This window comes from Teleopsis dalmanni, chromosome X, assembly GCF_002237135.1.
Source record: "Teleopsis dalmanni isolate 2A chromosome X, ASM223713v2, whole genome shotgun sequence".
Taxonomy (NCBI): Eukaryota; Metazoa; Arthropoda; class Insecta; order Diptera; family Diopsidae; genus Teleopsis; species Teleopsis dalmanni.
The window spans coordinates 60,431,963-60,496,547 of NC_051848.1; the positions used below are offsets into that span (position 1 = coordinate 60,431,963).

General features: G+C 28.7%; 3 protein-coding genes and 1 long non-coding RNA gene across 5 annotated transcripts; 2 read left to right on the plus strand and 2 right to left on the minus strand.

Moving 5' to 3' along the window:
* Nucleotides 1–9,772: 9,772 nt before the first annotated feature.
* LOC119688486 lies at nucleotides 9,773–11,309 on the minus strand. Its single transcript, XM_038103162.1, has 5 exons — nucleotides 11,147–11,309; nucleotides 10,420–10,554; nucleotides 10,193–10,362; nucleotides 9,963–10,113; nucleotides 9,773–9,906 (listed from the first exon to the last, which is right to left on the minus strand). Exons 1-5 carry the CDS (start codon nucleotides 11,307–11,309, stop codon nucleotides 9,773–9,775), a joined length of 753 nt encoding a protein of 250 aa, XP_037959090.1.
* Nucleotides 11,310–27,840: 16,531 nt separating this feature from the next.
* On the plus strand, nucleotides 27,841–36,094 carry LOC119689067 (alpha-N-acetylglucosaminidase). Its single transcript, XM_038103810.1, has 4 exons — nucleotides 27,841–27,979; nucleotides 30,366–30,517; nucleotides 31,829–32,226; nucleotides 34,368–36,094. The coding sequence occupies exons 1-4, from the start codon at nucleotides 27,931–27,933 to the stop codon at nucleotides 36,016–36,018; spliced, it is 2,250 nt and encodes a 749-aa protein (XP_037959738.1). The 5' UTR covers nucleotides 27,841–27,930; the 3' UTR covers nucleotides 36,019–36,094.
* A 1,953-nt stretch (nucleotides 36,095–38,047) lies between these two features.
* Nucleotides 38,048–38,713, plus strand: LOC119662226. The gene is made up of 2 exons (XR_005250730.1): nucleotides 38,048–38,411; nucleotides 38,470–38,713. It is a non-coding gene; the product is annotated as an uncharacterized LOC119662226 (long non-coding RNA).
* A 2,532-nt stretch (nucleotides 38,714–41,245) lies between these two features.
* LOC119687210 (exportin-1) lies at nucleotides 41,246–60,662 on the minus strand. 2 transcript variants are annotated; one of them, XM_038101461.1, is made up of 7 exons: nucleotides 60,308–60,662; nucleotides 58,163–59,822; nucleotides 49,219–49,589; nucleotides 48,669–49,148; nucleotides 48,271–48,603; nucleotides 47,844–48,209; nucleotides 41,246–41,460 (listed from the first exon to the last, which is right to left on the minus strand). In XM_038101461.1, exons 2-7 carry the CDS (start codon nucleotides 59,646–59,648, stop codon nucleotides 41,311–41,313), a joined length of 3,186 nt encoding a protein of 1,061 aa, XP_037957389.1. In that variant the 5' UTR covers nucleotides 59,649–59,822; nucleotides 60,308–60,662; the 3' UTR covers nucleotides 41,246–41,310. The 2 variants fall into 2 exon arrangements, with proteins under 2 accessions (XP_037957389.1, XP_037957390.1); XM_038101462.1 differs by lacking the exon at nucleotides 60,308–60,662 and adding an exon at nucleotides 60,084–60,176.
* Between the last annotated feature and the right edge of the window lie 3,923 nt (nucleotides 60,663–64,585).

Here is a 64,585-nt window from a genome sequence, read left to right on the forward strand (position 1 = left end):
TCCATTCGGTGCGATGGTTACATTGCTGTATGTTATCGCACGCTCGCTCTCACTTTGTAGGGTTAAGTATAAATCAAAAAATTAATTAGAAGAAAATAATAGAGAATAAGATTGTTTTTTTTTTCGTTTCTTTTATTTATTGGATCACTTAAAAAGTCGAACAATAATTATTTAAATCTTACATACTAAAAATATTAATTCAAAGTTTATGTCACTACATAAACTTTCCTTGTTTAAAACGTAAACTTATAATTTAATAATATAAAACTTAAAAAAAAAAAGGAAAACTTTGTAAAAAGAAAAAAAAACATTATAAAAGTAATATAAAATTTTATAATATAAAATTTATAATTTTTTAACTGGTTGTAGTTATACATTTATGATTCATTAAAAGTATACCGGTAAATCCGATCTTTTGAGACGGGAAATGCTTCCCGTTCTAGCAAGATATTGAGCAAGTGGGTTTGGATGCACCATTATTATTATTATTATTATATTATTATTTATTGATTCAAAAAAATTCATACAGCACTTACAAAAATTATAGAATTTTACTTAAAATCTAAATTGACAATAACATATTTGTTGTGTGTCAGATTGGCATACAAAAGAAGGTGCATAATATTAACATTATTATTTATATAAATTCTTCAATAATTAATTTTCTGTAACTCAAAACACTTTTCATAAAATTATACAGTTTATAAATATTGCTACCGTTTAATAAGATTTTCACTTGTTCTTCAGACAGAAGTGCTTTATCAAAAAAACTACGCCCATGTTCTCTGAAAATTGGACATACACCAATAATATGACATATTATGCATATGTCATATTGGACATGCACCATTATTTTACTGTCATATTTTTGCCGTAGGAGGGTTAGCTCGTCTTTGACTAGAGGCACTTGAAGGTCCATATGTATCATGGAATTTCTGAGGAACCAGGTGGCTCCTGTTAATGAACGAAGTATTTTTGACTGAATTCGCTGTATAATATCGACATTTGACGCGCTGGCTTTACCCCAGAGTTGGGCCCCGTAAGTCCATATGGGCTTACGCCATGTCAAATTTTACAGCTACTTCAGATGGTGTCAAATTTTGTGAAGTTTCTTTTTTAATTTTATTTGAAAAAGTATAGCCAGTACATAGAGATCTAATAAGTAAATCACTATATACAGCTTCTTTTTTACTTTCCACAAAATCGCTATTTTTAAGATCATTGTTAAAGATCATCATTCTTTGATTTTTCTTCACAGCATGGAGAATATTTAGAGTTTTTAGCTTTTAGAGTTTAGTTTTAAGTTTTCATTCTTTGTACGGTTTTACCGCGGTTAGAAGCGAACTCTACCCGCTAATAAAGAAATATATTTTTTTAAAAAATATGACCGGACTTGAATGAATTAATTTGTATACTATTTCCTCTACAATTAATTCGATTATGATATCTCTATGCTGTTGCTTAAGATTTTTGTTTGTAAATCAAATTAGGATTAATTTCAAAATTAATACGAAATTAGGAATATAATTGCTTCACAATAGCGCGCTGTTCGGCCGCATCGCAGACGCCAACTTCAAAAAAGCGATACGGCCTTGTTGATTTAAATTATTTTCTTTCAATAAAACAACAATAAAATATATATTTAAATTATATTTTTTTACTATATCACTAATATCTTACTTACAAAATTCTTCCAAACTTACGCAATTTTCAAGCGTAAATAAACCCGAACACGACGAATTCTCCATTGCAACTAATGCGTAGTGCATTCTCATACATAATTATGCACAATAATAATAGGGCTGCCAATTATTTATAAATGATCTAAGTTAATTTAACAATATTGTCTTTAATTATGATTGACAAAGTCAAATTAAGATTGTCCACCTTATTTAAAGGTTGATCATCCTAAATTTATTAAAACACAGTCTTAAAATAAGATTGATCACATTAAAGTTGTTACTGAGTTAAATTAAGATTTTTTTTGCTTAAATTTAAAATATCATTTTTCCCTCAGTGTATACGTATTCAGATATATTTTTAATTATTTTATTAATTTGGTTTTTAAACTTATTAAACTCTTATTATAGAGTTTTTTATGAATTAAATCATAAAAAACTTTACACTTAGAGCATTTTCAGCGTGGGAAACCAGTATGTCATAACTTTTGTTCCCCATTCGATTCAATGACTGATTCGGTCAAGACACATGGTTTTTGAAGGTTTCAGAAAGTAAGAGATTTCTCGGATATACCAAGAATTTCAAACCGAATAAATTGATGCTCAGAGGGAGACACGTCGTCCGACACTCGCCTATTCCATAAAGATTCTTTAATTCCTCTGGTAAATAGGGTGAGATCCAATACCTCTTCTCTAATTGCGTTAATTAATGTGGGTTTGTGTTACTTTTACTAGCTATAGTTAATCCTAGAGATATAATATATTCTAATAGGTATTCACCCCTTTTAATATTACTGCTCCGCCAAACTGTATGGTCTCGCAGCCCAAAATTAGCTGCCTCCCGGTAGACTTGCAAAAGCTAATCAGCTGTTGGTTTTCCGATGATGGAACGGTTTCTGTTTCACCTGGGAAATAGGCAGAGGCCATGACTATCTCTGTGACACCTTCTGTTGTTGGAGCTTTAAATAGAATTCCTGCTAGGTCTCTAGAAATAAAGTTAGTTAACGGAAGATCACTAATACCTCCACCGATTAGGATAACTGCACGCGCCACTGCTATCGATCGATCATATACAGTGGCTCACAGCTTATTTCGTGCAAGCAATATTTTTGCAGATTTGACCGTGAAATTCCAAAATTTTATTCAAAACAAAAAAGTTTAAATATGTAACTTTGAAGAATGTTTAGTTTTTATTATAAAACAAAAAAAAATTTAACAAAAATATCAATATTGAAGAAGATAGCCCTATTCTTTAATTACTGCCTCCAACCTTGAATGCATTGAAGTAACTAATTTTTGAGTATATTCCACTGATATTTTTTGCCATTCCAATTTTAAAGCAGCTTTCATGCTGTTCTTGCTATAAATGTTATGTTTTCTTATGTTAATTTTCAGAATATGCCATAAATTTTCTATGACATTTAAGTCAGGTGATTGGGGAGGTGTTTGGATGATGTGTGGACAATTCCCAACAAGCCAAGTCTGCATAAGACCCGAATTGACCCGACGGAAATTGTCAATTATGCCTAAATCTTCGGCACTTTTATGCAAATTTTGCTTTAATATATTAAGATACAATTCTTTATCCATTGTTGATTCCATAAATTGTAGATTACCTACTTTTGCCGCTGACATACACTCCCGTACCATCACATGTCCGCCGCCGTGTTTAACTGTGCTACGTAAATTTTCTTTTTGGAGCTCAGTATTTGGCTTACGCCACACATATGATTTGCCATCTGAAGCATAGAGATTAAATTTACTTTAATCGGCAAAGAGTACAGAGTTTCAGAAAGAACTATCCTTGTACAGATGGTGTTTGGCGAAGTGCAAGCGAATTTTGCAATTTTTATCATTTATAAATGGCTTGTTCCGGGCAGTTCATCCGTAATAATTATCATTTCTTAAAACTCTTCGGATAGTTTCGGGATGACTTTTTTTTTTAAATAAACATTTCAACGTCCTTGGCAATAGACGGAGCACTTAATGTAGGATTTTTTTGAATTTTTTTATTATCCATTTTTCATTTCGTTGATTCAGAATTTTATTTGGGGCTTCTCTGCCTTTATTTTTCAATCGATTTTCGTGAACATAACGCTGAATTATGTACTGCACTGTAGATGAAAACTGCACAAAATAAGCTGTGAACCACTGTACCAGCTCACCTGATGTCGTATTTAGACCTCTAATGTGGCCACCAGTCACTATTGTATAAGTCCGGGAGCGATGTTGTTGGTTTGGGCGCTTTTGCAAAAGGTAGCTGATGCTCCTTTGGCATGGTGCAGATTTGTCATTTGCTCTCGTTAAGAGACTTTCAGACGACACTATCGCGTTTATCCCGTCTAGAGCTTTTGCCTCTAGTACCCTTAGATTGCTTCGGTAGAATTTTGCCGATTATTTTTATGATTTTATTCCATACTCCATTAGGAGCTTAAAGATTCAACAAATGATTTCCAACCAGGGACCGTAACAGTTATCATAAAAAAAATAAAAATCATCTTATAACTGTTATCATATGCATTTTAAAATAAAACTCAAAAAATAATAATTAAATTTGATTTTTATTATATTCATCAAAAATAATAATTATTATATGCCTTTTATTTTTTTCGCGCAGCAATAACTCTTAAAATTTGCTTCTTATTTTAAAACGCACAAATAACTGGTATACTTGCGTTATATAATATAAGAAGCAAGAGTATCGCGCAAATTCTGCGCGATATTTTTAAAATGAAAATATAAAATGCAATTTTCATACAAGGTAGTTGTTTTTGCAATTCCATAGAAAATGTTTGAAAAGGTTGGTGCAGGTAAAGATTTAGTTCAGTTTTTTGTTTTTGGATTCATATTTTGTATTTATCTTTGTATTTTGTAGGAGAACAAATTTGTATGTAAAATACAAAAACAAAAACTAAACTAAATCTTTACCTGCACCAACCTTTTCACACATTTTCTATGGAATTGCAAAAACAACTACCTTGTATGAAAATTGCATTTTATATTTTCATTTTAAAAATATCGCGCAGAATTTGCGCGATACTCTTGCTTCTTATATTATATAACGCAAGTATACCAGTTATTTGTGCGTTTTAAAATAAGAAGCAAATTTTAAGAGTTATTTCTGCGCGAAAAAAATAAAAAGCATATAATAATTATTATTTTTGATGAATATAATAAAAATCAAATTTAATTATTATTTTTTGAGTTTTATTTTAAAAAGCTCATATATAAAAAGCATGCATAATATTAAGGATAAAAGTTATTAGAATGATAACTATTTACTTAAATAAGAGTTTAGACAACTTTTTGTTGCTGCTTTTTTTCATAAAAAATTTTAAAATAACTGTTATTTTCGGTCCCTGTTTCCAACTATATTTAATTTGCGAAATTTGTTGAAGTTCGTTAAACTATTTGCCAGTTTTAATTGTTCACATTTATTTTTTCAAAAAATCATAACTTTATTTAATAGAGTAGTAAATTTTACAAACTTATTCCGAGTAATAAATATTTTTGTAGAGATATTTTTCCGTATACCGATTAATTAAATAAAATGACCAAAGCATTTTAGTTATGTTTTAAGACTGTTTATTTTAATAATTATCTTTACAGTTAGGTATAGTTAGGTATTCGTGGAGGAACAGTGTGCATTAGCATATCGTGAGAATTTGCTGAATTGGCGTCTTCACACGCCAGCGCAAACACTATCGTCAAACGGACGGTAGGGGCTCATATTGCAAAAATGCAATAAAGGTATAACTATAACTAGTTAGGTATAACTAGTTTCTTTCAATGATCGCTAAAGACTGAGTCTTTAGATTTTTATTCTTAGTTAATGTTATTTTTAATAAAAAGATATATTTCATTTATTTCACAATAAAACACTCACCCGAAATAAACAGCATCGGAATTATCTGTAAAATATAAAACCTATTAAAATATATTTAGCCACAAATCGTACGGACATTACCTACGATCCTCGGTTCCAACGAGCCGCGGGCATCGATATACGAACTACACAAACCTAAAGGAAAAAAAGCAATGAATAAAAAGTGAATTTTATAAATGAATTTTGAATTTTATTTTTATATTATAATTGAAACATACATTGAACATATATTAAACAATAAGCAACACATTTATTTAATAGAACATAGAACATTTATTTAATAAACATGGATAATAGAAAAAACAAATATATAGAATCAACCAACAACTAAAGCACTCACTGGTTACGTTTTTTTACAATAAACAAAAACGTATCACAAGCAATACTTCTTCTGATTTTTTTTTTGGTTTTTTTAAAATCTTCGCTTAAGTCTGTCAACTTTGGCTCCAATCTCGTCATAAGTGCCTTTGCCGATACGGAAGTCGTATTTAAGGCTTCGCTCGAGTGGTTTGATATAATGTCCATAAGCCAGGTTAAATGTTGGGTGCCTAGCTTGTATAAGTCTTGGAGCTTTGTACTTGCTTGTTGACAGCTTTTCAAGGTTTGTGAAAGGAGTAATGCCACTCGAGATTTTTCATCCATTTCGTATTTTCTCGAGAACTCTGCTATAAAATCCTCGTTTACTAGAGCTGTCCATACTGTTGATATACTCCTCATAACTCCAAGGAGTGAGTTTGCGCTTGAGCTTGCGTAATATTTTTTTTTTTATAATATTAAGTGCATTAAGTACATGCTTTTTATTGCACTATCTTAAAAACTAACTTAAAAGCTAACAATATATTCTGATCGAAAACTATTTAATTTAATAGTTTTTTCAGTTCTTTGATTTTATATAAAGATAGTAAAATCCAAATGCACCTTTTTTGTTGAGAGGTTCACGTACCACTGATTTATTATTAAAACATATTATTAATAATAGCAAAAACAAAACAAATGGAAAGCTGCGGCTATTAAGAGCTTTTTTTTGGTTGTAAATAAATGTTAAATAATTGAAATTAAAATAAGTATAAGAGTACCCAATTGACTTAACATATTCATTCAAGTATAATTTATTTAGAAAATTACAAATATTAGAACATACAATAAAATTGAGTTAAAATATAAGTGTGCTATAACTTCAAATTGGATATTATTATATAATGATAAGGAAGTATAGAAATTAAATTAAAATTAACATTTAAATTACATGCATTTCGGGTGGAACTTGGTAAAGCGTTCCATAATCGGATTGAATGAATAAAGAAAAACCTAGTGGTAGCAACAACATTAAATCTTGGAATTATGAAAAGAAGAGATCTGTTGGAACGCATAGGCTGCAAGCAATTATAAAGGTACTCAGGATATTTAGTAGTTTTCAATTTAAACAGAAATAGGCAGATTCGAATATTTAAATACTGCTCAATGTCACAACCCAGTATAGCGTTTCTATAAACTGTTAGATGATCAAAACGTTTAAGGCCGTAGACGTATCTAGTACTGCAGTTTACTACAGTTCTCAGTTTAGCAAGGGACTCGCAGTCAAGTTTACAGTACACCAACGCGGCATAAGTAATTATAGGCAATATTAGTTGTTTGACCAATAAGCCACGGACATGGACAGGGGTATACTTAGCAGATAAATTCAAATATCTGAGGCAAATAAATGATTTCCTAACGACATGATTGATATGATCAGAGGCATGTAACTTTGAATTCAAATTAAATCCTAGACATTTAACTGATGCACTATATTTAATAATTGAGTTTCCAATAACTACCGATGGTAATTCGTCTAAGTTTAATTCAAACCTTTCCACGCTTTTGTGTTCGCATGAGCAGCATCAAAACATTCAAGTTTAAATTTAAAATTGATGTTCTGCATATTGCAATTTGTTTATAACTCTTAAATATGCGTAAAGTTTGTAAAGTTTCTTATAACATAAAACTTCTACTTCACCTCACCTATCGTTGCAAAATTCAATATTGTTTTCCATAAATTTCACAAGTACAAGCTTTTGCTGCTCACTTGCTTTTTTGCCTTTTGCCATATCTAAAACATATAAAGAAATAATAATACAAATTTATATATAATCGTTGCTTGCTTACTTGCTTCTGCTTTTTAATAAGTCACCGCGAAATACACGGTGATTAAAATTTGACAAAAGTGTACACTTTTTGACAGATTAGCTCACTATTCACAATTGAGAAATAACAAAATCAAAATGTCAACAAAATTTTGCGTACACTTGAGGAATTGACCCCCAGACACTGACAATAACTCAGTGTTTGGTTAGGCCCGACAATGAAGAAAAGATGAAATGTTATTTCATATTATTTGTTTAGTTACAATTATATATAATATGTAACTGCTCTACACTTTATTCAAAGACTCTCCTGAGTCTTTCGATTTGTCATTTTATATTTTTTATATAATTTGTTGATATCAAGGGACTGGAGTTCGTGATTTACATTACTCTTACTTTCAAGACTATTATTGTTTACAACTATTTTTAGTTGTTTATTTTCCATAATTAATTTTAAAATAATTATTATGGCGATTGCAATTATAGCTATTGAACTTGCTGATACATATTTTTTATTAAAAAAGCTATATTTTTAAGTAAATTGTCTTATAAACAAACTGAACAATTAATGTCCAATCTAATTATATTTGTGTTATATCAACAGTATGCAACCTCTAGATAACAGTATTCTTTTTGTCCTCTATATAAATTCTATGAACTGATATTAGAGCCGGTCCATTAACATTAGGATTAATCAGCAATTCCTGAATACAAAGAAGTATTTATTTAACAGTTACTGATGGACTCCATTCTAGGCGAACTGATAGGCAAACCGATCCAAAAGAGGATATACATTAGGGTGAAAAATCGTGCGAGTTATATTTTAAAAAGTTCAACAAACTAGACGCATTTTATGATAAGACTTCTGTAGTTGACATCAATTTTTTCTAGCAATATTCTTTTTAAATAATCTCTCTACATTTTTAGGATGATAAATATCTAGAATTCACGTGTAGCTATAAAAAGTAGTTTTCGCAATATAATTAAAAAAATATTTTTCTTACCGCACAAAAATAGTGCTGTACGAAATACCTTAAAACTTAGTTATTCCCAGCAGCGCCTGCGACTAGTTTTGAACTAGTGAATTCACTACTATTAGTAGTTTCATCAATGACCGCCATTATGATGGAGCCCTTCAGCGTGTCGCTAAAGGACTTAGTAGTGGTGGCGTTGCCACGAAATTTTGCCTTTTTGGCATCTGGCTTCGAAGCTGACTCATCTAATGAGCGCTGGCGCTTCGGTACAGGTTCCTTTTTGACTTTCTTAGAAGTATCAAGGACCCGTTTGGCCCAGGCTAATCTAGCCTTAAGAGACTCGGACGTAAATGAGACGTTGCCATATCTCTCGAGCAGCCTAGTCGCCGCTTGCCGTTCTTTATAAATTCTCCTGGATGGAGAGCCCGACCATGCAGAGGGGCCAGAACGCGTGGAGATTTCTGGTTTGTTAGGAGGTACCCTGTTATTACCGCTAGAAGTTGCGGTAGGTACCTTGGAACTAGTCGTTCCAGAAGAGCTTGGTTTAACCGAGCTTGATTTTTTTAAATTTTTATTATTTTGGTTCATATTTTAAACCCACGAGTTGCGGAGAAAGGAAAGTCGATATCTGGAGGGCGCCAGATATCCGGAGGTCTCCGTTTAGAGACACACTAACGTAGTGCCATTCATCTCATCGGCACGGGTCGAATAACACCGGAGATTACGGGTTTTATCGAGTTTTCCTCTCTAGATCCATAGTGTTCTGTTGAATCAATGAAGTTATCAACTACAAACAGGTTCACCTCGAGAAGGGTGTGATAAAGTACCACGCACCATGGTCTTGGTAAGGCATAGGCTGATGTTTTGCGCATGACCATACCCTGTTCATTGAGAACACGAACCCTAATGTAATTAAAAATAAATAATTCAATAATTCAACTTTATAAATAATTTAATAATTTCATAACTTAATAATAATTCATTTGAAAAGTATAAAAGTAAAAGTAATAATAACAATGTTAAAAGTAAAAATAAAGTAAAATGATGTAAATTATAAAAATTTATTCATATTAATAATATTAATATTAAAAGTTTAAGTAATATAAATTGTTATTTTTGGGGATTACTAAGGGGATTACGCTGTAGTTTTGAAGCTGCTTTAAAGTGCCTCTTCTTTTGAAGCTGTATGGCCTTTCTTAGCTGGTCTTCACAACTAGGCGATCCTGTACTGTTTGGGATAGCATCTGAAAATGATTATTTAGCCATATAATTAGATATTTTTCTAATAAAACTTATTTACCTAAAAGCACAGAATATAAATTATCATAATCCTTAAGTCGTTTTTTCCCGTAGGTGCCATCCACATTGTACTCTAGAACGACCGATTCATCCAATATATTTTTCAAATTCTTCTCTACAGAAGAATTCAATAATATAGAAATTGTTGGCACCTGTTTATTTAAAGAAATATTTATTGTTTTAATTAATGAAGTACTCGTATGTAGTACAAACAAACACAATAACACTCACATATTGATCCCTTACTTCAACTTTTATATTACTGTTGACTTCCTTTAATGCATCCTCACTCTTTATTGGGAATAGCGACTTTAATGAAGCGATTGATGTCTGTTGCTTCAAGAATGACTTCATTAAAGCCTTATTCTCAGCCATTAATTCAACAATAATTTTATTTTGATCTATAAAAGTAACAAATAAAGGTAATTAAAAATTTAATTAATTTTAAGTTAAATTACTTTCTATCTGATTATGTTGTTGTTTAATCAGATCTTCTAACGATTTGTGATTTTCGCTTATAGTATTTTCAAGCGATTGAATTTTCTTCTCCATCTCTCTTAACCGATGATCGGTAGATGATGTTGCAAGCTTGTCTTTAATGAAAAAAAAAAAAAACAATTTATGCGCTATTGTTATATTAACTGAATTTGTTACTTACATGGAGTTTGAACACATTCAAGTTATGAACTCTTGCGGTTATAATTTCAAAAAAAATAACAAATTGATTGCTGTTTTCAAACTGAATCTTTATTTAATTTTCACTTAAAAGGTAACTTTAATTTTAACTAAAAATGTGCCTAATTGACAATTAATTAGTAATTAATTAAATAATAAATAATAAGCAAAATTATCGATCGCAATAAAATATTGCTGATTACATATTTTAATATTGATAATTACATTTATTGATTTTAATATTGCTGATTAATTTCATTCATCGAAATAATGCTGATTACATATTTTAATATTGATAATTACATTTATTGATTTTAATATTGCTGATTGAATTTGTTCAACTAAATAATGCTGATTACATATTATTACGTTGGTTACTGCTGTGTTAACTTTCGTTTGTGTACATCGCAGCGCGTTTTAAATTCTTTTCCAATTCCATAATTATAGTGTCCTATTATTTATTAAATTAATTCTATATTATTATATATATAATATTTTAAAATTATTTGCAACAATGTAGCAGGGGTAGCAGTAAAAGAGATGTTTCATCGAAAGTAAGACCAACATATTTAAAATCAATATCTGCTAACATTAATTGATATTCTTCAGTCTCAGGTTCATAGTCCACCAAGCATATTCCTAATGCGGTTGACTCGATGGGTTCCTCATACATGTTTCTGATATTAGAAAACTTCCTACATATAACAAAGTTCTCACCAGTTCGTAGAAACCTTTCTATTCTAACGGGAATGGAATTCTTAAGACAGCAAGAATGGACAGTTTGATTCCATTTTCTTTCGATTCATCAAAATATATATCCTCCCTTATTTTATTACTAATTTGCTGCAGAATTTGAGTTGGTTTTCTTACATATTTTTTTTTGATTTCTGCAAAAAGTTTTCAAATGCGTACGATGAGTTGTTCGATGGGACACCCAACACTTCTACACTTTCTTTAATATGAAGTAAGTTATGTACATTGTTTGAGACACTATTTTCACCAAACAAAATTGAAAAATTTTCAACGAATAATTTCATCATATTCTGCGCAATCCCCAGATTTTTAGAGTAATGCTTTGGGCAGCACATCAACCTGTATGCGCAATGGAGCAGCAAAAATTCGTAGAATAAGTCATCTTATTTTTTAAAACGCAAATGCCAGTATATAACGGAAACTCTCTGAACTCAGTTGCTTTCCAGTTTGCAATTTCATCAAGGGATCTTGGCTTACGAACAAAGTCTTTAGGGATACACTTGTTTAGAGAAATTAATTTCTCTGATATTGCATTTTTAAATTGGCACCTCATTTTTAATTCCACTTTGTTATTAATAATGCGAACAAGAAACTTTCGCATTACTCCTAAATCTATTAAATGCATACAATCTAAAGGTTGTTGTGATATCATTTTAATATTAAGTTTTTCAAGTGGAGACTCTTTGTTCAAATAACTTTCGACGTGATGTTCTGGAAATTTTCTAAGGGAAAAGTCTTCATCAGATATTATATTTCCACGCGATTTAACTCATCCCCACGTACCAGTCATTTCACTAGTTCCTTTGGACTACTTCGTGTACTATTGCCTAGCGACAATTGTCTCCTAAGGAACTGCTGGGTTTTGATTAAGATAGATTTTATTCACACATATAATTTTTACACATACAAAATTTCTTATACATTATTCTTCGGAATCAGACAATATGCGAAATTTGTTTTGGTAAGCTGGTTCAAAATAGCTTTCGTCACTCGTAGATATTACCTCGCACTCCTTTAAATTTGGATTTTTTTGAGTTACCGTGTAGTTGGTGATTAGTTTCAGCGACCACTGTTTTTTTCACTAGACACCGAGATGTATATTCTCGGTAACCAGATACACAAGACTAAAGCCTTTTTTGAAATTCTGAAGTTCTTTTAGAATTAAAATCGTTCTCAAGAAAATGACTTTCTAATTTATGACAAAGTTTGAGTCCTGCATAGATTTTAACTGATGTAATTGTTTCGGGTTCTCCTTGCTGATCAGTAATATCCGTTACATAATTTATGCTAGTTAAGTGTAATGGTAAAGTGCCATTATACAGGGTATATGATAGAGGATATTACCTTTCATCATGAAAAACTCACAAAAAAAAATTTTATGACTGGCCTGTTGACAAAATCTATAGAATTTTTCACACGACAGTAATTGGTTTAAGAAAAAATTTTATATATTCTATGTACTTTTTCTGAAATTTTATAAAAAATACGGTATGAACTTTTATGAAATATTTTCGTAAAATGTCGTGTACAGATTTGGTTCAATGTGATAACCTTCATTGATACCAGTCTGGCTAAGATGTATTTTATTTCATTAATAGATGGATGAGTGTTGAGACCTGACATGTACATTATTCTAAAAAAATGTATTTCCTAAAGTGTTTTGGTTTGGTTTTCCAGGTGAGAAATTTTCGGATAATTATAGTATGGAATTAAGAGTATAAACTAAACCATCAAAACATTTATAATGATTATTTTTAACAGGGAGAACAGTTGTAAGGAAATTGACATATCTTTGATATCGATCACGCTTTCCATCATCTTTTCTAAAAAATGGACGTTTATGGACATTATTTATTTATATAATATTAAATATATATTTCATAATATATATCTAATGTACTTTTGTTTTAAATTATTAAATAAAAAATACTTTATTATTTTTAAATAATAAAGTTTTAATTAAATTGTTAATTAAAAATACACTTGGAACTACGCGAAGTAAACAAACGAAACCCCGGCGAAATCAAAAAAAAAAGCATGCAAACATGAAAATACACAAGAAGTACAAAATATAACACGAATAGTTCAACTTTTACGGCGAAGTTCTTTTGTTCTCCACACACCGTACGTGTATCGTCACATTACAAATTTCTTTTATTAAATAATATTCCTTTATTAATTTATTAGATTTAATAAATTTATTAAAAACTCAAAAAATTTACGAAATTGATGCGCACCGAAAATCTAAACGCTCCGCACTTAAATACAAATTAATAATTTCTAATGCGTGTAATGTTTTTTAAAAATATTTTATTTTATTTAATTAAATATACAGTGGCTCACAGCTTATTTGATGCAAGCAAAAATTTTTTGAAAAATGTTGTTTATTTCAAAATATTTTGCAAAATTAAAAAAACAAAGTATGCAGAGTTATTGTTTATAGTGTGTTTATTCATTTAAAAAAGAAAAAACCCAAAAATCTTCTTCCATTCCTTAGTAATGCATCAAAAACCAAAACCAAATGAAAAATTCATGTCACAGCTTAAATGATGCAACATCAAAAAAACTAATATTTTTACAAACTTCCGGACTAATTCTAAGTACTTAGTACTTTGTTGGATATCCCTTATTAGTAATAACAGCATGAAGCCTTTTTGGCATGGAATCAACCAGTTTTTTGGTATAATCTGGACTAATTTTACTCCACTCTTGCTGTAAAGCGTTTCTTAAGTCAAATTTGTTGGGGATGTCATGTTTTCTGATATTTGTCTTCAAAACGGACCACAAATTTTCAATAACGTTCAAGTCTGGTGATTGTGCAGGAGTTTGGACAATGTGTGGACATTGCCATATCAACCACGTTTGTACTAATGCTGACTTGTGCTTAGGGTCGTTGTCTTGGTAAAAGCGAAAATCATCTGCAATCTGCAATTTCGTTGCACTTTGAATCAAATTTTCTTGAAGAAGCTTTAAATAAATATTTTTATTCATAGATTCTTCGATGAAGACCAAATTTCCTACTCCATTTGATGACATACATGCCCAAACCATAACATTACCACCTCTGTGTTTTACGGTAGCACGTAAATTTTGTGGTTTGAGCTCAGAATTGACTTCGCGCCATACATAAGATCTTCCATCTGATCCAAATAAGTTTATTTTGACTTCGTCTGCAAAAAGTACATTTCGCCAAAATGCTGGACTCTTATTTAAATGCTCTCGTGCAAACTGCAACCTTTTAATTCTATTTTTTGCACTTACGAAAGGTTTCTTTACAGCTATTCTTCCATTGAAATTTGATTCTCTCAATATTCTGCGGACGGTTTCAGGATGACAAATTTTTCCAAAATCTATTTTGGCCATGTCTGTCAACTTTGGAGCACTAATTGTTGGATTTTTTCGAATTTGGTTTACCAAATACCTCGATTCTTTTTCTGTAAAAATTTTATTGGGAGCCTTTCGTCCCTTATTTTCTATGCGATTTTCATGTACGAAGCGTTCAATTATGTGTTGAACTGTTGAAGAGCTTATATTTACCATTTCACCAATTTTACGCTGGGGAATTCCCTTTTTAAAGTACTCCAACACTAACTCACGCTTTTCAATTGATGTGCGCCGTCCCATGGTTAACAAAATGCACTCACTTTAATTTTTATATTATTTTCGCTCAAAAACTAGATTACAAATGATCGCAGAATAAAAATATTTTAATTTCTGTGTAATCTGGCGACAAAAATAACGGTATTCTTAACTGCATCATTTAAGCTGTGACATGAATTTTTCATTTGGTTTTGGTTTTTGATGCATTACTAAGGAATGGAAAAAGATTTTTGGGTTTTTTCTTTTTTAAATGAATAAACACACTATAAACAATAACTCTGCATACTTTGTTTTTTTAATTTTGCAAAATATTTTGAAATAAACAACATTTTTCAAAAAATTTTTGCTTGCATCAAATAAGCTGTGAGCCACTGTATATATATGACATGTTACAAAATTAATTATTCCGAAAAGGTCGATTTCGAGACTTAACGTGTTGAATGCTTGGAATAGACTGACTCTTAAAGTTTTTATCTTCAATAACTGAAGTTATTATTGAAATTATTAAATTGGATTTTATCCAATTAGATTTAGGCTTCTAAAATTCCTAAGAATTTTCTAGAAGCGTCTTTTCTCCATCCTATAGGATTGGAGCTTCTATTTTCTAAAGCGCCTCGTAAGCGTCTTTAGCTTTGGCGTCAGTAGCCAGATGACGAGATTAATATCCAATAATATATGAACATCTCTTCAATCAAATATTTGAAATGATATTGATATCTTTTCTGCAAGATAATTGCATCTTGAAAAGAAAACAATTTTATTATCTTTTGCAACATTGTGTGTTGCAATATAAAGTGTAGGCGTTGAAGCAATGCACATAGGCGTTTTCAAATATTTTGATAATAAAACGCACAAGGCGTTTGCAGATATTTTAATGCGCAATAACTGAGTGCGCAAATTAATTTTATTTTTACTCTAGCGAGTTTTTTAAAAAAGTCGACTTTATTATTTCATCGTTTCTTAAAAACTAAAGATACAGTTTAGAATTTTCTTATCCTAAGCCAATTGTATATATTAATTTGAAGTACTTAGCTACAATACAGTTTGTAGCTTAACAAAACTACATATTATTGTTTATAATAAAAACTAAAATTTATGGAGCTAAGCAATTTTTATATGAACTGATCTTGAGCCTTAAATTCTGGATGCAGCTGTGTAAACAAAGAATATGCTGTGTCAGCTATGTATTAATTGTAACGGGATTTTTAGATAAATAAATATTGTGTAGTGTGTATTTGAGGTACTTAACTCTCATTCTTAAGATACAAAATTTGTATGAAAAGGCAAAGTGCCGTTATATGAATGCAGGGTATTAACTTGCATATATACTGATCTCGCAATTGTAGATGTTACTCTGCAGATGTAGCACCAGGATTCCGTATCTTTATCACTACGGTCGTATGATGTTGATATCGCAAAAGTAGAAATTTGTATTATCAACAATTATTTGTACTACTAATTTTCTGAACTTCTTTTGGAGCGTAGATCCTCCGAGTTTCTGTGTTGAGGAAATGTCAGCTGCGCGATATTGATTACCTTGTATAGAGCACTATACATAACTACAAGATTTTTGATTAAAAATATTTAAGAATATATCTAGTCAAGGGAAATACAATTCCCCATAAAATATAATTGAATTCAATTTTAAAAAAAGGTTTTATAAGCACTCACTGCGAATTATTATTCTTTGTAAGTTTATAGAAAAAAATCCAGGTGCGCCACATTTGATGCAGAGGTTTGTTCTATCTGGACCCTTACAATTTCTCTGCATATGCCCTACACCAAGGCACCTGAAGCAACGCTTTGTTTCGGTGCGCGTCCGCATTTTTGGTTTGACCCATCCAATAATGATCGAGCCTCTCACGAGAAGCTTATCAGCTGCTACGGTGGGTAGTTGCACGTAAGCTCTGACCAGTTCTTTGTTATTTGGTTTGGTGACCGTGACCTTCAACCGCTCGATTCCGTTTGGAATGAGTCGTTTAACCGCTTCTTCGACTTCCGTCGTTGTCGTAAGCGCATCGAGATCCCTTATCTCTATGGTGGTTTTCGGTATCACACCAGTTACCTCCGCCGTTTCTTGCAATGCACTCCTTATTTCCTCGCAGAACTCTAAGCTTGCCTTAGTCCCCTTGTCAAGTTCTAATAGCAGAGCTCCCAACATTATCTTGCGGACTGCTCGAATTTTGACTTTCGAATCATCTGGCTTGACATTCGAACGGAGGTTCTTTAAAATATCCGCATAAGTTTGACTTCCCGTCGGTTTCTATCGTCGTCTCTATCCTTGTTGGGCCTGGGCCTCTTTGCTTCTGGCTTAATTTTCTTCTCGGCTTTCTTCGTAACGACAGTTGTTTTGTCTGGTCCTTTCGTAGTTGTAGGAGTCCCAATTTTGGGCTTCTTCCGATTTACAGTTTGCCATTCCTCAGGTTTATCTTGCCTTCTCTTTTTGGCGCTTTCATTTCCTGTGCTTTACGCAACAGGACTTGTCGCCATGCGCTTTTGTCGATGCACGTTTGGTGTGTCTATCACATTTGTTTCTCTTTGTGCTTTTCTCGCCACTGCCTTGATGTTTTCAAAGTGCGTTTGCAGTTCGTTTACGCCATCTTTAATATCTAGCGAGACATTTTTTTTGCCGCATTATGCCGTTTTTTACCTTCATTAAGGCGGCTATACACTTTCCTAGTGTCTTCTCCTCTTCCCTTCTCAGGGTTTGGATATACTCATCGCTCGGTGAGACGGGAGCCTCATTCATTTGTGATGGCACATTTGGCGTGCCGCTGTCCGATGTGAACTTCCCTGGGCCATCTTGCGATGGCGCTTCCGTTAACTTTTGTGTATCGGTTGATTCTTTTGTCATGTTTTTTTGGGTCCAAACTCCTAGCCGCTATCGGTGTTCGATTGTATAGTCGCTCGTAACGATCCCCATGGTTATCTATGCAAAGCAGGGAGGTCATGCGAGGGTTAACACAATTCCTTATGGGAGATTGTGTTCAGAGCCAGGATCTGGCGCAGGCCAGGAGTACTCTCAACTGAGCCTATACCACCAACTTAATGGTGACGAGACATCGAACGTACTTGGAGACTTGCCAAGTTTTAAAAGGACGGAGGAAGATGCAGCATTAACCTGAAAGCCATTTCTATGAGATGTCACTCTCATGTACTCAGGTAACAGAATACCACATCCGCCAGTTCGAAAATCATTGTTGTAAATTTCTTCCAGTATGCCATAATCAGGATCTTACTGGGCTCGATCCTGATGGGTGTTTAAACCCTGAATTCCTGTTTATACTTATCTGCAAATGCATTGCCTGTTTTGGCATGCATTTTTTCAACTTTCGTGTCTAGCATAGTTCTTACGTTGAGCACGAAAGAACTCCATCGATGGTGCAACTACCCACTCTTGGAACAGTGCACTCTCCTGTGTCCCTCGATGGTGCGCAGCTGTTTAACTACTCTCCGCGCACTTGGATGTCCCTCGTTGCCATCCCGGGATGGTGGACGCTTACTCAGAGCCGGCGTCTACTCGGCTCAGCTCAAGAGCTTCTCAGGGTTATTGTGACTTTTTAAGCCACACCCTCCGACGCCTGGCTGGATTTTAGTCGCCTCGTACGACAGGCATACCTTACCGCGGGAATATTCTAACCCCTATCCCGCAGGGGTACTAATTAGGGGTATTAATACAAATTCTTATATTTGTATTAATAGAAATAAAATTAATTAATTATATTAAATGTTTATTAATAACAAAAATGAATTTATTTTACAAGAGCGAACATATTAGACAATTTTTTTTTGTTGGTTTTTTACTTAGATTTCCATTTTAGTAAGATTTAAAGAAAAAAAGGAAATATTTTAAATATTTTTATATTCTATTATTACTAATATTGTTATTACGTTCTTAACGTTATTTTCATTATGCAAAAATTAAATATTTCAAGTTACTTTTAATATTAATAGGTATAATCTTTTGTAAGCACGTTGGAAAAAACAACATAAAATAAGCATTATGTGGCAACACTCAAAAAAGTTTTGGCAGCCCTACGATGTAAGCTGTTAATCCGATAATTCGATAACTGATTAAATTAGTCAACAGTGTTGTTGCTTCGTATGCCATTCCTTAAATAAGCGGTTGTCTCTTTACATTATGCTTACAAAAGATGAAGCCTTATATCAATCATCTAATTTTATTTTATTGGGTGCTATATTGTTGTACTTCTAGAGCATTGGAGTTCTGTTAAAAAGTAACTTTACCATCTTTTTGCTGCAATCTAGTATATGATTTTATAACCCATTCATATTTCGATAGGCTTGGTGTTGATTAATTATATAGAAATCATTAAGTAATATGGGAGATAATTAGATCTCTTTATTAAATAAATATTATATAATATTGTCAACTAGTTTTAACTATAATTAGTCGATTCTCTCTACTTCTTAAGTTAACATGCTGAGTAGTTTCTTTTCATGGATGTTTTAATATTGTGTTTGTAATCAGGTCTTCCAATGTTTAAATATACAGTTTTACTTATTATGAAGTGTTTTATATTTTCTATTTAACGAAACACCGTTGGCATTAAGTGTAGGAGACTTAATGTTATTAAATAAGATTAGCCACCTTAATTATTCAATTTTTATAAAAAGTATTTTTATTATGGCATAAAAAAACAAAACACCTATGAATATATTGCATATATTGAGCTAAATTTATTACAACTCTAACAAATGTAGTAAAAGATGAATCTTTCTAATATTTTTAGTATTACTTTAAAGCTTATGTTATTGGGTCCTCTTATTATACAAATAACCATAACCATTCGAGTGTTTAGATACTTGAGATCTCTTCTAAGCAAGTTCCAAGATTTGTAACATCACTAGATATTATATTACGGAAGAGTATGAATTATGTTTATTCTAATCGATTACATTAAATGATCTGTTTTATATCTATAATTGAGTTATAATTGTCATATTATTTGAAATAATTATTAATAATAATTAATAGTATTACTAATACTTAAAATTTATAGATATTAACTTAATTGAAACATGTTTTAAGACACATAAATCGGCTTTAATACACCAAACCCAATATCATATATAAATGTTATATTATTAAGATACAACATACTGTCGTATATATCAAGGAATTGAATACTTTATTGCCACCAATATAAATTTAAGTTAGATTAGCCACCCTAAAAGCTACCTTAAAAACATTATAAAAACATAAATATATTAATAATGCATAATTATTATATATATAATTATATACAAGTTAATAAAAAAATGAATTAAGTACTTAATTTTAAAATAATTCTTAAGAGTAAGAAGCGTGTGTAAAAATGTGCCAAAGTCAAGTTTTAATGTAGGATTTAATTTTTTTTATACATAAAAAATTATGTACCAGTGTATTTATTGCTGATTGTTATTATACTCGTATATATATATAAATATATATATATTAATGTATATAAAGAATAATATAAGTTATACTAAAATTGTAATTAAATAATTTTTAACTTTAAGTATATACATTCGTATTAGAAATATATTTGGAGAGAGATGTAATTATAATAAATATATATATTGTTTTAAATTGTATAACTGTTGTTTTTCTTTAATTTATAAATAATAATATATAGACGTCAAAAATTTGAGCTAACCAGAAAGTATTTAACTCATAATAACGGTGATTAATGTCTGCTGAAATATTAAAGGTAAAGTAAAAAACTTTATATACAAATTATATTGATTTAAAAGTATCTAATTTTGAATCTACATGCCCCCGCTTTACGTTAAGAGAATACATACACATAGTAGAAAAAGTCTGCGTTCACTCACAAAATTGTTAATTTTTAATATTTGAATTTCATTGTTCTGTTTTTGATTAAAATATATTTAGAAAACAGAAATCAATTTTAGTAAAACTTAAATAAGTTATGCGAAAGTTAAGAAAAATTTTGTGGGTGGACGCAGACTTTTTCTACTATGTGTATATTATTTTAAAAAAGGAGAAAAAATACAAATACACCACAGCTTTAAAAATATATACTTATATGGCATAATATGACCAGCCGATCGGATAACGAAAAATACTTGGAAAATATATAAATAACCATTAATATCCCGCCTAAAATATTTATTTTTCGTTTAATTTATTTATTTATATTAATTTTTTTTAAGAACGACGAAAAACCACCACAAAATAAATATAACATAAAAATAATAAACTTATCTAGAGACTGGAGAATGTAATATTAGGCGTAATTTTTTCTTTCAGACTTGTAAAAAAACAAGATTAAGTCTGGTTAAAACAAATTGACATCACCTTTAAAGTATGTTAAATACTTATTATTGACATAAATTTTTGATTGTGTTGTGTACAATATAAAAATTGTAAACACTAAAAATTAATTAATAATTAAATTAATTAATTAAATAAAAGAAAACAAAATAATTATTAGAAGGGCAAAGTTAAACATTTTTATCTTATATATTTAAATTAGTTAATTTATTTATGTATTTGAATTTATTAGTAAATGAAATGCTCACGTGATTTTAGTGGATAATTTTGAAATTTTGTAACACATTTCCAGTGTATATATTTGACTGCACTGAAACTTAAAACGTAAAATTTTTTGAGAGTAACACCTAACTCTGAAGATTTTAAGAGCATTGTTGTTGCTTCACATGTTTTCTTTCGTAAGTTGCGAGTATTTTTTTGCTACTCTGAAAGAAAAAATTGCGGCTATTCATGGGTTTACATTCAATTTAAGTTAAGTATATAATACAAACTCATATATATTTTAATAAAAACCAATTTTCAGTGTATTATTATACAATAATAATTTTTTTTAACGTTATAAAAAGAAAAAGTATTTACAATGAAATTTATTATTCAAAATAGATTTAAACTGTCTGATTTACTCACTGATTGTTGTCATAATACAACAAACAATGAAGCTTAAATTCCTTAAGCCAATAATGTTTGTTTAACACTATTCTATAATTATATGCCATATATTTACTATTACAGTTTACATGTGTGATATCTTTATGTTGTGTAATTATATATTTTATAATAGCTTAATAGAGAGGAGCAAGCAAAAACGCCGTAATTAACATAATATTCCGAGATTTGTGAATCGTATTTTTATAACCTACAAATAACTCAAACTAAGGAAAGCATACCTCATTTGATTCATAAATGTGTTAAAAATATTATTATTCTATAATAATACAAATTAATATATTATATGTTATCATATATATATATATATCTATATAATATATCATCCTATTTAAATTGAAAATATATCTAATATCTAAAGTGCGATTAGTAATTTATAATAAACATTGAAATAGTTGTTAAGTCAAGTGGAAACGCTAATGGATACAATGGATTTAATGCATAATGATGAATACAAGTATTTTATTAAAATTTTTAAATCATTGCTTCACATTATAAATAAATTTTTTTAAAAGTATTAATATTTGATTCAATATACTTAACATATAGATATTAATAACAAATATATCAAATCATCAAGAAGAGATTATTATACAATATATTGTAAAGGAATCAATAAGTGCTACATCGAATGCCTCTTCTGATGTTTGAAATCCGATATACAGATCGGTTTATGCTGTATTTAAATATAGGTCACATTAATGAAGATTGCACGCTATTCAGGGGCAACCTATGGCAGTTTTTGTTGTAGTCGTTGTGTTTCCTAAGGTTGACTTGATTACCCTGCTTTTTGATATCGATGCTATTCTTCTTATAAAAAAGTCTGGCAGATTATATTCAATGAGCTCATTATATTATAAAGGGTTGCTGACGAAAATTACAATAAAGTAAAACCCTCTATTTTGTTTAGTTTTGTTAAATTTAATGATAGATAAATGAAAATATGCGAAAAGAACTTTAAACTTTAAAGTTAATTTATTTTAATTTAATATGGCCACTTCTGGCATATATTATGGCCTTCAAACAGCCAATGAAACTATCGTCCGCTTGCCCGCAAGTAGCTTTGTGGTTTTTGACCCATTGTCTGAGAAATCTAAAAAGTTTAAATCAGGTCGACACGGTGGCCACTTTGTTGATGGAATAAAGCACGAAATGTTGTTTTTCGGCCATTCTTGGTTAATAAAACCAATTACTACAAAAACATTCGAACAATAATAGGAGTATATGAATCCTTAATGATCACACTACCAGAAACGATATATTCTCTATTTAAAGTTATGCCCAAATCTTCAGATCTTCTTATCATCTCTTCAATGATCTTGCTACAAATTCAAATGAAGAAAAACATGGCGATCAAGTGTAAATAATTCAACAATTAATGAAAGAACTTCTTCAAAATATATGCTCTATTGCACTAATAGCATTAAGTCAAATTCATAAACTTCACCCACCGTCCTAATTATGTGAACAACGTTAGATAGCACAAAAATTCAGCGTAAGATATTGCCAGACAAATATATTTGACGTAATGCACGGCTTATGGAATGTAGATATTCATCGTAAGATAACGAAAAATGCGTAGAAGAGCCATAACAAAAAATTCCTACCCCGAAGAACATCAGACCAACATTCATTAATTAATTAATGCACTTATATAGAGGATTGCACCAAGCTCGCAGGTAATAAATAATTAAAAATATTCGTGTTTTTCAAATAAATCACTTATCACATTTGTTTTCTGTAAGTTAGTCTGTAAATAGTGCATTGAAAGGCTATAAAGTCATCGTTGTGCAAAAGTTTTTAGCAAGCACCGTTGATCGTTGATCGATCAAGCACCAAACACCACTCTCGACTGGTATGACCTCGTATGATTTCTTTCTGTTCCCTAAACTAAAGTTACTATTATAAGAAAAACATTTCCAGACGATCTTGCTCAAAAGACAAAAGTTAATAAATTGAAGATCATCCAGCTATAAGATTACGAAAAATATATGATTAAGTCAGATGCTGGCATAATGGATTGTACTTAATGACGAAATGAGTTTCAATTGACTGATGATTTTTTTTACAAGGAATGTTTATCTGCAGAGTTATCGCGCAAAAGAGCATACATAACGTTATAAAATGTACTATTTAAATTTTTTGAGCTCATCTTCTTTTATAACAGGTGTATTCAGCCGCTCCGAAGTATGGAAAACAACAATATGGTAAGTCTCTCGCTAAAGTTTCCTGCTGACATATTGGCATTGTCAAGCAGTCAAATTTATTTATACTTTCTTCATGTATTCTCAAAAGAGTTTTGTGTAATTTTGAAATATATTTTTCACAATTTTCAAATTTATAAAAATTTTTAATTTGGTTTTTCTCAAAAAAAGTAAAAATAACGATTGTAATCGAGTTTTGCATAATTGGTGATCTACTTTCTACTCTTTTATAATTGACGCCTGGGTGCAGTAAAACAATGGTAGATATCTCAAAATAACTTAATAGGCTCAAAGCCGGGATTGCCACGTACGTTTAAACATAACCCATAAGATTTACATTTTTTTCAGAATTCAAGAGCGTAAATACTCTTAAAATTAAATTAGAATAGAAATCAAATAAATCAAGAAAAATGAATCAGGCACTCTAACAAGTTATGGAATAAATCACAACAACTACTCGACTCTACTCATGTCTTTTCGGAATTCTGAAGTCCAATCTTCTAAAAGTTAAAAGTAAACTCACCATGCATATAATTTAATCAATTAATTTAAGTAAAATTTTTCTGTTAGTAACCACGGAAGTAGCCGGGAAATGCAGTCTTAAACATGTGATCAAGCCATTATCTTATTTTAAACCTGTACCCAAACACCACTTATCCATACATTTATTTGTTTTTAGAGAGAGGTAAAATATGGAACTGGAATTAATTACAAAACAATAACATAACAAATTAAAAATGGTTTATTTTTTAAAACCATATGCTTCAATTGGAGCTTCATAAAATATAGATATGTATATGTATCTATATATATTGCTTATATGTAGTACTTTTCTAGTAATTAAACATAATGTTTGTTATTAAAAAAATAATTTATTTATGTAGTTTATTGTAAAACCATATGTAATTCAAAAATAATAATCATTGCTTCCAAGTAAATCTCAAGATACAATTTCCATTAATAATGGACATAATAACGACCTCGCACTGGTAATACTTAAATAGTGACAATGTCAATTCTTTGCTTATCAAAGAAATAACATAATTTCTTTTATATATTTTTCGCCCTCTTTGCAACAACAACTATATGTACACACACACATATGTAATTTAAATGCTAAATAAAATAATAGAATCAGTACTGATATACTGTAACAATATTATTAGTCACGATCGTTATAGTTGTAAAAGGAATTACAGTTTTATCCCAGCAAACAATTTCTTCTTTCAGCTTCAATTTCATAAGAAAATAAAATTTGTCTAATACATTCAATTATTATATTATTTTTTAAATAATTTTTATTTTATTGTATACATATAATAGCACATTTACACTGTTTGATGTAGATGGTTTTGCTCATAATAACAACTAATGAGAATGATTAGCCATACAAAAATCGTTCATATAAATGAGCTCATTATCAATAAATCAGCTCAATTAAGACGGAACTTGTCGAATGCAACCCTTAAAAATAAATTTTCCACAAGGGAAACTATCAAACATTACAATATTTGCCATATATTTCATATGTAAAATGTAAACAAACATCAGCTGAACTGTAAACAAAGGCACTGAGGAAGTAAGTATTTCATAAAATCTTTGTTTTTATTAATTAAATATGGAAATATACGTAAATGATTGAATTTTTTTGTGCGATATATTATTAAGTAAATTTTATAAAAGTTCTATCAATTGCATAAATGAGCTCATTATAATGTGAACGTTTCTTCATTAATATATGTTAAATAAACAAGTGCCTAAATGAGACAGTGTTAATGTACTATAACATAAATTGCAAAAACATCAATTTTTATTTAGTTTAATATATTATTGACACTTAAATTAAGAATAGCCGCAATTTTTTCTTTCAGAGTAGCACATAATAAAAATGATGCCAATTTGTTTCCATCAGGCTTAATGCTGTTTTTTTACAACTCTGAAGGAAAAAATTGCGGCTCATGTAGAAATGGCTAAAATATCATTCACAATGTATAATGTATATTAAAAAAGTTGTTTAGTCAAGTGGAAACGCGTCTGATGAACCTTGAATTTTATGAGTCTTCTTAGAATTGTAATGATATACGTATAACTCAAATAAAATTATTAAATTTTTGTTTTATATAATATATAAATTTTTTAAAAATATAATAATCTCATTTAATTCAATGTTTTTGTCATATTGTTATTAATAGAAATGAATAAAATCATTGAGAAGTGGTTGTTAATTTACATTATTATGTACTATAAAGAAATTAATTGATGCTATGCCACATACCTATGCTGATATTCAAGATTCGTAAATGTATGGTACTAAGGTTTAACTAACAAAAATAAACTGATATTGGTGATATCGAAAAGTATTCGAAGTTTTTTGTCACTAGATGGTGTTAGTGTTCATGTGTTTGGCAACGCTTATTGGATTATGTGAAATTACTACGAGTTTTCCTTTACTTGACTTGATTTTGCAGGAGTTTGAATTCAATCTTAATTTCAGCTGACGCTCGATAAAGAAGGATACCGAACAAGCAAAATTATAATCAAGATATAAATCACTTGTGCTATGTCTATGTAGGTAGGCTAAAGGAGAAAAGTATTTATATATAGATCAACATATGTAATATTTATACCAACTTAGAAATGATTTCAAATATGCACAATGGGTAAATGGTTATTATTGCAGGACATACTGAGGTCCTGCTTATTGTAATTATGCACTGGTGAGCAAACGTAGTAATAACTTTATAACCAGTTTACTTATGATCTGTGGTCATGCAAAATGACAGGTCTTTCTAATAACTTGTGTAGTTATAGCCCATCTATATATTTTTTGATTTTTTGCGTAACAGTTAAAAAAATCGAGTTAAAAGCTAGTAGCCTTACGATATATAAATACACTAATTGTTCTATATATTAGGAAACATAAGGATATGACGATGAAAGAAACTTAAACAGATAAGTATGTAATTTATAAAAGAATTTTTTGTTCGACAAGTTTTAGTTATGAAACCGAAAAATTTCGATGAGTTCTTAAGTCATTTAATGAATATGGAGAATACTTCAGTTAAGCAGAATAATTAGAGCTTGATATATAATTTCACCTGCTTGAAACTTTATGCATTTTGATGTTCAAGTAAACTTGTGCTTGAGACAATGGCATGACCAGAATTATGGCAAAGGAAAGTATACACTAAAAAATATTTTTGCCGACGTTTTTTGAACTTTACTTCATTATAATTGAAATTAAAGGATCATCCTAAAGAGAGATATACTACATTTTCTAAAGTTCTATTATCAAAATTTAAAACATTCATAATGTCGTATAAAAAACAATACATATATCAAAATTGTAAAGTCTTTGTTGTCTGTAGATGGTCTGTAGATGTAGATGGAATATCGTATGGTTTTCGAGCATTTATTATTATTCAGCTGGAATATCTTAGAACATTTAAAGTATTCAATCTAAATGCACGAAGTCGAGTAGTCCTCAGGAGCTCAAATCCTTTGAAGCACTTCTAAATATAACAAAATTTTAGAATGAAGTACTTCTGCAAACATTAGAAATGGTATTAATTGCTTACTGGGATAGGTACTTGCACTATATTTGATATTCCGTTTTATATTTCGATGATAATAACAGAATTATGCTTTATAAAGACAAGGCAAAGCCGCTTTTTAAGTTCATTGCCGATTATTGCTTTGATGTGAACAGATTTGCTTTCCATTAAGTTTTGATTATTTTTTCTTATGTGTTTTTGTAAAACTTTTGAAACATGAAGTTTTTTATAATAATTACTATTTTAATTTATGGATTTTCTCCAGGTCAGTGAACCTAAACTATTAAAGAATTTTCTGTTTTAAAAAAAAAAAGAAAAGCGAATTGTAAATGCTCTTTTAAAAAAATTGTTTACAGTGACCTTTTTTATGAAAGACAATGTGTGAAGGGCATGTGATAATAATAAAAAGCTTTAAGTTTTAAAAAAATTTTATAACGTTCGAGTAAATAAATAAGTTCAATGTTAAGACAATAAACAAACGTCGTCTTCATACAAAAATCACGGAGACTTGAAGTCAAAAAATTGTACCGAGAATATCTAAAAATAAACGTGAATGGAACTACATATATACAGATGTGTCTATGAATGCATGTATAAAGTGATGCCTGACATTTCATAACTTATGCTTTAGTAATCATTTCGTATTTGTCTTGCTTTCTTATTCGTATCTCCATAATCTCTTAGAAAATCTCGGGCACGTAAGGGCACGAAAAAGTTCAAATCTTATGAAAAATAGTTCATTTTGAGTTTAATATAATTAATTTTTTAATACATAAATAGTGTACAGTGCATACTCGATAAATCGAATGAAAATATGAAGAATTTTATACATCGTCAACACTATTTGAAAAGGAATAAAGTGAACATATTGCAATTCTATTTTGATATAACTACAAATATAGATATTAAGATATATGGAAATCTAATCCACTGTCAACAAATAATTCTCTTATCTGAGAATACTTTCGCAATGTTGTTGGTTAAGCGGCATTGAAGACATTTATGTATGTTTTCGGATATTCTTTTCCACTACTCTTTTTTAAGACAAGCCCAAAAAAGAAGAAAGTACTATGATTTTTAATCATGTTTACGAACCGACAATTTTTGTTTATAAAAAAAGTAATGCCTGAATGCCAAGTATTATAAGCCGGTTATAGTGTTTGGTTTGGTATTATAATTCTATAGAGTTCTATAAAACACTTGCTTTATCTTAAACTATTCTCCTGTGATATTCTAAGTCTTTTCTTCCTTGCGTCTTAGACGTTTAGTTATAGCATTCCCATCAGAACTTTCAACTAGAAAATATTCATTCCAGTTTATATTGTGGTTCAATTAAAAAAAAATAATTCGGTTCAGTTTCGGTTTTCGCTCTGTCAAAAATATCTATTTTTCAGTTCCCAATGAACTGAAGTTTATATTAAAAATTGTTTCTTTACATTTCTAAAAATAGTTTTGTTTATCATCTCCATACATAAGTGGGGACTATGCCGTACGGTACTGAACTAAAATAAATCAATAATATTTTTTTAATTCTGCTATAGGCAAAAATATCCTATTTTTTTAATTTTTGGTTCAGATTGGAGATTCTGATTCACTTTTTGCTAACTACTTTATTGATAATTTCATTTTCATAAATCGCAACTTATGGCTCAAACACAATTAAGATATATTAATGATTTTTGCTGAGCACCTATGTCTCAAATGCATATTGAAGAATTGTTTATGGTTCTAAATGAACCCATATTTAAGAAATTAAATATGATAAAAATTATCTGATGTACAATTGATACAATTGATCTAAGCACTTTGCAGGAAGACATCACATTAAACTTGTAACTCACTGCTCTAATTATTTAATTAACTTTAAATGTTCTTATTACAAATCGCACCGTCATATCTTCTTTTTCTTAGTGCCCGTTTACTCTAGCGAAATATAGGGCCGTTAGGATTTTCTTAAACCGAACTCTGTTAGGTGCTTTTCTGCGCATATAGTTCCATGTGTATGGCACTTTTGTCATTACTCTTTCAATTGTCCTTCTCCAAGTTAAAGACGGTGCAACAGAGTGTCTGCTGGTTTGTGGGTACCAAATCAAAGCTTATCGTAAAATGTATTAATTTGGTTATTGGATGATATGCCCTATCTAATTTCGTTTTCGCATTTCTATATCGTTTACAGCAGCTTTCTGATTTCTTTGGAGTAAAAGTTCTGCATTTGATATGTGGTTAGGCCACCATATTTGTAGAATTTTCCGCAGGCCTTTAAAAAAACCTTTCCTTCTATCGGTTTTGAATGAACAGACGAACATCTAAACAGCCCGTTGAGATCCTGTGAACTTGAAACCATGTGAAATTGGGTTCATAAAGTGATGAAATGATGAAATAATAATCAAGGATTAAATAAACATAAAATAAAAGTAATAATATTGTTGGTGAATGCAGAATCAAAGTTAAAAATTTACAATTCCAAGCAAAAGCAAAACCAAAAAAAATTACTGTTACAATGGATTCAAGAAGATATATGTATATCCGATGTATTTGCTTATGCTTATAGTTATTAGTTTTCTATAATCACTATAGTTTATAGTTTAAGTAAGAAATATTTGATTTCTATGTACGTATAATAACAGTTAAAAATATGTTTTTATTTGTAGGATCATCTTATATAATTCCAAAATTATTATCAAATGTTTCCTTCGATGTACAAGAACAAGCTGTAGAACAGCTAATGTTACGAGCTATTGGTCCTGACGCGAATCACTTCAAAGTTTTCGTAGATAAAGAAATACCTTTTAGAACTTTCAAAGTAAGTTTTTATGATCGGTTGACTATTTTTCTATAACTAAATTTATTTTACTACTATTTGAAACAACTTAATCCATTTTGGCTGGGCACTCTTCATGAAATGACTAAAGTTCGCTGAGAATGAGTGTCCTCTTAAGAGACAAAAAAAGAGTTATTACTGTAATTCTAGATTAAGGGATATTGTAAGCACTTTTGAACACAATGAATAGTATTATTTTATATTCAGTAATAAACAATAGTTTATATTAGCTAAAAAAATCATGTTTTGTGAGTTTTATTAATCATTCATAATAGACACGTATTTAGATCGAAAAAAATAAGCGTGTGTAATCTATTAATAGCAGTTCGTATTTTATATAAAGATTTTATATAAAGAACAAATTAATGAATAATAAATATATACCATACTCTTCTCTGAACTTTTAAAAAAAATTGTGTTTGATTATTCGCCTATCGATACAATATCACGCCTTTTTTTTGCTTGGTTAGTCTATTATATATTATTCAATTTTATATTATTCTTGTGAATTTTCTTCTAATGAAAAAAATGAGTTGTAATAGAAAAGCAAATAAACAGCCTTTATATGTTCCAAAGCCTTTATTTAGAATATGGGATACTCAATACTCCCAATAGTTTGTTAGAGATATAGTCCGTCTGAAAGATATTACAGTTGCATTTGTACTTGTTTATATTAACTGTAAAATTACAATTAAAATAAATTGAAATAAAATTAAAAAAAAAATTACATTTCAATAAATAACTTGGCTTTGTTATAGTAATATTACCAGTTATAATCAGACTATAAAAATCTTCTAAAATTCTTATTATTATGAATATTCTTAAAATAAATAGTAGTTTTGCTAAGTAATTAAAATTTACAAAATTTCAAATTATAATTCTTCACTTCTAACGGTTAATTAACTATAATATTTGGCACTATTCACTTAAATAATTTTGTACAAACAAACAAATAATACACAAGACAACATCATTGTTCTTTCAAAATGGTTTGCTTGTTTTTTTTATTTTATTTCAATTGCTCTTTTTTTCACTCATACTTTATCATAAGAAGAGTAGTTTATAGCTTATATATATATTACATATATAGCAAAATTAGATAATAATAGAACCATTAAGCTTGATCATTTCAGTTGAAATCATCTGCATAAATATTTTTCATCTTAAAAAAACAGCAACAAATATGTCAACATTATTATCGATTATACCAACTGAGTACATCAAATTATAACATAAAGTACATTCAGAAAATGATTAAAAATAAAAATCATATTTCAAATAATTTTTTAATAGATAGTAAAACGTGGCAGTAGGATTGTGATACATGGATGGGATGGAGTTTCACTGGCAAAGGGCTTTCATTACTATTTAAAATACTATCTCAAGAAAGATATCACCTGGGAAAACGAACGAGTGAAATTGCCACCAACAAGTAGCTGGCCATACATTAATCTTACGTCTACTTCAGAGAGTTCATTTATTTATTATCAAAATGTCTGCACCTGGAGTTATAGTTTTGCTTGGTGGTCTTGGTCTATATGGCTACGACACATTGACTGGATGGCTTTGATGGGTATAAGTATTACAATAGCACCGGTACAAGAGAAAATTTGGCAAGAAGTATATGCAGATTTAGGATTATCAGATCTGGACATCCAGAAGCATTTTGCAGGACCAGCATTTCAAGCCTGGTAGGTGATCACATACATATATTAAAATAAATAATATGTTAATAACATTAATTATTTTAATAGAGAAGTTTCAAACAGAAGTGAGCTACAACAAAAATTATTTTTATATTATTTTAATCAATTGAATTTTTGGCTAACCATACAGCTGTGAATAATAAAACATTCACATCAAATTAACGAAATTCCATAAAAATGTGCGAACATAAAAGTCAAGTACTACTTTGAGTCAGTTGATTAAGGAGCGCTGACTCTGAGCTTTGAATTTGACAGGGCAAGATTCCAATCCCTGGTACTTGCAGTCTCAAAAAATTATTTACAAACAATAAAATACAAAAATTATAATACTCAAATACTCAAAACAGCTGTATGGTCAACCAAAAATTTAATCAATTAAAATAATGTAAAAATAATTTTTGTTGTTGTAGTTCACTACTGTTCGAAACTTCTCTATTAAATACCACAGTTTCTGTTGAAGTAAAAATAATCACTTATGTCATATTGAGGTTAAAAATCAAATATAATCATTTTAACTAATATTAACTAGGTATGCACCCATGCTTTACTACGTATGACTCTAGTACTTAAATAACTACCTTGCCATACTTTCTTTAATATATTTAACCTAATCTTTATTTTTTCTAAAATATTTTTTCACATTTACAATTCATCATGAAGATAAGTTCTTAAGACCGTCAGTTGTCTTAATTTGAACTTTAGTTTAAACAAAATCGGCGTATAGGTATGTTCTTTTATAACTAACAATTGTCTATTAAGCAGGCATTCGCAGACTTATTTTTTTAATAGATAATCTTTAGAGCCTTTGTCAAATAAAAAAGAATTAATACGCACAGATCGTCCAGATCCACAGACTTAGTAAAGAACCGGACTACAATTTTTTGAATATCCTTTTTCGGAGACTTCAAAGAACTTTCAGAAACTAATATTGAAAACATACAAAACAATCAAAAAAAATATTCGTTTTGACTCAGATATTAAAGAAACTCTCTGTACATAGCAAAATCAAATCAGTGAGAGAGATGCCTTTGTCAAATAAAAAAGAATTAATACGCACAGATCGTCCAGATCCACAGAGTTAGTCAAGAACCAGGATACAATTTTTTGAATATCCTTTTTCGGAGACTTCAAAGAACTTTCAGAAACTAATATTGGAAACATACAAAACAATCAAAAAAAAATATTCGTTGTGACTCAGATATTAAAGAAACTCTCTATACATAGCAAAATCAAATCAGTGAGAGAGATGCCTTTGTCAAATCAAAATCAAAAATCAAATCAGTGAGAGAGATGCCTTTGTCAAATAAAAAAGAATTAATACGCACAGATCGTCCAGATCCACAGAGTTAGTCAAGAACCAGGATACAATTTTTTGAATATCCTTTTTCGGAGACTTCAAAGAACTTTCAGAAACTAATATTGGAAACATACAAAACAATCAAAAAAAAATATTCGTTGTGACTCAGATATTAAAGAAACTCTCTATACATAGCAAAATCAAATCAGTGAGAGAGATGCCTTTGTCAAATCAAAATCAAAAATCAAATCAGTGAGAGAGATGCCTTTGTCAAATAAAAAAGAATTAATACGCACAGATCGTCCAGATCCACAGAGTTAGTCAAGAACCAGGATACAATTTTTTGAATATCCTTTTTCGGAGACTTCAAAGAACTTTCAGAAACTAATATTGGAAACATACAAAACAATCAAAAAAAATATTCGTTGTGACTCAGATATTAAAGAAACTCTCTATATATAGCAAAATCAAATCAGTGAGAGAGAGGACAACTGAAAAGAAAAGGTCTAAAGTTATGCAACTAATTTATTAACTACCTACATGGATGCCCATATCTCTGTACGTAACAGAGTCACCCATTTGCCTATCCTCAATCTATAATATATTATTTGTATTTATTAATTATAAAAATATTAATAATTTTTAAAAATAGCTAACAATATAAATTAAATTAGGTGTGTAGGAAACGATCTTAATTATTTAATATTGATATTGATAACTTAAAAGTAATTAGTAATTTATAATCAATAACAATTAGTAACAACAAAATTATTAAAATAAAAATATATTATATAAATTCATAATGATAACACTTTTTTTAAATCCATAGGCAGCGAATGGGCAACATACGTGGTTGGGGTGGTCCATTATCATCAACATATCAAAACATGCAGTTGTTATTGCAGCAAAAAATACTGACGGCACAACGTAATTTAGGCATGATTGTAGCCCTGCCTGCCTTTGCCGGACATGTACCTACACGTCTCTCTGTTCTTTATCCAGAGTCAAATTTTTCTGCGACAGAACAGTGGAATAAATTTCCAAGAACATATTGCTGCGGTCTCTTCTTAGATCCGCATGATCGCTTATTTGCAAAAATTTCTAAAATGTTTCTTAACCGAATTATTGACACTTACGGCACAAACAACATTTATTTTGCTGATCCGTTCAATGAAGTGCAGCCACGTTTAGCCGATGTTAATTACATGAACTCGACAGCTTATCATATTTACGACTCCATGCGAGCTGTTGATCCAAATGCCCATTGGCTTTTGCAAGGCTGGATGTTTGTGAAGAATATATTTTGGAAAGATGAATTGATAAAGGCGTTCTTGACTGCTGTCCCACTCGGCCGTTTAATAGTATTGGACTTACAGAGTGAACAGTTTCCGCAGTACGAACGTACATATTCGTTTCATGGTCAACCATTTATTTGGTGTATGCTACATAATTTCGGAGGCACACTTGGGATGCATGGTTCTGCGGAAATAATAAATACAAATATACGCAAGGCGCGTGAAATGAGTAACAGCTCCATGATTGGCGTCGGCATTACACCAGAAGGCATTCATCAAAACTATGTTATGTATGCATTAACTTTGGAGCGTGCTTGGCTACATGACGATTTTGATTTGGTTAAGTGGTTCAATGATTACGCCAACGTGCGTTATGGTGTGAGCGATGAAAACTTACAAAAGGTATGGCAATTACTTCGCAAATCAGTGTACTCATTTCATGGTTTGCAGCAATTACGTGGTAAGTATGTTATAACCAGGCGTCCATCTTTTAATTTAAGCCCTTGGTCTTGGTATAATGCTACAGACATAGAACAGGCTTTTAAATTATTATTGAATGCCAAATCAATCATTTCCGATGATCACTATGCAAGCTATGAGTATGATCTTGTCGACCTAACCCGTCAGTTTTTGCAGAACACTGCTGATCGTATGTACGTTAATTTAGTATCTGCGTACAATAAAAAACAGCGAGAACGTTACAGTTATATAGCTCAAAAAATGTTACTATTATTTGATGACTTGGAGGAAATGTTAGCTACGCATACTAGTTTTTTAATTGGACCATGGATTGAGGGAGCTAAATCTTTAGCAGGGAATCCCACCGAATTAAGTTTGTACGAAATTAATGCCCGCAATCAGATTACCGCATGGGGACCTAAAGGACAAATTTTAGATTATGCTACTAAACAATGGTCTGGCATAGTATATGACTATTATAAACCACGTTGGCTATTATTTTTAGATATGACATACCGATGTTTGCTGTATAATCAGCGATTTAATAATACCGCATTCAAGTATACTGTCAGTAATGAAATTGAAAATGCATTCTCCGTGCAAACCAAAAAGTATGCAACTGTCGGTACGGGTAATATTCACGAAACAGCTCAGAAGATTTTCAATATTTGGTTTCCATTATTCAAAAAAAATAAATTTCTGCATATAAAAGTACGACTAATATAAGTTGACGATATAAAATATCGTTTTCAAATAAAAGTGAATATAAGTGTATGTAAGTAAATAAATATAACATTTTTTAAACCACATTAATGAGGTTTTACTTACCACGAAAGGTTTTTCTATTCTCATAAAGGTTTTTCTTAGTCTATTCTTCTTATTCTTATTTGGCACTACAATCTAATGTGAACCTTGGTCTCCTTCTTTTTGAAAGAAGGTTGCATAGCTGGTGTTTTTTTCCGATGGGAGCCTGCTGACCTTGAGATCAACCCCCAGCCTAGACCACCAGATCCCTGCAAACCTGAGGATAAAATTGGTGTTTGGTAGCTAGAGAGTTTTCCCTCCGCTGGGTGTGCTCGGTCACCAGAGCCTCGTATGCGAGAACAGAATACACCACGTGTATGTGAAGTTGGCTGTTGAGGAGGCTAGGCTATGTATTCGCATCACTCCGCCATTGAGGCACACACTTCTGCCCCTAGTATCCCTTCCTTAGTCCATTATGGTACTATTAATCGATAGACGTTGCAGTGTTATACTGAATACCTTACAACAAAAAAATAACTTATCAAACACCAACAACATACACATGAACTTTAGGTTCCTTGCTGTTAGTGATGTAACATACGTAATAAATGGTTGTTGTTGTTGTTACTTGTTATGCTTGACGCGAATAATTTACAAAAAATATGGGGATTTCTTCACAAAATTACTTTAATTAACTTTCAGTTTTAGACAAGATCTATAACATTAAAAAATCGACAGAAATCAAAAGGTACTGAAGCTCTTAGGATGTTGTTTACGAATGTAATAAATATAATATCATATCTTTTATCCATTAACCTTAATATTGCTGCGGCACTGTTAGCCACAAATGAAGAGGATGCATGATAAAACATACATATGGACATTTTCAGATTCTTGACACAATTTCTAGCTATGATCCGCATAGGGTGAGAGCATAGATCATAGCATAACCAAGTAATATGTGAAAAAAAACAAATCTTGATGCAAATTTTAACATCTCAATTTCATGGATGGCGTGAAAATGTACAGAGGAGGAAGTACCGCAAACTTTCCGTTATTCAGGAAGTAATTAATTAGCCCCGCAGAAATAAATAATTCTCTTCGGATACCTAATGAAAAGGGTTAAGTCTTAAATGATAAGAAAGGCATGTCAATTAATTATATACTAAAAATGTGAGGTCACCATTTTCACTGATACCCAAGCAACAATTATTTCTTTTCAATCTTTCAACATCACTTCAAAACCGGCCAGAGAACGTAGGGCGTCGATTGGCTAACTAAATCGACTTCATCTTCATTTGAAACGAACAAAAAAAAAACAGACAGTCTAGATCTAGTACCTCCTTATTCTTCATCTAGCTAATTATAGGAAGAATTTACATAAAGCATGTGAAATACTCCGGTCCACCTAGCTTTAAAATATAAGAAAAGGTGCTGAGATCTTATTAACAGTAATCGCGTTAACTTAATCCTGTTAAGTTAATTGTATTAATTTTATACCCTTAATATACTGAAGAAGTTAAGGAAACTTAAATAATATATAATAATATAATACTAAGCTATTAAAACATTTAAGCTATATTTTTTAATTTAATATAGAACTATATTTACTATGTTATTATAAAATATCATCATATTATTATTATAGTTGTTTCCTATGCAAAGAACTTGTTTGTTGAGACCAATAAACAGACAAATGACCACAAAACGTAGCCAAATAGATTAAGCACATATAAGAACGGCAAATTTTTCACAATAGGAGAAGATAGGGAAAGTAAGTAAGGAGATGTAAAGTAGGAACAAGAAGAGAGATGGTTGGGAATGTTGAACCATGCGGCCCGCTGCTAATGTTTTACCATGCGATTCACATTTATATACCCCCTGCATATATGAAATTACTGCACAAATGATAATAAATCAATTTACCTTTCTGAATATTTCAAAGAATATATTATTTTTTTTGTCAAATTGGATATTTCATCAGGCATATAAAATTATTTTAAGTCAAAATCGTTTCGACAACGTTAACTATAAATTCACAAAATTGAAAAAAAAAAATTCTTTTCATTTTGGCAGTTTCTCTAAGATTAGTACGTTCGCTCGAGAACTCAAACTTGTCTTTCTTGGTGTTTGTATCAACTGGTTTCACGGTTCATTTGATGAAGATGCACTTTGCAAATATTGGAAACACTACTTTTATGAAGTGGACACCAGATTTTACATCAACCATCTTCACTTTTTCTATCATTTTCATTTTTGCCGATATGCGAAGATAGTGGTCTTGGCTCAAAATTCTATGTTAAATATATAATACCGAAGGTATTATTATACACATTAGAGGTGTTCTTCGTGTGAACTTTTTCTAGTTAGTTCCTGTAAGTATAACTGATTGATCGAGAAGAGAGCCACTCATAAGTCTTATAGTGTTCCTAGCAATACCAAATGTACTTGGAAAAGGGATCAGTTTGGTGATTGACCAATTTGGTGCTTCTTGTTTAGCCATTGCAGAAAATTTATTTAGTAAGAGGATCCAAAAAAGAAATTAAATGAAAACTTAATTAAGAGCCGTAATAGTCACAATATAAACCTATATATTTTACTAAATCAATAGATTGAAAAAACCATGAGTTGAACAATAGATACATTAAAGAAATATTTACAAAATTATACAATTAAATTCATAATAATTTTCATTGTAGGCTTTATATATATATATATATATATTTATTTATCACTACAGTACATATTTAAAATACTTAGTACCGAATTTTTAATTAACATTTTTTAATTACTTTCTTATTAATCAGTTTGGATGAATAACTTTAGGTTGATTGAAATACAACTGCTACAAAGTAGCACTTTTATTTTTATGGTGTGTTTCACCAAGTATATATACAAATATGTTTTACTAATTGTGTATTATTACTTTCATATCTATTGTATCACATTATATTATTATATTATTGAAATTTCAATTAATATTTATATGGCGCTTTTTATACATATATATGTTAAGACTTTTATAATCTTATACCACAGAAGAAACAAAATTTTAAATGCATACCAACTAGGGGATGAAAATCTTGAAAAACTCCCTTCGAAGGAGCTGATTCGATTCCTCGAGATACTAAATGTCTAAATACAAAAGGGTGCATAATAAATCAAGCTGGTCGCAGTACATAAAGACCTTAACCTAACCCAAAAACAATTACCCTTACCAAACTTATATCAAAAAAATTAAAAAAAAAAAACTTTTTAACTCAAAAAATTTTACTAGAAAAACAACACAAATATTTAAAATTTAATATTTTGTGGCATGATCATTACTGGAAGTACATCCGAACAGCGTGACGGCATAGAATTAATGAGTTTTTGACACTATTCTATTCTAATTTGGTTTCAAAAACGTTAGCAAACGGCTCAAAGTTCATTACTACTTTTTGGAATGCTTTTGGCTACATTCTTCTTAACTTTAGTCCACAAACTTCCAGTAGGCTTTAAATCTGGAGACTGATGTGGCCACTCCATTACTTTAATAAAATTAATTCTGTGCCATTGCTTCGGCTTTCGACTAGTGTGCGTTGGGTCATTGTCTTGCTGGAAAATCCAGAAGCTTATTTCATTACTTTTGATGCCTTGAAATTGAAGAGTCGTTAAGTTATATCTAAGTTACTGCCAGCCGAATACCAATAACTCACTGTCATAAAAGAATTCAGTACTGTTAAATGTTCTCATTATTACCCTTTCCACTTAATTAATGCCCTTGTTTTCTGGTTTAGATGAACCTAGTTCACAAGTTATTAAGTCTACCTACTTTCTCTCTCCCCTGATTACTGGAATGAAGTTTTCACATTGCTGTGGGAATCTTTTCCACTCATTCCTAAGAGGTGGTTTTAATGGGTTCAAGTATCACACTGTGGCTTTCGATGCTTTCCACCTACTGCAACAAAAAAAAAATGTCCTTTAGCAGCCATTTGAATGATGTTGAATATTACATCTAATAGCAAGGTTTCGGCCTGACACAGCATGTCTTTCCAAGCGCCTCTGGAGGGAGAGTACACAAGGCAACGTGCTTGATTGTATTTAACATGGAAAATGTCAGCGTAATCATTATCGTCCTCAATCGAAGTTGTCACACAGTCTCCACGTGCTACCCCTTGATAGTTACCTGGCACCTGCTGGGTAATGAACTAATAATATGTACAGCGAGTCTTATCAACAGGACTTTAAATCTGGGTTGTGCACATGATTTGACTCCCGTCACGTGAAATCAGTCGCCAATGAAAGACATAAGGATGCCTCGGAATTGGAAACCGCTTAACGTTGACTGAAATAAATACTAAAAAAAAAAAAAATTTGAAATCTCAATCTGTATTTTATTTACGTTTACTTCCGGATTTTTAAAATAAATAATCCTGTGTGCTATCATGAATGAGTTAAATATCAAATTTCATATTTATATAATTTTTGGCTTTTTTTTTATATATATAACTTAGATAACCTTTAATCCATTAAAATGAAAATGCGTTTTTTTTTATTGTGAAATTAGTTTTGAAGTGTTTATTCCGTTACTAATTATTGAATCAATTTTCAATGGTAAAATAGTGGCAAATTGCTAGATTAACATAACCTTATCTATGCAATTGTATCGTTAATAATTAAATGAAAATTAAGAGAAGGAGGTACAAATAAAAAAAATATATATGGTTTAAGTAAGACATGTAACTATCGCAAATTATATAATACCGAGAACATATACATTCTTACACATAGATCGTTAAATAAAAATCAGCATTCCAATATTTGTTTCGTTCACACAATTCATCAAATTTTATTTTTAGTTGTTTTTACTTTTTGTTTCTTTGATATATAACATTACTTTTTAGTTTTTTTTATTTTTCTTGATTTATTTTTTAACTTTAAATGTACAAATTTAACTTTAAAAATTTAATGACGCAATCATTCTTCGCTTTTTTAATATTACTCGTTTGCATATTAAATAGTTTAATATTATTAATAATATATAGTATATATGTGGTTGAATAGTATTCCTCATACATTCATACTTCGACAATTATTCACTTCAAACAAACAGAATTATTCAAATGTCTCATTTATAACATAAAATGTAACATAGTTTCGCGCAATGTGTAAAATTATTATTGTTACATTGTAATGCTTTTTTTTATTTATAGTTAATAAATTTTTAAATTTTTCATTACTATGAAAAAGAATCCGTAAAAATTAATTTTTTTTTTTTTCAAATAAATAAACTTATTCATCCTGCATATCTTCAGGCAATTCGTGAGGGTTTAACATGCCAGGAACACTACGCTGCATAAGACGTTTATTTGCCTGTTCCTCCCGCAATGCTATTTCTCTTTCCTCCAAATATAAATCAGAGTCGTCTTCACCGGTGACCTCCTGCATTAAAAGAAAAAAAAAACAACTCTTTAGTACTCACATAATTAACACATACGATAAACAAAAATATCAGAAAAAAAAAGTGATTCAACTAGTAGATACTAATAGAAAAAAATATCTATCATGGTCGTAGTGCTCCACTTTATTAACTTATACATGTATATATATATTTTAATGTTATTAATATTAATATTTTAATATAGTAAATGTAAAACCTTCTGCTCAAAAAGTATCCGGATTTTTTGTTTGTTAACTACTCCTTAAGTAATAGACCTTTTTCAAAAATTTTATGTTATGTTATGTTGGTACACCCTTCCTTGACATATGATATGGTACAAATTCGAGCACTATCTGTCAATTAGTTTGTATATAACAGCTGTTCATGTGAGACTACCTCAAATGCATTTAGCGATTTTCACTATGGAATACTCAGGCACCATATTCGCCAGATCTGGCACTGTGCGACTTTTTCCTGTTCCCGAAACTCAAATTGCCCCTTCGTGGTAAACGGTTTTGAGTCGATTGAATCGGTAAAAGGGAATTCGCCGAAGAAACTAAAAGCCATACCTGCACGGGCCTACGAAAAGTGTATGGAAGATTGAGATAAGCGTTGGCATATGTGTATCGCTTCAGAAATCCTTCATATTTTGAAGGAAATAAAATAAATTTGGAATAAAATTTAAATTTGTGTGTTTTATTTACAAAATTCGGGTACTTTTTGAACTGGAGGTATTAAATAAATAACTTTCATAAAGAGGTTTTTCGAACAGTAGTAAATTACAATAACAAAAATTCTTTTTATATTATTTTAATTATTTGAATTTTTGGCTGACCATACAACTGTTCAGAATATTGCCAAATACCCATCAGCAGTGGTGTTAGAAATAATTCTTATATTTAATTATTTATTTATTAGTTTATTTTTATTTAATCTAAATTAAATCCAGCGTGAACTCGTAGTGATAGAAGTCACTCTAATCCACTCTAGAGCAGTAAACTCCATACAAAGTTACATTAAATTGAACTCTAATAGCATATTTCCACTGACCAGTTAACTTACTTGAGATTGCTAAGTTAATTTCATTAACCATACAAAGAGCTTTCGCGCTTTTTAACTTACTTAAAAATATAGTAAGTCAACATTACATTAAAAATGTCGAATGCAACATTGCAAATGATCGAAATTCGACATTTTTGACACACGAAACAAAGTGTAAATATAAACAAAAAATCAACAAATCCAAACAAACAAAAGATAAGGAATTTTTAAAATATTTGTTTATCATAAAAAAAAAATATAAAATTGATATATAAATAAAATAAGTTTATATATCAAATATATATTTAATATCTCTGTTATTTATTGTTTTTGAATAGTTTGTAATTTATTATAAATCATGTTCGTTTCTATATGCAGCAGCTGGTGCATTCTTATTATGAACAAAATCACAAACATTATGTATGAAATACTTTGCATTTTCTGTATTATCCATACTGAATTATTATCTTCTAACAATACAAAATTTAATGTCATCTGCTTCTAATAACACTTCGTTCAATAATGTGTGTGACTGACACATAGATGGCGGCACTAATACTAAATAAATATTTTTTTCGAAAGTGGCAACCTTTTTAGGCTTACTGTCAAAATCATATGTTAATCCGACCATTTGTTTACAAGTTACAGTGCTTTAAGTGACGCTATGTTACAAAGCTATACAACTAGAACTTTTTGACATACAAAAGCTCTTTCATATGTCTCAAGTAACTTGTGCTAATGTAAACGACAAAATCTTAAAGTTCTTAAGTAACTTACTTAAGTAAGCAGTGGAAACATGCTACTATATTAAACAACAAACTAAAACATACCGAAAAAAGATGGTACAGCAGTGTTTAAATCAAACTGGTATGAATGCATAATATTAAAGAAGCACTATCTTAAAGATGGTGGAATCAACTTTGAAGATTGAATAAATATTTCTTGATACAATTCAATATTCTTGTTACTTTTAACTACTTTCATGTACAATTAGCCTCAAAATAAAGTGTACAATATATCTCCCACATTTGTTTGCTTTATTTCAATAGTTTAAATAGTGGTTTTGATAAATATTTTAGTTTAGTTATTCAAATCTCTTTAAACTTAAAAAACAATTAAATTCGCTTTATATCAATAAAAGCAATACAGCAAAACTGTATCCAGATTTATTGTGTAAAAAAAAATGTACTGCAAATAAATTTAATAAATAAATTTATAAATTTAAATAAAAATTTAATAAATAAAAAGCTAAAAAATCTACACTTCAATATTTTGTTTGCTTTCCGTTTGCCTCAAGAACGACTTTTAACCTCCTCGGCATTTATTCAGCTAATTTTGCTGCCATTCCCTGTGAAATTTTCTGCCATTCATCTAACAATACAGACTTCAGAGAGTCTATGCTAGTGATGCCTAATCTGCTTTTACCTCTTTGTTTGTTATTAACGTAATTAGACAGCTCGATCGTAAGTTATTAGACTGCTCGCACATAAAATATTAGACCGCTCTCTCAGAACTTACTAAATTGCTCGGTCATAAGTTATTAGCCCGCTCGGTGATAAGCTATTACACCTCTAAGTCATAAGTTTTTAGACGGATATTATAACTAAACAACGCTCTAACAAATATAACCATCTATCTAATTATTTAATGGCATTTTAACAATAATAGACAAATTTACTTTGGTATGTGAATATTAATGAATAAATTAGTTTGTTTTTGTTGATAAAATCAGTATGTAGCTTACTTCATAGGTCAATTGTAAAATATCTTTGTAAGATAGATGGAAGACTTTAAAGAGACAAAGAGATACAAAAAGAACATTTATTCAAATCTCCTACTCCATTTTGTCATTTAAATTTTTGTCATATAGGAAGAGATCTATTTGGTAATATTGAGGAAATCTACGAATTCAAATAACTTTTTTAACTTTTAATTAAGTGAATTTTTGGGCTGACCACTTAGCTATATCGGAAACCGCCAAATAACTATAATGGATATAAATATTAGAATATAATTTTTGTCAGGAATTGAACGCAAATTTAAACAGAGGACTCATGTCTGACACACAAACTTAACGTACAATACAGCTAATTTGCAATATTCCGATTAAAGTTTTGTCAATTTTTGTTATTTAATTGCATTATTTAATTTTTAGAAATAATGCATAAATCGCAGTTATATAAATTTACTTAACTATTAAAAACTGATGTATTAAACACTATTGTTTATAGACAAAACTTTCGCATAAATTGCTTATAATATATAAGAGTTTTATAAATGAGTTCCAAAGAGTTTTAAATGAATTCAAAATGTAAATAAACACATTGAACATAATGGCATTTTGACAGTTTGACAACGCTGTTTTTGACATATTTAAAAAAAAAGTAAATAAATATTCGGTGGTTGCATTTCCTTAAAAACGATGCATCTCTTTTTAGAATTTCTACTTCCCAAAAAAATAAAAATAAATAAATAAAGCTAAAAATAAGTTTTCAGTTTATATTGTAAGGTTTGAAGGTATATTTTACCTTCATCCAACATTTTTTTGGCACAAGCCAAAAATCAAATTAACAGGCAAGTTGACAAAACAGCTGTTTGAAATGAGAACAAATGAATAACAACGAATGTAAATAATTTCAAGTGACTGATTTCAAATCAGTCATTTGCGGCCAGTGTAAACGCCATATTAACAACATATGCGAAAATTTTTACTAATGATTAGTCTATTTTTGACACAACAAATATACTTGTACCTTGAGAAACTTTAGGTACGTATTTGTAACATATGAAGAATTATCATTATAGTTTTATAAAAATAAACTTTTTAACTAAAATTTAAATAATTTAAATAAATTATTCAGATATTAAAACCAACGATTATCCGTCCGTCTGTCCGATTGGCTGGTTATTTAAGTGAAAAACTATACTTAAACATGGTTTAAAATTAGTCTAAATAATATATTTAGATGAAATATATTTACTAAAATAGGCAAGAATATGCTTTTCAAATAAAATAAAAGTAAGAAAAATAAACAAAATCCATAAACAATTTGTTATAATAGTTTCTTCGGAGAGGCGGGACAAATACTTTTATTATATTTTACTTTCTTTGATTGCTATTTGTTTTGTTTTAATTAGTTTTTATTCTTAATTTGTTTTTATTGCATTGACCATTAACCTTTCCAATTTCACATTCATTTAAATCAATTTATTGCTTTTCTATATGTAACCTTTTTGCACGTGGTCTTTACTCTAAATTGTCTATAATAAATATACCATAACATTTCAGTAGATAATTTACACACATTGGTGTTTCATTTGGATATTATATCAAATAAGATGACGAAGACACCAAAACCAAATACATTTATACTTTACATCTAGAAAATGGTCAAGCAGTAAAGCGAAAGTACAATAATCTGTATATGTATGTTTTTCACAATGGGGATTTTGACAATTGTATCGAAAAACTGATAACAAATATAGAATTCATTACAAGCATATCGTGGGAAAACACTATATTGTCATAGACCAATAAAAGTTTATCAAAAGAAAAGGTCTTTTAGTAAATGATTAAGCCTAAGATAAAGGCTAAAGGTATATTAATAAAAAATTCCAGTTTAATTTTGCTGTGAACGCGTTTTTAGTACGCAAAGAAGAATGATAGAAGTTTTCAAGTATAAGGCTACTACCTAAAAAATAAATCATAAAATCAATATACTTATAATGGAATAACTATACAAAAGGGGCAGAAGTAGAATCCGTAGAACATCCATACAAAATCTCACACCAAGGACTCCCAGGACAACTATTTCTCTTCGGATGGCTTGATAGTAAATAACTAAAATTCCTTTTGTTTTTACACATATTTTAAAATTTTATATCATTATTATTAACTTAATAATAATCAACAATAAAGTATAAACAAAGAAAATCTAAAATAACTACGTCTTTGAATATTTTAGTCTGATAAGGCTGAGGTTACCCCAGCAAATGGCAATGACAACGAAAAGGTGTCATTGCAATGTATAGATAAATGCTTTCAGTATTTTAGTAAATTCTTTCAATTACAATTTTATGGAAGTGAATTTGACTCGAAAACGAAAAACTACAAGTTAATTGGTCTTACTTCTTTGCTTATGTTTATTAATTGTTAAATACATTTATTACCATTCCCCGATTCAGTAAGATAAATTTGATGTCTTGGTTTGTTAGTTGAGGTACTACAGTTTATTTTAAAATATTTTCCAAGAAATTACTTGTAAATATGTGACGATCAGTAAAACCGAAAAGTAAAACGTAAGAACATCTTCTATTGATAATTACTTTTTGTTCGAATGTCATGAAATATTGGCAATATTGTAGTACATAAATGAAAAATCTACTTTACCGACAGAATTAACCCATTTCGGTTCACCTTGTGGTACTCGGCTAGTTATGAATATTTTTTAAAATTCAAAGAATATTTTATATTTTTTAGGTAAACAGAAAGTGAGTTTACTTTCATTTACTTAAATTTGTTTTATTTTAATATTTACTATAGAAATTTCAACGTAAAATTTCAAGTCTGAAATTGTCTGGTACTTAATGGGTTAATTTTTAATATCTGATGTTTACTTAAGAATGCAACTTGCATTTTAGTTACAAGTACTTATACCTAAGATTAAAAGTCCTATAAGATAAACAGGACATCGCAATGGTTTAACAGCCGCGTATACGGTCAACACGAAAAGTATTAGCAGAAGCTTCTACAAAAACTCATATGAAGTACCTATTCACCAAAAAATTGCTCTCATTACTTTTCATGTTAGAGTGAATTACAAGACAAGGAATAGAGGCTGGAGAAATATGTCGTTGGAATAAAGATAAGGGGAAGAAGTGCTCCACTATCATTTTAACAAAATTTGATTTCCAGTTTGTCAAAAACAAGAATTGTGTATAGTGTTTTTTTGAGTTTTTGCAATTACTTTGAAGTTGACAAGATAATGAAATTTTATTACTTTTGTCGTTTCTCTCTTAAGAAAACTGTTTAATGGAAAAATTGATTGAAAATTTTGGACGTAAGATGATATGATAAAGTTAGAAGAAGTGCTAGTTAATGAAAGTATGTGTTTAACAGAGTTTTCGCTGTTGAGCTTTTCAGAAAAAATTATAATCTTAGTAAACTATATAATCTCAAAAAACAATTGCAACAACTATACCAAAATTTTACGAAATTAATTTGAATTACCTTATAAAAGTTAATTACCTTATAAATTACGTTATAAAAAAAATTGTGAAATGGTTTTATATATACTATCTTACATGTAGTGACATTAATAACACTTTTATTTTTTATACATACCCGAATTTGAATAAGGAAATCTCTCAAATGCTCTTTAAATGCTTGTACATTTTCGTCAAGGTTGAATAGACCCGTAACAAAAACCTTAATCTGGTTATCAGTTAAATGACTAAAAGCTGATCTTAATAATGATGCTACATATTCCTGTATGAAAATAGTATTATCCTCCATAGGTCCAAGACTCACTGTTATTTTATTATTTTCAACTAATGAAAACATATACGCTAATATAATAGCATGATTTGCCAAACCAGCTGTGTGCGATGTATCAGTTACAACAGAGAAGATTTGCATTAGTATATCAGTGAAATAAGTCTGATAAAAACTTTGCGCAGCTTGTGGATGTTGTTCCAAATTTTGCAGCATCTTAATTAAACAATAAAAACAATTAAAAATTTTTCATTTAAACAAATAATTTAATACATACCTTATACAAAATATTAAGACCCATATCTGCTACATTACGCATCGTATGCTTAAATGCCCAAACAACGGAATCAAATACAAGCTTAAATTGATTTGGTGGTATATTTAAAAATGCTTTAAAGCAATGGGCATTAACAGCTTGTAACAACTCATAAAAGCTAGTACGATGCTGTGGGTAGTCTTCAAAATTTTTATTGATCATATCAAGCGTACATTCAAAAACTGCATCAAATATTTTTGGTACCTCGTTGGTAATATGATTACGCATTTTATGAACAATAACAGCCATCGAGCTAAGTACTTTTGGTTCTCTTGCTGATGGTACTTTACAACGCTATTTTAAATATAAAATGAAATATAAAATATTTGCAATTGCATACTTATTACTATATCATTTACCTGATAATCTAATAGCACAGCATCCAATAAAGGCGGTATAAAGTTATCCATAACCAGCTGATTGTCATTAGAACGAGAAACCCACTCAGAAATCAAATTTAGCGTTTCTTTCTTTACAACATGCATTGCTTTTATGAGTGGTTGATTATTAACATTAACTCCATTTAATTCGATTGCTTGTATTATATTCTCTGATGTTATTTTATAAACATTTAACATGTCCAAATATATACGACCCAACTGTATAACATAAGCATGACCTAAGGCTTTACAAGCGGCCACATTGGTTTTTAAAATACTACCTAGCTGTTTAACAGCCGTCATATTCTTCAAAAAATCGACATTTTTTGAAGCACGCGATATAATTTCATCCCAGACTTGATTAGGTAAGAACATATACTTTTCAATTAAAGCATCCTGTTGTATTTGGTCAATCTGTGCTGAAATCATATAACCAACAGCTTCATAAAATGTATGTACCTAAAATGTGAAATTATACAAATGTTAAAAATGTTTATTATTACAAGAACTACATTGTAAACTCTCATACCTGTTGCGGTTGTAAGTCACATATGATACTGCTCATAGTGCTTAGAATCTCATCGATGAAAGTGCACGCCTCATTTGGTTGTATAGTAACAAAATAGCGCCTACATTTAATAGCAATTTTAATGAATGTATCGCAAGCCATATCCTGTACGCCATCATGAGTTTCGTGCATAAATTCGAATAGTTTATTGACGACAGTTTTTAAAAATTTCCAATGGGCACGCAAAAAACGTGGATACTGACCAACAACATACATAATATTCGATGCAATAATCGCTTTGTTGTCCTTGCCTTTCTTTTGTTCACAAAGACCCAATAGATCTTTAATAACAGTTACTAAGAAACGTTTTTCATCGTCTTCACAAAAAGCACCTATTGGAGATATAATTAAATTAAATATTAGTAAGTTTATTGTTGATTTTCAAAGAATATAAAGTAATTTTTTCCATCTTTACTAGATAATAATATTATTAATTATGTATTAAAATTTATTATAGTTGATTATTGCAAATTTAATACAATAGCGTTAGAAACTAACGATAATTAGAGGTTCCACGAACGGCCGAGTATACGTCCCGGAGCCACTCGTAGAGCCAGACGACCAAGTGCCATTTAACCTTTCAATTTTTATGCTTAAGGAACTACAAAATTATGTTTCGAAAGAAATGATTTGTGGTCGTTTAACGTCCCCCCAAAGAGATCACACAAGCAGACCCCGGCAGGTTAAACCAAAAACAATAAAAATTACACAATAAATAAACAGTTTTTGTTCTTAGGGAACTACAAAATTATATTTCGAAAGAAACGATTTGTGGTCGTAGAACCAAACATCGCAATGCGATAGTCCCCTGAGCAATGTTTATTTGATATATCCGTCGTCTATTTATGTATTTTACTTACATAATTTAAAAGTCAATTTTACCAACCATATGAGATCATGTGTTGCTGTTTTATTAAGGATTATATTAATTATTAATTTCATTAAATTAAAAACCAATAAATATTGCATTCAATTCTCAACTCCATGATGTTGCATTTAAAACAAAATAAAGAAGGGCTTGTATTAGGAAATAACGACAAAACTATATAAAAAAAAATGATATTAAAATTCTTTTTTAATTGTATGAAGTTAAATGTGATCCACGAGAACAAACAAAGTTAATAATATAATGCATATATGAATGGCTATAGTTTTTACAAATAGTTATATATAAATCACAATAAATAAAATCACATTTTATCGAGAATCACAGTTTTTAAAACAAATATATTGTGCAAAACTGTTTATTTATATAATATTTTTTTTCTATATTGAAACTAATACCAAATCACATAAGGCATTTAAAATAACACAACGTTATTTTATAAAAGCAAATAAAAATACCATATTTTAATGACTAATGGTAGTGATTAATTTTAAACATACAAAGTGATTTAACTATATTCATTTAAAATTGAAATGAAGCAAAATTTTACTTATCAGTAGCCTATGAGAATAATGATAATAAAAAAAAGTATGGCTTCACCCGTGTGCTGACCTACTGATCCATATATACTTTTTACCCATCATACATGGCCCATCATGATAAAAATATCAATGATTGTAGTTGAGTTGGTGATTTATGACATTATATTCCGAATTTATGACTAAAGCATATATATCGCTAATGAGCTTAACAGATAATATTGTTCTTATAGATTGGTTAATTAAAAAATCTTAAGGGAGTACTATCAAGCCCACCTCCCTAATACCCACTTCACATGACGTGAGTTAATGTTCATGAACTATTTCTAATTCTCTTACAATCTTTTGGTGGAAGAAGACAAAAAAAAACCTTCTACGTTTTTAATAAAAAATCCTTACGAAACGTAAAGTTTCCCGAAATAAATGGGAAAAGAAATGAGTGGATATTTTGAACTTAACTTGCCACCACGTGAAGAAATCTTTAAACCTATATACGCCATTACTATAAATCAATAGGGCTCAAGTTTGCCCGTTAGAAGTACAAAAAGTAGTAGCAGTATTATGCAGTATTAAGTATATAGTATTTATGTATGACAAGTAACTTCCAAGAGTTAAGATACTTTATACACCACATGAGAGATATATATCATACCCAAAAATTCCAAGTAGCGGCCTGTTTAGAATTATGTTATGAAATAACCGTGATCTCCAAACAGTTACTGTCTCGGTATGAAAAATATGTGATTTTTTATCGGCACTTGGTCTTGGACCTCACGTTTACCCGTCTAATTTTAAAGTAAGTGTAACACGGCCTCCAAAACCACAATAAGACCACAACGTAAATGAATCAATTGAAAAAATTTGCTTGCAATCTACAAATATGCCCTTCAATATTTAAATTCTAAACTTCTTTATACTTTAATAATATTTTACATTATTTTACTATTATATTATGAAACTCATTAATAGTTTTAACAATTACATGTTTTTAGTTTTTTGTTCAGATATATTTTTTTTAGATAAAAGTTTGTATTATTTGTTGATACAACTGCTTTTGTAATTTTGTATTTTTATTTCAAATAATAAGGTTTTTATATGATCATTTTTGCTGCTATGTGAATATTGGTTTAAAGGCCAATATTTATATTTTAGAAAATTAATTTTTTATATATAACAAATTTAAATAAATAATAATTTATATAAATGTTTAATAAAAAATTAAGTTTTTAAATAAATATATATTGGTTTAAAGGCTAATATTTTTATTTAAAAAAATTAATTTTTTATATATAACAAATTTAAATAAATAATAATTTATATAAATGTTTAATAATAAAATGTTAATTATAATATATAACATTTAATATAATACCATTAATTAAATTAAATGTTTAAATAAATATATTTTTGTATATTTATATTTTTTGTTTTTACTTATTATTTTTATTAAATTTTATATGAAAACATTTTAAATTTAATTTATTTTTTTTATTTTAATTGATTCATCAAATGATTCGTCGTCATCAATTATTACAATTTATTCATCAACTTTTACTGTTATTACAACTTATAATTATATTATTTACAGCATAATTTATAATTAATAATTATTATTAAAAATATAATAAATTTATTATAATTTAATTTTGATTATATTTTGTTAAATCGGACTCTGATTTTATGATTAATGTGAATTATTGGCAATTTTGTCCAAATTATTTAATATTTTTATTTGTTGGTTTATTGTTGTTGTTACACTTAACATTTATCCACCAGTATTGTCCCTGTTGGGAGTAATGACCGGCACTTGATTACCTGAATAGACTCGAAAACTTTAAATATAGCCGATTTGGACTTTTAATACTTAATGCTTTTGCATTTCAGTGAAGTTTTTGATCACGAACTACATATTATAGATAATAAGATGTATTTATATATTCGAAGTTTTTTTTTACTTCTAGAAAGATATTTTTTTTTTAATAAATTAGTTATGTTTAATGGTATGGTAATATTATTAGCTTTATTTTTACTCCATTTTAAATTTGTTGTATTACATAAAAATTAATAACAGACGGCATAATAACTTATTTTTATTCAACTGTTGTTATAACAAGTATATATATATAATAAAAAAATATATATAATAAAAAAATATATATAATAAAAATATATGTGTAAAATATATTTATATAATAAAATTATTAAGATAATAAAAATATATATATGACAAAAATATGTATATAGTAGAATATAGTATATAAAAAATAGTAGTAGAATATAGTAGTAAAAAAAATTTATATAATAAAAATATTTATAATAATAAAAATATTTATTTAATAAAAATATTTATATGGTATATAAACATATATATATGAAAATATTTATATATATGTTATATTTATTTATTTTCAACATTATTGCATTTTCAGCAAAATCATAATTTTGCATTATCTCTTTATTAATTTATTCTAAATTCTTACGTTTACATTATAATAGTGCATTTATTTAATAAAAATTAAACGAGTTAAATTAAAATAAAAAATATGAACTGGTCGACTACATAGTTAGTATAACGTATATATAGTATAAAGCTCCTATAATATGTAGTTGTTGTTGCGGTAATGCGCTCAGTTTTTTTCTTAAATTATCATCTCTACTATCTATAGTTCGGTAAAATAATTTAAATGCAAATTTACAACAATATTAGTTATATAAATAAATTTTCATATTCGATAAATTTTTCATATATCTATATATATATATATATATATATATATTATATATATATATAAATTATTATCATTAATAAAATAATTGCTATTTATTTTTTAGGAATAAATAATTCGAAATTAAAATCGATTAATTTTATTTTAACATTTTTTTTTGTTGTTATAATAATGATATGAAAATATTTTTACATTAATAATAGTTTTATTTTTAAAATTTTATAATATAATTGAATATAAAATATATATTTATAAATATATAATATATAAAAAAAAAATGTAATCAAAATTATATCACACCATATCCAAAAGAATCATAAAATTATATATTAATATTATTACTGATAATGTTAACACTTTTATTTTTATTTATTTTTTTTTTGTTAATTTAATCAAAATAATTAAGCTTAAAAATGATTATAAATTAATTTATTATGAAATTGATTTTTAACGTCCTTTACGACGAGAGAAACTAGGTTCTTAATATAAACTATTGTTTTCAATAGAGGTTTTTATCGAATAGTAGTGAATTACAACAACAAAATTTTTATTATTTTAATTAATTGAAATTTTGGCTAACCATACTATAGCTGTTGCAATCTCAAAAAATTATTTACGAATAACTAAATATAAGAAATAATTCCAAGACCACTGATGATGGGTATTTGGCAATTTGTTCTTGTAGTTCACTACTGTTCGAAACCTCTCTGAAAATATTTTTATTATTGAAAGAATGATTATTTAAGTATAGTAACTCGTTTATTTCGAAAGAAAAAAATTTTATTTTTATGAAAATTATTCATTTAAACACGAATATGTTATAAATAAAATTATACATATTATTAACATAGATATGAAATAATGATATATACTATACTATATATACCATACTATATATACCATACTATATATACTATACTAATAGAATTATAAAAAATAAATTAATAAATTCATATAACAATAATAAAGCTAAGAATTTTTGAAACTTATTTTAATTTTTATCGATTATATACGACAATTAATTAATAATTGTAATAAGAAAAAGTTTTGTATATAGAATATATATATAATATACATAAAATTTACTACATAATATAATATATATGATATAATATATATAATATAATAAATATAATATAATATACATAATATAATACATATAATATAATATATATAATATAATATGTATAATAATATATATAATATAATATATATAATATAATATATATAATATAATATATATAATATAATATATAAAATATAATATATATAATATAATATAATTAATATAATATATATAATATTTTATTCTTTAAAAAAATACATATAAAATTATATTATGTAATATAATTAATATACAGTGTTGTGCATAACAATAGCAACTAAAATTTGCCTATCAAATAAATAAATTTTTTGTCTACTTTTTACTTTTCATTTAAAAATCTAAATACACAGTTTTATTTGTTATTGTATTAGCTATTATAAAAAAACAACAAAATCTACAATTCTTCATAACGGGTTAATTAATTCACACAAATAATAAAATATTGCGAAATGCGGCTGTGCAAAACAATAGCAACTGAGACAAGATCAATGATAGATCTATGACCAAAGTGCATTCTAGCAAGATATTTTTTTGATTTTTTGCATTTTTATGCTGTGATTAATGTTTTTAAGCAAATTAGAACATAAACACAGAATAGTTCAATATTAAATCAGGTAATGGAAGTACGTTTTTATCATGGCTCGTGACACGTATACTTTGAAGTTTAAAGAAGCAAGAATTGAAAAATATTTAAATGGCAGTGCTCAAATGAAATAGCCAAAATATTTAAAATTAATTAGTTTATTGTTTCGCAGCTTATAAAAAAATATAATTAGACAAAATACCGTTAAAACGGTTTATTTGGGTGAAGCCTCTCTTAAGATTACTTGTAGAATTGATCGAAACATCATAAGAATTACAAAAAAAACAACCATTCGTGTCGTTGAAAAAGGTCGTAGCCGAGCTTAAACAAGGTGTTGACTCTAGTACTGTACGCAGGCTTACTTTCGAAGCCGGTTTCAAAAGTTACAGACCAGTCAAAAAACCAATGTTGACTAAAAAGCATTAGCAAAAGAGGCAGATTTTTGTTTTGCTTTTTAATTAATATTAATATACTTCATTTAGATCAAATTTCGCATGAAATCACTTAAATTAGACTCTTACTAAATGGAAAAAAATTTTTTTCAGCAATAAATCAAAATTTAACATCTTTAATTCTGATGGGATGTGCACAGTACGTCGCGAAAAAGAAAAACGTTTGTATCCGCGTAACTGCCAAGCGACTGTGAAGCATGGGCGTGGGTCAGTAATAATTTGAGCGTTCTTTTCAGGATTTAGACTAAGATCTTTTCATGAAATTCATCAAATAATAGCAGAACATGTGTACAAAAAAATTTTAGAGAGCCATATGGTACCCCATGGCGGATGAAAAATGTCACTCCGACGGGTATATCAGTACGATAACGACCAAAAACACACCTTAAAGCTGATAAGAGAATGGATTTTGAAAAATGGAATTCCAATTTTAGATTAGCCAGCCCAAACACCTGATTTTAATTCAATTGAGAACATTTTAGTATTCTCAAACCTCGCTTTGGGGGTCGAAAAGTTTCCAAATGTTTGAGGTCATGAAAGATGAATGGTATAAAATTCCAAATAGTTTTATTAACAATTTAATATCGCCTATGACCCGTAGAAGTGCCCAAGTAATAAAAAGCAAAGGGCTTTATACAAAATTTAGAAAAATAATACAAAAATTTAATATAATAAATAAAGTTGCTATTGTTCTGCACAACCGCATTTCGCAATATTTTATTATTTGTGTGAATTAATTAACCCGTTATGAAGAACGGGTTGTTTTTTTATAATAGCTAATACAATAACAAATAAAACTGTGTATTTAGATTTTTGAATGAAAAGTAAAAAGTAGACAAAAAACTTATTTATTTGATGGGCAAATTGAATGTGACTAGGTGTAATTCTATGTACTTATTGCCTTAAATTACTTTCTTAAGGATATTAGTGGACTGCGTATGATTTCTAATCTTTAATATAGCTTGTTTTAATTATTGCTTTGACAGTTCATCCGAAACCTATTAACTTGATTGGAAAAAGAAAAATTTATAGGACTTTTAACGTTGACGTCAAGCATTTTGTAATTAAAACACAGACTACTTCGGCTTTGATTTAATCTTACAGCTTATCTTTTCCTTTCAATTGAAGGCTACCAAACGACTACATCGTAAATTAATATTGCCAATACATCTTTACCATATTTAAAGATGCAGATTGCGATAAGCAGTTTTTTACTTCTTATTGTCTATATTTTTGGACCAATTGAATTTTCTATTTAGAATTACACCTAGTTCGTTTAACGAGATGTAGAGTTCTAGTACATGTCCAATCAAATACAAATTGGGCTTCTTGTCTGTTTAACTAGAGTATTAGCTCATTGTAGTAAGCATTATAAATAACAATACCATTCTAAAATCTTGGAGTTCATATATGAATAATATATATATATATTATTTATTTTATTTTATATATTTTATTTTAATAAAATATTTATTTTAACATATGAATAAAATATTTATTTTCTATGTTAATAAAATTATTTTATGTTTTAATAGAGAGGTTTTGAATATTTTTTTAAAATTATTTTTTGTATATTTGAATTCAAATTTGTAATTGTATTGAATTCAATAAAAATTTTTATGTATTAATAGAATTATTTTTTGTATGTATTATTTTATATTTTCATAAAATTTATTACAATTTTAAATGAATAAAGTTTCTATCTTAATAAATTGATTACTTTTATATATTAATAAAATAATTATTTTCATATAATAGTAAAATGATAATTTAATATAATATAACAATTTTCTTATTGTATTAAACTTTTATATTTAATTATATTATTATATGATGACTCAGGAGAATATTTATAAAATAATTTTATTTTTTATTTTAATAATATTTGTATATTGTTGTTATTTTATTAATTTCTTTTTTATATATTAATAAAAGTATTCTCATTTAAAATAATAAAATTTTAAATCTAATAAAATTATTATTTATTGAATTGTTTTTATTTTACAAAATGTTTTTTTTATACATATATCAATAATAGTTCTTTTCTTGTTTTAAATGATTAAATTTTTATTCTAATAAAATTATTATTATTTATTTATTATTTTTTATTTTTATATATTGTTATTTATAAATTTTATAATAATGAAATAGTTATTTTCTTATCGCAAATGATTAAAATTCAACTCTTATGAAATTATATTTATATGTTGTTGTTATTTTATTGTTTTTGTTTTATATATTAACAAAATAGTTATTTCTTATTTGCAATGATTGAATTCCAATTTGAATAAAATTATTATAAAGAAATTTTAGCGTTTAAGTTACTAAGAATTGAGCATAAGTCCATCTAATTTTATATCATAAGTTAAATGATAATTAAATGAATATTTTTATTTTATGACATAAAGCGTATTTATTCCACTTTATAAACACTTACGAAGTGTTTGTTTATGCATCATAATACATGACGGTTTCAGTTTGAACTTAAAACAAAACATACCGTATAGAACAGTATGTTTTCGTATCTATTTTTACTGTATATGAAACAGTCATAATCCACACAGCAATTCTAAATAAATAAACATAAATTAGAAAAACATTATTTTTCACTTACCAGATATTGAGCCAATCGCCCAGCAAAGTGTGTTTAGATTTTTCCATGAGAACTCCGTACCATTAACTTGATTTAATAGCTTCAAAGTCATGATACGTTCAGTGTCCGCGTAATCCAAGTGAGTTAAGAACACCAAAGTCTCACGCATATTCTTATACAGGTTGATAGCGTTGGTATCCTTCATGAATTCACGTACAACTTCACCATTTTCATTTTCCACTACAAGCACCTCTTCGGGTTTGGCCATGCGTGATATCATGATGAAACGGACTTTCGTTAATATATGAGCATAAAAATTACGTCGCCGTAGAGTGCCACGTTTACCAGTGGATAAAGCATCACTGAATGTTTCGCTGTTATACAGATCATCTACTAAACTATTCCAATATTCGAGGCAAATTTTGAAGACCTCCACATCTTCAACTTCTGAAATCAGAACTAAATACAGCAATGCTTGATTAAGAAACTCAACATGACGTGTATCTTCAACAAGCTTTCCATGTTCTTTCAGGAATGTGCACAAAAACATTGCTAAATTTTGAACGAACTCTTGTTCAGTATCGGAACCATTTGCATAAATATGGCTCATGTTATTTGTTTGGCCAATCATTTGATTCAATTGCGTCATAGTATCTCGGAATAGGGTAGCGAAATTCTCGTTGTAATCGGGTACGGTAAGACCCGCAATTTCAGACAGACACTTAAGAGTAACATTACGAAACATTGGTACACTTAAAAACTTAAATATTAATATCTCAATCAGCGTCGTTTCAAATATGTAACCGAGCGGTATCCAATTAAGAAACCTCAGTAAAGTCTCCAGTGTGACATGTATAAGTGGGGCATTCATTGAACTTTCCAAAACAAATGAGCACAACTGGAAAATTTGAGAAAATTCTAAACACATCGTATCCTTTAGATGTTTTGCTTTAGTTTGGGTTATTTGCCCAGCAGAAAAATCAAACACTTCTTCACTCAGGTTCTTCAAGATAACCATGTTATTCTTACACAAACTCTCGTTAGTTTTTGAAGCACCGACAATGTCACTAATGAAAGTTTCCCAATTGCGCGGCCATTCGCGCTTCAATATTTGCACTAAAATTACATTTAACTTATTCAGATAAACTTTATTTGCCTCCATCACTTCAGCATCTGATGAGGTCTTTATGATTAAACCAACAACATACTTTTTAATGCCTTCACACTGGTTGCGCGGTAATATTTTCCAACGCGTTTTGATGACTTCTTCAAGAATTTGTAGTGCATAAAACTTTGTTTGTTGGTTTTGAGAGAACTCCAGGATACTATCGACACGTGTCCAAGCATCTGGATGCTCTTTAAGAGTGGTTAATATGTCCTGCGCTAGACGCAACTGCTCACCTTGAGAACTATACAAACATTCAACAATTTTATCCAGCAAGTTTATGTCAAGCTTCTGCGAAAAATCCAACAACTTGCTGGCTTCCTCCGTCGAGAGCATCGCCATTTTCCAGCAGTAAAAGCGACGTTGTTAGCCTCAATATTTCAATATTTCAGCAGCAACGTTAATATATTTTTTGAATACAAAACCAAAACCAAAACCGAATAATCTGTCAAATGTTCAAATGCTCAAATGCTGAAATTGCAGTTGTATACGTCTCACCGCTAATTATTGCAAAAACTGCAAAAAACAAAAATTAAATTATAAATGCTATTTTTATTTTTTTCTACAAATATTTTAACTTTAATTGAAATAATTTAATATGATTTTTTTGCCGGTATTTTTACACAAATTTTGACAATTCCAAAGCAAACGCGTGCTAGCATGCGTTCTTAGTACACAAAACTTGTGCTGCATGCATTATTATTAGTTATTGAATTTAGAGGCATTAACTGCGCCACTTCGATATTAAATATTTCGGCCGTAAGGCGCTAACTTCACCTAGAACTATTTTCATCAAGCACTAGCACACAATTATTTACAATTCCATCACTACATTATAACCCTTGCACATTTTTGGCGGCTACTTTCGCAACAGCATTCCCCTTGCAGCAAAATTTCCTTAGAATAATAACACATTTGTGTGCTCACATTTAACGCAGATTTGCAAACAAAAATTGCGGGAATTGCGGGATTTGATGCAATTAACTCGCATGTGTACTTACCAAGACGGCCCAATTGTTCTTTTTGAACTCGTTCGCACCGACTCGAATTTTATTGAAATGAGAAACAGAAGACAGAAGAATTAAAAAGTATATTTCGGCTAACTTCAATTTGAATAATTTTAATAAAAATAGTGCCGATTGATGCGTACACCTTCATAAAAACTGAGCAAATCAATTTTTGCTTTGTTTTTATAAATATTTTCTTGTATTTATGTTAAAACTGCAGCGGCAAAACTCGCACAAAATATATTTAAGAAAATTTCGCAGTTTTTTTTTTGTGCTGTGATGTGAATTTCTTTTAACATAACAGCAGTGAAGCAGCAGCAGCGTCCTCTTGATCATGCGCAAATACAAAAACAAAATTTCCCTATTTTTTGTTTTTTGATATATGTTTCTGAGAATGAAGGAAGAAGCAGACAAGCAGTTTTAAACTCAAAAAAGTCTTTAAATACATTTTTGATACAAGTTCAAAACACAAATTTTTAATATCTTATAAGTATAATTTACAATAATTTCATAAAACAAATTTTTATAATTATATAAAATATTTAATTACATTTATAATAATATTTTAATTTTCCAAACACTTTCAAACGAAAGTAACGCCATCTTATGGAAAAATATACAGCAAGCAAAATGTAAAAAAATATGAAACTTCAAAGATATCTAACGTACTATTTTTTTTAAATACCAGCTTACAATCTATACCAAAACATAATGACATCTAAATAAATTTAAATACGTGAATTCTCAAATATGTTTCAAATTTTCATATTAAAATGGAGAAATAGTTTTTTATGTATAAAAGAAATATCATTCAGTACAATATATAAATATTAATGTATTTATTTTTTTAATACATATAATTACAAATTTTAGTAGTATAATGGTGAAATATTTTTTTTTGTTTACAATAAAAAATCATTCATTACAATACATAAATATATATTGATATATTGTCTTTTTTAATATATGTAACCAAAATAAAAAAAAAACAATATGTTAAGATTTATAATCTGTATCGAATATTTTTATTTAAACATAATTTTTAACAATAAAAATAATGTCATTTGAATATAAAATGTAATATAAATTAGATCTGTTCCATAAGCTACTCGTAATGAAACTCGGGTAAGACGGAAATAAAGTATAAGCCAAGAGCGTAGTACTAGATTCACGCGGTAGATTTGTTTGTAATTTTAGCTGTCAATTGTTGTTATTGTAAATGCCAATTAAAAAGTTTTGATAGCTAAAATTATAAACAAAACTCTCGTGCGAGTCCAGTATAACACAAATAAATTTACATGGAACAGCTTTGTGTAAAATCTGGTCATAAAAGCTATTTTTTGAAAAACACAACAGATATAAAAGTTAAAAAATAAGAGCGTGAAAGAAATTTTGAAAAACAAAATAAATTTTATAGTAATAAGTGCAAATATTTTTATATACTTTTTATTTAAAAAAGTAAATTAGAGTACTGTTTGTAATTAAATTTATTATATAAAAATTTTGTTTTATGTTATTATTATAGATATAATGAAGGGAAGAGAAATTGTTGTACCATATTCACCAACAACTTTTCTGCAATTGCAAAATGATAAGAAATTATATTTACACATTGTAAATCGCAAGAACTTAACGAATTTTTTTAAAGATGATAAATTTCTTAATGTGACATCGCAACGGTTTGTTGCTGAAGGGGGAAATTTTATAAATAAAGAATTAAAAAAGCTCCGCGAGATGCGAAAATGACTTTTGTATTCCTTGTCGTTATATTTCCAAACAACATCTTGTATGTAATTTTTTACATATTTTCGTTTTCTTTTTCTTTTATAATTTCCTTTAAAAATGAATGCAGCAATTCTAAATCATTATCAGAGTCACTATGCCAAAGTATATTAATGATTTTATATTCTGACTGTGTTGTATTATTTAGTTCACTTAACAAAATATTTATTTTACATTTTTTTATGTATTTTACTATTAATTTATGTATTACAATTAATACAATTAAAATTTAAGAACTCTTTTTACTTTAAATTCAAACAGCTGATTCACATCATCAACACAAGTTTTACTTGAAAGAAAAAGTTTGAGTAAAGACTGTATATCATTTTAAAATTTCTACAGAGATGTTACACTCTCTCAGATGCTCTCTTTAGAAATCATAGAAGGGCTTTGATATTAAGGACTTTGTTAAGAACTTTGCATCAATTATGTGTTAATGCAAAAATGTGAGTGTATGCAAAAATCTTACCAAAATCTAACTAAACTTTGACAAGATTTTTATATTGAATGTAAATAAATATTTAAGATTTTATATATATTAAACTTCTAAAAAAACATTTCCTATAATGTCAAAATTTTGAACAATATTATTTTTATATAAAGTTTTATGTTAATTTTATGTTAAATGTACAGTAAACGATCAAAACGCTAATTTTAAACATTCAAAAAAAAAAACAAACAACTCTTAGGGAAATTTTTCTGAGTTGCATTTTCGCATGTGCTTTTAAAAAAAATATATAAATGTGTTGCAAAATTATTATTTTGTTTCAATTGCACAATAAAATGAGATCAATACTAATACAATAATAAGCATTTTATTAATAATTATTATTATTATAATTATTTTGTTACATATTCCACATATTTAAATGATCATCATCGGACCCAAATACAATCAAGTGAGTACCACGTGTTTTTTTAAATTTATGTAGAAGAATATGAAAATGAAATAATGTATGATCTCAACAAAAAAGCACTAGAAGATTTTCGTGCAAGGCTCTCCTTTCAATCGCTATGTTAATAAAAATTCTTGTTTAATGCTAGGAATGCTAGTTAAAAATTTTAAATTATATTCTATGATTTATCACTTTCGATAATCTCAACATATATATATTTAATTTAATATGTGTAAGTAGTATTTTGGAAAATCAATAATATAAAAAATTTATTTTTAATTGTAATATATAAAATGAAAACCAGAGATGTAGGTAAGTAAAATTATTTTAAAAAACATCTATTCGTTATAAAAATGTTTTAATAATTATTTAATAATAATTTAATTTTATTTTGTATTTATTAATAGTTTATATATTGTAAAAAGTTTATGCGGGAATAATTTTATAGAAAAATATATTATAACAAAAGTGAACGACATTCTTGCAATACTTTGTGTGATTTCATATGCTACATATTGCTGATGTCTGCAAATATTTGGTAACTACATGCATAAGTTGAATTTATTTCTCTAGCTTAAACAAATTACCGTTTACACTGCACTGCTTAATGATATAAATGATATAAATCTGTCAACTGTTTGAAGGAATGCCCAAATATGAACGAATATAAAGCACAAGATACCTGGACAAAACCGTTTCGTATCTCATTTGATAGTGTTACCTTGATTATATCGTTACCACAAAGCGTAAGATTGTACCGTACCGCAGCTACTTGGATAAATTTTGATCTATTGGTAATAAAACTGGAAAACGCAACAATCAAAATTGTTGTTTGTTTCATACAGTGAAAGAGAAAAAGAATTCTAGTGATTTGATGCGTTTCTTCTTTCGTCTTTTAAAATTAAACTTTTTTATTTAATAAAAAAAAACTACATCTAACAAATTGTTATATTAAGTTCATTTCTTTACTTACACACATTAAAAGTTCACTTATTTATTTTAAAATATTTAGAATATATACAATTAGATAAATAATACATTTTTTGACAACTGCTGTCAAGAATTCACTTTTTGCTAATATAGCTGAAACAAAATCATTCGAATACTTGATGTGTCAAAATGAAGTGGTGAATTTTTTAATGTGATTTCTTAGCTCCCGTTGGAATCAATTTAAGTCCCAATTATATTGTTCCGTAATATCAAATAACCAAAACAATGCGATGGTACACGAACAGTAGTTAAAAATATCTAACAAATCTGATTGTAAAGCGAAGACACAGTAATTCTACGAACACCACTCATTCCAATAAAAGTGACTATAAACCAAGTGCAACGACAATGTTTGCAAATGTCCGATTTGAATTTAAAATATGAATATTTTTCCCATAAGGTGTAATGTAGCGAATGCTCTAGAGTTGATAAACCATTTGATTTATGTTTGTTTCTATTTACAAAGGAAATGCATAAACAAATAAAGATGGTCCGCTCACTAGTTTTTTCTGTAAGGCCAGATTATGTAGAGTGTCATGGGCTCGTCGAAATTCTCTTTTTTGGGCATTGACGAAAACACATGTTATGTCGAATGTCACAGAAA

Coding starts and splice junctions, on each gene's coding strand:
- LOC119687210 (XM_038101461.1), bottom strand. CDS start 59,648: ATGGCGATGCTCTCGACGGAGGAAGCCAGCAAGTTGTTGGATTTTTCG. Junction 49,149..49,218: donor GTGACTTACAACCGCAACAG/GTATGAGAGTTT, acceptor TTCACATTTTAG/GTACATACATTTTATGAAGC. Junction 48,604..48,668: donor CTGTGCTATTAGATTATCAG/GTAAATGATATA, acceptor TATTTAAAATAG/CGTTGTAAAGTACCATCAGC.
- LOC119688486 (XM_038103162.1), bottom strand. CDS start 11,309: ATGTATGAGGAACCCATCGAGTCAACCGCATTAGGAATATGCTTGGTG. Junction 10,363..10,419: donor ACAACATAATCAGATAGAAA/GTAATTTAACTT, acceptor TTACTTTTATAG/ATCAAAATAAAATTATTGTT. Junction 9,907..9,962: donor TTTATATTCTGTGCTTTTAG/GTAAATAAGTTT, acceptor AATCATTTTCAG/ATGCTATCCCAAACAGTACA.
- LOC119689067 (XM_038103810.1), top strand. CDS start 27,931: ATGAAGTTTTTTATAATAATTACTATTTTAATTTATGGATTTTCTCCA. Junction 30,518..31,828: donor TACCTTTTAGAACTTTCAAA/GTAAGTTTTTAT, acceptor ATTTTTTAATAG/ATAGTAAAACGTGGCAGTAG. Junction 32,227..34,367: donor GGACCAGCATTTCAAGCCTG/GTAGGTGATCAC, acceptor TTAAATCCATAG/GCAGCGAATGGGCAACATAC.